Below are 63,241 nucleotides of genomic sequence, written 5' to 3'. Positions count from 1 at the left end.
CAAAGACCAGTATGTAGAAAGGAATAATGTGAAATCTGTGTGCACTTGTGGTATTCAATGTAAAGCTATTGTCAAGTTATTGTGAATAGATCACATCTTTACTGCTTTTATTTTGGAGGCAGCTAGTTGGTCTTTTCGTGTTGAAATTTGTAGCTCTATTCTAACCCCCCCACCCCTACCCGGACTGGAAGACACGCCCACACAGACTCTTCTATCAGGGGTCCCCAAACTTTTTTCCTGTGAGGGCCACATAACTTTTCCCTTCTCTGGTGGAGGGCTGGGTTCACTTTGTACAGGAAAAGTTTGACGATCGCAGGGGTGCCTAAACGTTTATTGTTTTCCAGACAGCCACACATAACCAAATAACCCTTTCATTACAGAAACAAAAGTCAGGAAATAACACTATTAATAAAATAAATAATAACCAAATAACCCTTTCTGGACCATGGGCCTTCTATATATATACTGTTATGTGCAGACATTTAGATTAACGTCATTAAAGTAGTTAAAATGACATATTTCCACTGTTTAAGCAGCACTAGCTGTGTTTCTCTCTTCTTGATAGTTTGATATTTCATTAACTTTAACAACATTACCAATAAACTGCAGCTAAAACTCCTCTCTTTGGAAGAAATGACAGCTTTAAAATTCAGTATTTATTGAAACTGCAAGTTCAACTTAACCAAAATGGAAAATAGCCATGATTTTTAGTTGTATTTTTAAATTGCAAAAGATTATTATTCATTAAATGACTTTGACAGAAAAGTAGCTGCCACGCAAGTACGGTATGCACATTACTGCCTATTTACATTTATCTGTACTTTCCCTCTGATTAGTCAAATTTCACAGAATAAAAGAAAGAAAGAAAGAAATGGGGAGCTAGATGTGATGACAGTACATCAATTAAAGTAAACTTCACCTTCACAGCAGTGGATTCTACACAATCCTCAATCTGACCGTACAGTTTCTGGATATGTTCCAGTGAAGATAATCAAACAAGCGAGTGTTTGCCTTAATTGTGGTGGAAAATTCTCCAGCCTTAAAAGTGGAAAAATGTGAGAGAAAACAAACAATAATTTCCGGAAGAACCTTGAATTCTGCTTAGTTTCCAGAGAGCGTTTACCAGGGAATGCAGTTATCTGCCTCTTTCAGTGAGTAAAACGTTTTATCTGCTTTAACTGGCTGGCTTGACGGCATTCTCTTTTCCCATATAGTTTGTTCCGGCATCACATGACTAGTAATCAATTATCTTTGGCACATCATTCCAGAAAGTAATTAATTGTCATATATAGCATGAATCATGTAGGGCTCAGATCCTTGCAGAATTGCTGGTGGCGGATTAGAGATTACACAGATATGAATCAAACCACAGTTTAAAAATGCATGAATCACATCACAGAGTGAGCAAATCTATACAAAGTGGAGGTGATGACGATGAAGGCACTGGAACACAGAATGTCCAACAGGCACCTGAATGATTGAGACACACCGTCAGGACAAAAGCGGACCAAGACTCAGACAGAATGAAAACTGTACAACAACACAGCGTAAAGAGCTGAATCGTCAATCTATCATTTTAGGGCCTGCACAGGTGTCAAAGTTATCATTCATTGTTTTGTTTTTATTGTAGTAAGGATTTTCTTTTCTTTTTTTAACAGATTAAAAGCATCCACGTTAATATATCCACTGCTCCGGAGCCACCTTGTGGTCTATTTTGGTCATTGCATGTACAAATGCCTGCAGCGACAAAATGTGTAAAAGAGCAATAATAAGTGTCTTTTATTAATATTATTTTGTCATTTTTCCTTTAATAGCATCTAAAGTGCCTGTTAGACCATACCATCTACTCAGAATAACTGCAAGTGTAATAAGAAAATATTTGTTCAGCTTTTATTTTGTCTAGACTGGAGGAAAAGTGCATGCCTTTCCACTAATACTCACAATGGCTCGCTTCTGTTCTGCGAAGGATGCAATACATTTGTTTGTTTGTTACATTAAATCTGTAAAAATTCAGCAAACTTTGCCCCTGGTATGTGGGAATTATGACTCACATCAAATATTGGGTTATACTCTAGTGATATTTAGAACTATTTAGTGCCTGAGATGTCTGCATTTGTCTAATGTCACCTCACTAAGCCATCTAGTGGAAACAGAAACTAGACAAGCACTCGGAGAGCTCATACCTCCGCCAAGCACCTCAGTCTCTCTATATTGTGATTTACAACAAAAATAATGGACCCACATTAATTTTTTTAATCTATATTTTTAGATTTCTTAACCATGAAAACAAACCTTTAACAATTGGACTCACATTGATATCGTTATTAGTTTAGAAGTTGTTCACAAAAAACATACTTTCAGTAACGGAGTATTCTTTTGGATCTACATCTGTAGCTTTTGAAGATACAACAAATCAGTTTGTCCACTACTAATTCCACATTGTCTTGGTAAAGACCAGCAAAAACAAAACCTCCTTTGTGGAGGTAATCAGAGAGAAAATTTACCCCGATTTCAACTGGATCTGTTTCCTCAGGTAGTAAAAATAGAACTAGGGAATACGGGACGACACATAGAACGGGAGAGCCTGAAAGGACTGATGAAACAGAGAGGATGTTCTGGCAGAAAGTCAGGTCCAAAGAGGCAGCAGCTGATTAGGTTTGAGATGTGTAACAGGTGCGTCTCGTTCAGTTCAACGAAGCCTCTGCAGCTGTGCAGGGGCAGAAATCAACCTGCAGCAAAAGTCACCATAGCAACCCTCACAAATGGAGTTTTAATGTTAACATTTCAGATTTCTTTTCCTGACCTCATTCTGGATCAGATCCAGATGAAATTCGTTAGTGAAATAGAGGTCCCCATTCTACATGACTGTGTCAAATCCCATTAATATTGGTCAATAATCAACAGAGATATTGAGGAAGAAATTTTGAAGCTCCATTGGCTGCATGTGATCCAGAATCAGGAATATTTTCCTCATCATCACCAAAATGTTACCTCCTCTGCGGAGGTAGCTATGTTTACTGGTCGAGGAAATACTGATGCTATTAAAAGAATTCCGAGGGTCATTGTCAAAATGTAAATAAAAAAATGAATTATGAGCAAGAAGTATACTTCACGTATAAAAATTAAAAGTACTAATTTTGCAGAAGGTTTTCCCTGTGACTGATATACTATTATGTGTAACACAATTAGATTAGTGATGCTGATGCAGCAAAGCATTGATGCATGTTGGTATCAGAACTGGACGAGTTGGGCCTAGTTTGAGGTACTTTACATGGAGTGAATGAGTTTGTGTGTCTAAACCAAAGGAATAATAAAACGATGAAGGGAGAGAAAACAAAGATTCATTCATTCATTCATTATCTGCCACAAATTTGGATTTTACACACAATATAGAACATTGAATACATTGCTCTTAACACACTATAATGTACTTTATTTGTGAAATAATTAGTATTTTTTATACATCTAAATGTAATCAATCTGCATCAAAATAAATCCAAATCATTTTAAGACCACGTATTATGTGAAGAATGAAAAACATTTGAAAACTGTAAAAAAAGCAAACACATTTTTAAATTGTTAATCAAATATTCATTACTGCTGTTTAGATCAGTGAAGTAGTAGCGAAGTATTTTTTGCTGTTAACCTCATATTAACTCCTTGGCATTGGCACATTGATTATTATTACCTAGTACTGTAATTACCTTTGAAAGTATTTCTTCTGAATGAAAATATTTCATGTGCAATTGCAGTCATGAATAACTGAATGCAACTATGAGTGATTAACATTATAAGACTTTGAATGAATTTATAATGTTTGGATTCAATTACTTAATGCTTTGTTCTGTAAATGCTTTTAATAAATGGCTGAACTTAGATTCTTCTCTTTCTTGTCTCCCTGACTAATTAATGAATGTCAATGTTAAATAAAGCACTAAAGTATCACCATGCAAAACTAGTTTTAGAAGAAATAAAGAGATGCAGAAATCTTGTGTGTGAAACCAAATAACATTGCAAGTTTAATTTGTTGGTTATAGTATGTATCATATAGTACCTGTTTATATCATATATTATGCACTACTAATACCTTCTATCTATCTATCTATCTATCTATCTATCTATCTGTCTATCTTCTCTTTCCAATGTCCTACCAAAATAACACACCATTCGTTTTGGAGTCTTTGTTTTAATGTGGTCTTTATTTCCTAGATGAAAAACAAAAGAGATAAAAAGAAGGATTGTGTTCCAGTTAATGATAGACCAACAAGAAAACCAGCAGAGTGACAAAGTGAAGCTCATATCAATGACTCATTAGTGGTCGGTACCCGCCTTTCACCCACGTGATGATGCATCAGTTTTCTTTTCTTTTTTGTTATGAAATCTACCGACATAGATTAATTGTGCTATTACCAAATAAATCAGTGACTTCATGTAAAGTGGCCCGTCATTAAAGCGGGGGGCTGTGAGACGTGATGTTCGTCTTCATAGCTCTGTCTTGCTCTAAGACTGCTTTCACTTTACTTTGATGGAAATAGCAGATGTCGCCTCAAAGATTCGTTCGTTAGGCTTTAAAACACGTCTGTGATGTGGATCTGACTGGAAAGGGGGGGGGGGCTTTAGATTAGGGCTCACAAGAGAAATGTTCCTTTTTCTTTTTAAGGCCTTGCTGTTTATTCACCCCCCTACCAAAACAGAAATTACAGAAGCAGTATTTAAAATAAGAGTCTTAAAAAGAAAGAAAAAAATTCTGCATAAAATGTAAATGACAGTAAAAAACCAAGCGTTAATATGCCATTAAATGGTGGCGGGACATTACTATTGGAAAATCTATTTACCGGTAACCTTTTTCAGTAATGAAAACATCTGAATATTTTTAAATTTCATAATTATATCACACAATCTGAAACTAAATATATATAAATGAAATAAGTGAACAGTTTTTTTTTTTTTTTGCAATTTTGACCTTTGTTTTTTTCTGCAAATGAATTCTATAAACACATAAACTTCTTAAATATATTTATCAGTGCAACATCATTGTTACGCTTCAGTATCCTTTTTCTCTAGCAGATGCGGCTGGAGCTACAGACCTCTATAGCTGAAAACACAGACGGAATGGTATAGAGGTCGAAAAGAGTGTGTGTGTGTGTGGGGGGGGGGGTCAAATCTGAAACTGAGAATGTGTTCACCACAGCACGATGGTACAAAAACACACACATGTGAAAGACGTCGCCTCTCTCAGGATCACGTTTCTGATTGTTTCACTCCTGAGTCCTTGTGTCCTTCACTGAGAGAAGAGTCCCCTGGTGATGGAACTGATCCATCTGTCCATCTGGAAACGACAGTCTCAAAAGCTTGTTGAAAAATTCACACTGACGTGACATTGGCATTTATTTGAGCTCAAAAAGAGATAGAAAAACGGATCATCGCTCTTCTGTATAAACGTCCCATCAGCCTCCCTCTTAATTCCCTCAGTGGGGGGGGGGGGAAAGCAAGCATGGAGTTTGTTTGCGAGTGATGCCCATTGGTAACCTGTCATCTTAGTAGTGAGTGTGCTGGTGATAGCCCCCCCCCCCCCCCCAGTGGCCAAGCAGAGGGCAGCCATCCTTTGGTAAAGCCACAGAGGGCACACCAGGCAACCTGAGTCAGGTGGCATCACTATGACCCCCTCGGTGTCCCGATGACATCAGCTCTGACATCACAGCGTTATGGCTGCTACACTAGAAACACGTAAAACTCTTTGCAAGCCCGTGAGGCCTTTAAGCTACATTAACAGCGTGTGAAAGATACAGACGGCATTCATCAAGAGATACAACGTGTCTGGCTAAAATAATGATAGCGCCATTCTTCAGCTAGTGTGCATAACCCTCTTTTAATAGGCTCTCATCACGAGGGCATCAGTGACAAAGTGCATTCAAGCGGCAAAGTCTACATAGAAGTTGTTTTTTTCGTGATCCAATCCACAGTGAATTTTGGAGGTGACGAGCTCGGCCTGAGCCCAAGCAAAGCAATGATTGTATTCATTTATCTTTTCATTTTTTTTTGGTATGCCAGCAGATGCTTTCTGTATTTTACCCTCCTCCCCCGTCATCGCCTCTGAAGCTACATGACCCTTGAACCCATTTTACCGTTCAAGGCTTGAATGCACATTGTAAATCGACAGCATCACACATGTCTTGCTCCTCTGAGCCAGTAATCAAAAATCAAAGACAAGAACACTGCACCGTTCACAAAACAGTCAGACGATTGTATTTACACACACACACACACAAATCCGTGAAAAAAGGGATACTGCAGCTTTTTTTTCCGTTTTACTTTCTTTAAAAAGGGCAATAAAATATATTAAAACTTATTTACAGTGTCTGGTTTTTGGACAGAGAGAAAAGAAAAAAGCTCTATGATAGATTGTTTTACTCTTTTACAAGTATTTATACGATAATGTACCCCTGTTTCCTGTCATTATAACTTAGGCCATGTACAATAAAAAAAACAAACCACCCAGATCAACAGTTGAGGCCAAACCAAAATGTTCTAAAGGCACTGTCAGAACCATACATTGCCATGAATGGACCCTCGCTTTAGAGAGACAGAGGTCAAAGGGGAAATAGTATGGTTTCAGGGTCACGGGTTATGGGCACACCCTGTATGCCACATCGTGGGGCAAATCTACAGTTTTGCCGGATATGGTTCATTTACGATTTTCATACGTCTCTTTCAAAACCTTAAAATAAGCAACAGCGTTCATAAACTGATAATAAAAAAGATTTATCTTCCAGAAAATGATAAATACTTTAAACCTCATTACTAAATTGGTCTCAACACCAGCATCCGATTGTAAAAATGAATGAAAATCAAAATAGAAAATTAAAATAGCATCTAAATCATCTGTACATATTTCTCCCCTACGCTCTGTATTTTATTTGTACACAGTGTCCCCTACTGGTAGGTTCTTTTTTTTACTGCAGCTCCTGAGAAATGCGTGGATCAGCCCAAACCTCCCATTGGTTCCTGAACCTGTCCCTCATCCAGCGAGTTGAGCGAGTCGGCAGTCCTTTCAGCCTGACACATACTCACAGACACATGAGGATATACCTACAGTCAGTCTGGTGCCCAGTCCGCGACCTCTGCAGGTCGTAAAGTCACATGACTGCACATCGTCCCACCTCACGCGTCCGAGTATGAGCTCTGTACGTTGAGCTTGTCCTTTTTTAGCTTGACACCATCCACTAGTTCAAAGTTATAGTTCTCCAGGGCTGACAAGTTCCTGTCTGACATGCCTCCATGCGAGCAGGCACAGTACAAGACCACGCCGCAAATAGCACCCAGGAAGACCCCGAGGGCCGACATGGCGATGATCGTGATGAGGATGGGGTCGAGTGTCTTCAGCATGTTGCCCGCTCCGCTGATCTGGTTGGTCTCCACAAAGTCCGGATATTCAGTGATCTCTTCAACTGGAGCGGAGAGACAGAAGAAGCAGACAAACATGAGGCACGGGGGTGGGGGGGGGACGGAAATCCGGAAGGGACAAAGGGCTCACGCTTAAAATGACTCACGGATTTCATTGAAGCGATCCTCTGGCAGCATCGGTTCAGTCGGTGAGTCGGGATCTGTTGAAACGGAGGATTTGAGTTACGAGCTGCAGTGAAGAACGAGTCAGCCTATTTCAGACGGAGAAGGGAACGCAGGCTTGGTTACTACGACCAGTGAAAGCCTCACCTTTACAATCTGTCATGCTGAGCCCATCCAGAACTTTAATATCATCCACAGCAATGTCTCCCCAACTCGTTGCATCCACCATGCTCTCAATCAGCACCTTGATAAAAAAGGACAATTTAGGGCATAGCGGGGAAACGCCTGAAGAAGTCACAGACCCAAAGAGCGGACACTTCTGATTTACCTGGTAGGGTTTGTTGGCACGTGGCACAAGGACACGACCTTCTCTCCACCGGTTGCCTTGGTGACCGCTAACTGTCCACAACAGGATGTCAGCCGGCGCGTCGGCTATCTGTTTGCGCTGCTTAATGTGTAGCGTGCCAATGTGTGACCCAAACATGTGGTACCAAAAGGAGACGCACAGGTCTGAGTCCGGAGAGCTGACCACGGGGCTGACCAGCCGGGCCACCTTCGTCTCCTGGGGGCCTGTTGCTAAAGTGTAGATGAAATTCCCAGATCCACCTGTTGGACAATACGGCTTGGATCAGCATCGGTCAAAAAGTAAGCTGCTCAACGTTTGAGAGGACACATGACTTTTCACATTGGCCACTCGATGGCACTCTATATGATCCCCACCTGTGTGGTCCATGTTAGGCCCAGTATTGAGGGTGGGGGTGCCACTCGATTGGATCTGCCACCTAGAGCCAGTGTCCTCTGATGTCCAACTACAAAAGGATGGGTCATTGGCCCAGCCGAAGTCACAGGCAAACCAAAGGAAAGCTGCAAAAAGCACACGGAGAACAGTTCGGGTTCATGTGTCAGAAGAGGAGAACACATTTCATGATCCTCCTTAAGACAAAAGTAAACACTGCCAAAAGCTGTGGGCTTTACAGGAGCACCTGGGGGGGCTGCGGTATAATGAGCGGCAGGCTTAGAGCTTTAGCCACGCGTCCTGATCAACTATAAGCACTGGAGGGCAGTAGAGAGCTACAGGATAATAGTTTGGAATCACACAGCTGAGTGAGAGAAATAAAATAAAACATTGGAAGTAGACCGGGAAAGACGGAAAGTTCCAGCTCTAAGATGTGGAAAAAGAGCACAAAGACAGCAGAGACCTAATGAAGATCTGAAGGCTTGGCTGCAGTTAATCCTCTCTTTTAATTAAGCTTACACTGTATATAAAGAAACACACAGAGGGCTCCTAGAAACAGGATTGGAGCCCACATTCTTCCAAGGAAGACAGAAGGACTGGGATGTTTGCAGCGGTGGCCTTTGCCTTAAACTCAAACTTAAACTCATGCATGAGCTGCCTTTAGCGAGCCAATCAGGTGGTTCATGAAATGACAGACTACGCGATGATCCCTTTAATAATAGGATGATTTCAGCCAGAATCTCCAGGAAAGGGCTCCAATTACCCCTTAAGCACAAAGGATGGAATTCCTATTTGGAACTCCATTACATATGCCAAACCACAATTTTTCGTCGAGACATCCCATCGCCAGTGAAGACGGATTTAGCCCCCCTCCCCCCCACACATTCTTGGAAGCCTTAACTAAATATGCTGATGATCTGTGGATATGATGAGCAATCACACGACTCACTTGGCCATTTGATGACATATTTGTTTTGCCGAATGCAAATTTAAAGCGCATCGTGTGTACACACACACCCACACACACAAACAGAGCCAGACACACTCAAACACACGGAGCTGATTTGCATGCACCCTTTGAAAGCTCAAGTCCTAAAGTTTACCCACAGATGTCTCTTAGACCCATAAACATGCATCTCAGCTCACGTCTAGTCTAGCATCACAGCTGGCTCCCCCCCAGCAGACAGACCACAGAGTCAGCTGATAGAGTGAACGGGGGCTTGGGTGGAGCCTATGGCCCATTAGCCAAGGTCAGACCGGGGCACCGCCTCTTAGCTGGCGAATGCCTCATCAACCTGCCGGAGGAAAGTGCACTGCGTATGCCGGCTCCCGCGACCCCACAGCAACACTTCATTTCCTGTGGTCATTCGCGTTTCTGCTTCTCTGCGTGCTACATATGCAGTTAGTGTGTGTGTGTGTGTGTGTGTGTGTGTGTGTAATGTGGGCCGGCAGCGGCTTAGTGATTAGTGATTGTGCTGAGGAGGCATCAACAGCGCACCAGCGCTAATCATTAGCCAGTCCCGTATCACCCAACCCTTCCCCGGGAGCCTTATCACCTGCTTTAATAACAAACATCACAGGATGGAAGGCTGCTAATCATTAGCTAAGGAAAAATCATCTACCACAATGAATTTAGCACGTAAATGATTATAACTGAGCACACTGTGACGTAACCTTTACAGACGTGCATGAACCTTAAATGGCGGCACAGAAACGGATCCATTTTGGCTCACCTGGGATAGCATCCACTTCGGTCGTCGTGACCTCAGGCTTTGCGGTAACACCTGTCAAAACACAGCACATTAGCGGCGTCCGCCTCGCCTGGCATGAGTTACTGGAAAACTCTTTTCAAATGCCTGCACTCGTGCACTAAATGCTTTCCTGACAGCTAAATTTAGGGTAATCAATACATGCTTTGTCTTTCCCTTTCGTGTTATGACTTCCCTGTCTCAGTGTAGCCACCGCGAAGGGTTCATACTGTATAATACTTTCAAAGCACGCAAAGATCTGAGACAATATGCTCATCATTGGAGACTGCAGGTTAATGGGGAGTGCAGGCAGCAGTGAGTTACTGGGTTAGTGGGAAATGAGGCCAAAAGGAGCGAAAGGAGAGGAAGGTGCAGCAGGACGAGGCAGGCGAGAGAAGAGGGGAAACAGAGTTGGGTTTCTGAAGGGCTTAGAAGCAGGTGTGTGTGTGTGTGTGTGTGGTTGGGCACATCTGGTGATCTCAGGCGCAAGTGTGGGGCATTCTAGTGTGTTTGCAGAAGAGTGAAAATAAGAGTGGACAAACCGAGAAGGGAGGTGGGCGATATGAGAGAAGCTAATTAGAGCTGTGTACATGCCAGAATGGATGTGGAGGGGGGGGTACGGTAGATGGCAGATTGGCTACGGCGCCAAATGGAACTGTGACAGAGATGGGGGGGGGGGGGGTGCAGGTCAAAGGCGGGAGGCATAGGAGCGGTTTGCTTGCAGTCTCATGAGGGCGATGTCGGCACCTGTCACGTCGTAGTCATCACCTGTGCCGCTGTGGCAGCTCGCCTGGTCGTCGTCGCATTCGTCCGACGGAACGGTGCTCGAGGCCACCGTGGCCGGCGGGAGTGTCGGCGCTGAGGAGGGTTGAGAAGATGACAAGGTAAATATATCAAGTTAAATCTGACTCTGACGCAGGAGCTGGAGCTTCAGTTTCATGGCTTCCCTTTATTTTACAGAGAATGTAAGGATTTGTGTGTGGTTTTTTTTTGAAACCATTAGTTATTGTGATTAAAATAAAATTACATTCCTGTTTGGCGTGATTGTATCCTCACTTTACATAAAAACATTGCAAATTAGAGGGGCAAATGCTACAGAGATAGAAATAGGAATACATCCAATATGGCGGCAAGTTAAAATACTTGAGGTGAACGCCCCTAAATAACTGCACACTGTGCGCTCAGTAAAAGCACGTTGGTGGTGGAGACACGATGGAGTGTGTGACGTTTCAATATGATCGGCAGTTAAAGCAGAAAAATCGCACGTGTTCCGCCCGATGCTAAAAACTGCGCTCGAAGCTAAATCTAAGGCAAGCGATCAGTGTTTGTGCTTTCATCATTCATGTAGCGACATGGGCGTGGCCAAAACTGGAGCTAAAGCCTGATGGCGAGCGCTTGAAGAACCAGAAACATGGTTTGGGATTGCCTAATAGGCAGGGCCCGTGGAAGCCGTGATAGCGCTCTATCATTATGGCCTCGCTGCTCTTGGATGTGGGCCTGGCCCGAGATCCGCTCCACGCTCCGCTGCGGCACAGCCGTCCTGCGGTGTGGCTACATGTGTGTGTGTGTGTGTGTTTATAGAGGATGAGTAATGAATGGGCTTCCCCACTGGGGAGGGAGGATAAAGGAGGTCGACAGGGGTGCACGGAGACAGGGAGACAGACGCACACAGATAAAGGCAAACTGCTTGAAGAGGCATCTGTACACTATTTGTGAGGTTGTGTGTGCACAGATGTGTGTGTGTGTGTGTGTGTGTGTGTGTGTGTGTGTGTGTGCACGTGTGTAAGGGAACCATCTTGCTCTCTGTGAGATGAAATATGAGGCCGATCAGTCCCCGTTGGACGCCGGGTGGGAAAGGTCAGGGTTGGGGGTCAGTGCTGGATCAGGGAGATTCTCACAGAGATGAGTATTCAGTCCTCCCGCTACGCCCCCCCCCCCCCGCCCCCGCCCACACGCTTATACAAGCACCTGTGTATGTACTTGACTGTGTATACATGCCGGCAACCACATGTTTTGGCAGGGCGATTGCGGTTGCTCTGTGTGTATATGTTAGCGTGAGTGTGTGTGCGTTTGGAATTAACACTGAAAACAAGCATTATCATCGGACTAAAGCTCCCGTCGGGGGGCCCACGAGGCTTACAACAGAACCGGTCGCCCTGAAATCCAATATGTAAATCCACTTAGGGTCAGCGCTGCGCACCCTTCTATCGCCGAGCTGCTTCTGCGCTACGTCAGCTCGGAGAAAGGAAAAGATAAAGAGCTGCGGAGAACATATAGGCAATTTTACAGATGTGTAGCCCTTTGTCAGATGAAATACATGCCGGGGTTTGGGAGAGCGCGATGGGGGGCCAGGCATTGATCCCCCCTCCAGAAACAGCTATTTATTGGGGGGGGCAGCTTTGATGTAAGAGGGAAACAAGACATAACTGTCCCTTGTAGGGACGAAGAGCAGGAGCTGGACAGCTGTGTGAGCAACACAGGCAGCTTTAAATAACTGTGGCACAGACATGAAGCGCGAGCTTACAGCCATGTCGATAGCTGCGATGATGGACGGCTCACCTGGGAACGCATCGAGGCCTGTCAATCGGGAACACACGCGTCAAACAAAGTCTGGAGAGGAATGTGTCAAGGGGACGCCAGCAAGGTTCTCATTGTGGGTACAGGAAAATAAATATGCTGACGAAAAACGTACAGGCGTCACCAGGAGTGAATATTTCATTACCATGAAGCATCACCACAGCTGGAAACGGCATTAACGTGTGTGTGTGTGTGTGTGTGTGTGTGTGGGGGGGGCTTCAGTCCGTCTCTACCGTCAGAGACACCATTACTGCTGGTAGAATCATCAGGACCACAGACAGACATGCAACCACCATTCCTACTGTACACACCTCTCTATGGTTTAAGACCTGTTTGTTGAAAGATAGTAAGTAATAACTCGGAAGAGAACCTTGATGGGACATTTTTGCTATTACTTAAATTATTCTTCTTTCAATCTGTTTCATTGTGTTCTTTTAAGAATATACGCCTGATTTGTTGCATTTCCAATTTGTGACTTGGTTTGAATCTATAGATGTTCCAAATATAAGACATATCTCTTTGTAAATCCTGTAATGGACATAAAAAAAAAGCAGACATTTCAGCGTCAACAAAACATCAGAGTTTTGCATTACCTTCAATCTCACAGCCAATGAGCTCCACCCGAAGACCCATGCCAGCGGGAGTGGCCCTCTCTGGGTAAATTCTGATGAAACGGGTGAGCAGAGGCTCCACTATCCTCAGCTCAGGAGTGTCATAGTTGCTATTTCCTTCAAATATCTGGCAGGCAAAATAAGAAAAGGGTAAGAGTAAGTAAAGTGAGCGAAAAAGAGGAAGGTATGGGTGTAAGAGATGTGGGCAAATGGAAAGATAAAGGACTGATGGAAGTAGATAAATATTTGTGATCACACGAAGGACCTTTGGCACAACTTCGATGCTCCAACCCTCTCCTGGGAGGGGAGAGAAGTGGCTAACTAGGACAAGGCGGACATCGCTCCTCCTTACTCCCGTCATAGATCGACCATTGGCCCATCTGGATCAGATTTATGCCCTGGCAGGGATGCTTGTAATTGGGGACGAGCCGCCTCTGTGCGTGTGTGGTTGTCTGCGTGCTCGTATACATATATATATATACGGTATATACGTTGTGTAAGTGTGTGCATGCATCGAGCCAAGTGTTGGCATGTGTCCTCTGCGTGTGCAGCGATCTTGGGTCACTTTTCCATGCCGTATGTTCTTTCCTCCTCCATCCTCATCTTGCCTCCTGTTTTCTCCAGGCTCCCTTCACCCGTCCTCCTTCTCGAGAGGTTTTCACAATCAATTTCCAGGCTTGAACTGTGTGCGTGTGTGTGTGTGTGCGTGGTGCAGAATACAAAGCGAGACGAGAGAACCGGGGAAGGTCTCGAGATGCTTATCCTGATGCGATTCTAAACACTTCTGGAATCGACTCTCAATGACTGCATAATGACTCATAACAGTCAGGCACAATGCTCCAGTGAAAACTGTTTTGACTTGGAGAGACATTTTTCGAAAAGTATGCATTCAAGCAATTTTCCACAGCACTGATGTTTTTGGTCTGTGCTAGAAATGAAAACCAATTTCCTTGAATGAGCTTGACTACCTGAAGAACATTGAGAAAGCATTATGTATTCTCTGGGTAGTGATATGCTTCAGATCAGGGGAACTGAACCAAGACCTAAGTGATGCTAGTCTTCCTTAAGCTTTGCTCAGGGGGGGTTTTGTAGCTCCCGATTGCAAGGACAAGCGCTCACCTTTGGCTTGTTTCCATTGGCGTCGTGCACCATCCTCCAGTCGGAGCCATTTGCGCTGCAGCCAAGGCGAAACTTCTTCATGAAGACTTTGTTCTCGCGGTGCTTCCCTCCTTGGATGATGAACCCCTTCACCACCTTCTCCTCGCCAAGATCCACCTGTAGCCATTCGCTGGTAAAGGGCTGCGACTGGGGCAGCAGGGTCCACCCCGTCCTGCTGGTCAGCAAGCGGGCATTCTCCGGTACCCAGTTCCGGTCCGTATGGGACGATGCGGTGATCTGGCTGTCGGTAATCAAGCCCGACACCATGCCCAGCATGCCTGAACACGGATACTCTGAAAGACAGAACGGTTTGATACAAATTGATGAAAACCTGCAGACGGGAAGCAAAGGACTTGATCTGTATCCAAAGACACGCTGGCCAACATTGTTTACGGTGGCACAAGCGTAGTTTTGAGAGTTCAGGCTCTTGTACCGCAGGGGCATCAAGGATATTGAAAGTCAAAGTGAGGAGGACAATTCCCCGAACTCTTTGAGATGTTGCTGTGATCTCTCCCTCTATTCTCTTCCTCTCTCCGTGCCTGCAGATCTCATGCATACTAATTCCTCCGCCCGAGGCAGTTGTCTCCAGGCAGCCAATTAAAGCCCTCCTCTCAGTTTGTGTTTCCATGTCCTGCATTCTGGGAGCACCTTTTTTTTTTTTGTTCTTTTCATCTCCCCTATCCTCCCCACCTCTCTCAATAGACTCAGATATACTCAAAACAACAACACAGCTTCTTTGTGTTTTATCTTCAGCTGCACTCATCTCCTCCCTTCTGCTCCACAGCTGTCACCACCTGTAGGACAGGTGTCTTCTAAGACCTTGTTTCCTGTCTTCTTTTTTTTTTAATTTAAGCTATCCTCCTTTTATTCTAATTGTCTGTGCTCAATGCAGGTTTTATTTCTTACTTACTTATTTTGATCACTCCTTTATATCAAGATGTGAACAGGATAACAATCCGTCGCTGCAGCTGAGAAGCGTTTGCGCAATCTAAACCGAGTTTTGTCATTTTTTGAGATCAAACTCCACAACCTGGTAAGTAATGAAAGGTACCAGTCGCTGTTTAACTTTAACCAGTCGCTGTTTTGCAGATTGTACAGATACACTGAAAAACTTTCTGTATTTGCCAAAATTTAAAATATTATATCTGGGAATGTAGCATCTAAACGTTATACTAACTACCACAGCAACTGTCTTACTGCTTGAATATTTAATTAATATTCAGCCATTTTATCCTCAAATTCTTGTATTTTCTTTCATATTTTAACGACCGGTACTCTTTCTGGAGTGTAAATTACAGAACAATTAGATTTTTTTTAAGTTAGACTGTTGAATGTGGATATTACATTTACAAGGATTTATTACACAACCAGCTTGTTTCAAAAAAAGAATAATGATATTGTATAATTTAATAGGTTTTCAGTTCTAAACCCTGCTGTAAAATCCACCTGGATATTTTTTTTTCTTTGACCTTTTAAAGCATTCATTTTCAATATGACAACAATGACTAATAAAAAGATAGATTCATGTAACCTTTAATGGTGTTAGCAGTTTGGAGAGTTTCTTAGTCCTTATACGGATTTCTTGAAATAACGGTGTGTGTATGAAGGTCAATTGTACAACTTTAAATGAAAGAGCATACAAATAACAAACCGATATCATTCTAAAACACCTCAAGGTGTAAATTATGGAGCCAATGGTTCCACATCTTTCTGCCAACATCCCTCTGCAGCGCACTGGAACTTTGCAAAAGTTTCTCAGTGTTGTAATTACCACTGGATCTGAGAGTTAACAGCTTGTATCGGTGCAAATCTGTCTTCCTCTCGTTTCTTCACCAAACTCCAACACTAAAATATCAAAAACACTGAGTCAGGGAATTGTGGTAAGCAATAAAATATTTACAATCTGGATCCCACAGAGGGCAAAACCCCAGGCGTTATTATATCTTCTGTGTCTCTGCAAGACAAAGTGGGCACTGTAGCACTGCATAACTCAATGGTTGCTGCATCTGGGAGAAGTCAGAGAAGACTTGGAGAACAAGGCTCTCTCTCTCTAGTCATCTAGAGCAGCTATGCAGAGCCGTGAGGCTCCGAATTTTGTAAAAGTGAAGTTTAAGTAACAAACGCTGCTGTGTGGATGAAGCAGCTCTACTGCGTTAAGGGTTTTTAAACTACTTTCTTCCTTTTGAAGATCTATTTGACAATGATCACATGCGCTAGCTTTTGGTGGGGCACAGCTACGGCCCTGTACACTGACTGCCTCTGAAGTGGGAAGCTATGAGAGTAAAGTGTAACGTGTGTGTGATCTAAAGCGAATTGGTGTTTGTCTGATCTGAGTTCAGACACCAGGGTGAACTCCCTGAGTCATCTGGAACTCTTCATCGACTTCAGCTGCGATCCCAGAAGCTCCAGAGATGGCAACGCAATGACACACCCAGGCGAACAAACACACACGCCTTTGTGGGTTTTCGTGTGTAGATGGTGATGCATGGCTGTGTCAGCCACATTTAGGCTTTAGGTGGCGCATCAGGCTTCCGTTAGAGATATTTATATACTATGGCATATTTACAAACAGCAGGGCAGTGGGCGTGTTTTTTATTATTAATGAGTAGCTTTGCACGCAACAGCGATGATTTAAGGGAGTTCAGCTTCTCCTCTAATCTGATGCCTGAATTATGGCGTTGGTATAAATTATAGCGTTGGTATAAAAAGTGATGGGGGTGGGGGAAATGCAGTTTTAAATCGTCTTTATCAAACTCGATATCTATAGTTATTGTCAAATTTCTAGCCATATTAAAGCAATTGCTGCTATAAGGCAGTGCAGTTCAGCAAAAGTTGTTCAGAAAGTTCTGGCGTCAGGGATTCAGAACTCAATGGAGAATGGAGTAAGTCACAGAGTTCATGCAGTCCTCCAGAACCTGACTATTTTTTTTATGTCCAATTGGACTGTGAACTTGGCGTTGAGATGCCTCCAGGGGGTGCCCAGGGATGCTGAAGGTCCTAAAGGCAATCTGGTCCCTTACCAGAATAAAATGCCCCCAGCTGTATCCCTGCTGGACCCCCAGTGCCTCATCTGTGCAATTACATATATAATCCATACCTGCAAAAAACCCTTACACAGAACCCTTTAGAATTTAGAACATTCATCTGGTGAAAACTAATCCTAACTTTTTTATTTTAATCCAAGACTTAAAATTGCTCAGTGCTGACAAAGCATCACTGCTTCATTTATGTCGTAAGATACACCGATAGGATGAAAATAAAAAAAGGCACACACAAGCATTAATTAACATGCAATACATAAACCCATAGAGATGGAGGCAGATGTTCTAAAATCATCTGAAACTACACACACACACACACACACACACACACACACACGCACGCACGCATCAGTCATTAGAGCAACTGACTAAAAAAGGAAAAGATGAGAAGAGCTTTGACGAAATCAAAGCTCTGTGAGGAAAAGAGACTGTGGCTAAAGAGGAGGCCGAAACCAGACCAGCAGGAGGGAAGGGACCAATCAGATCCCTCCCTGCTCCAGCACTCTCTGCTCGCCAGCTGGTGGCTCCATTTATATTGAATGAGCTACATCTAAACATGGAGTAACATAAATAGGTAATCCTCCTTCATGTGCCACTCTTCTATTATGTAGCAGCTTGCTTTAGCCTTCAAGCAGGAGTCTCTCAGAAATAGAACATTGTCTCACACCTGGCAGATGTAAGGTGTTTGTGCAACCGGGGCCAGGATGGGAAATACAGAGCATGGTGCACCAAGCACAGAAAGAAAGCAAAAACTAGGGCATGTACAGAAATAAAGAGCACCATTATCTGATTGCTGAGTATTTCATTGTTTAATAATGTAACCAGTATAATTTTTTATTTTTTTTTGCATGTTCTCAGCAGCATCCGTGAGTGAGATGCGTGCCAGTCTGTGCATGCAGCAGTACCCACCTGATATCTTGCATCCATACACCTCGAAGCGCAGCGCAATGCCTGTTTCCCAGGTAACCGGACGGATCCGGATGAAGCGCGTCAGTGTGGGTTTGGGCAGCATCGTCTTGGCAACGTCTGTAGGGTTGATGTTGCCTTGAAAAACCTGTGATGGGAGGAATAAAAAGTTAATTATTGACAGAGTATGCTCAGTTGAGATGTGGGTTTGGGAAATCTCTTGGGCTCACTGAATCTAGAAATACACAAGACAAGGCACAGGAAGCGTTTGCGCTCAAATCACAAAAACAGCAGGAACTCTGTGATTTGTCTCATTATTCACAAGACAAGGTTCCCACACAGGAAATTAGATTTAAGCATCTAAGAGGACAATTGTTGCACTGCTGTCCAATGTGAATCTGCTCAGCGATAAATGCCACACCCAAGTCTGGTTAAACTGGATTCCCTGTCACTCCAGACATTTAACTAGCACTTCCACTTGCTCCACATGCAGTGCCACAAACAACCCCTGACCTATGAAACCCGAGGCAGTATCTGTAACACTCGCAAGACCAGACTGGCTCAAGATGCCCTTTTTTTTACTACCCTCTGGACCCAGATGTGGCGGAGGTTTACGGCAGCGTCTCGTTCAAAGGTCAGACGTCACTGCTCTCCCCTGGGGGCCAGATGACAGCTTACTCTGCACCATTCCACCATGGTGGCCACCCAGCAAAACAGCTAAACAATCCATCACAGTCCATCCTGCGTAAGTAAATCACGTTGATGACCATGTGACCTTGTGAACTCCCTATAGAGCAGCTTTGTGGCACAAGCTAAATCCAGCAGGGAAGCAGCAGCAGGATGGACAGACAGACAGCAATTATTTGAAGGCACATACTCTTGCCGATGCAGCCGACCGTCCCGATGCAACGGAGTCCCTGGACAATGTCTGTCAGGCACATCACTAAGGGGCCGCGCGACAGAGTCGTCCACTCTCGCAAATGTCACACCGAGCCTTCACTCCACTCATGACCAGCGGCTTTTTTTATTTCTTTATAGCGTTGCACTAAGACACCAAACTGCAGGCTCAGCATTTTGTCAATGGTGCCCTCCACACGTAAGCACTTTAGAGTCCGAACAGGCTGGGTTTATCACGGCACCCCCCCCCCACACACACACACACACACACACACACACACTTTACAGAGATGACTGTCTGTGTGCTTTGCAGAAAGCACAAAATAATCAGGAACCGAGGGCGTGTGCCCCCCCCCCCCCCCCTCCCCCAGCTTGTTTGGATGTTCTGTTGTTGATAACTTTTGTCTTCTGGTATTTACATGTCACACACCACAGAACTGTCAGAATGCTTCCTGACCCTCTGGGCACCTCAGGGAGGCGGGTGTGTTTTCTCCTCCAGATGGATCAAATCTGGTCTGTCTGACAGGCTGTTCCTCAATTCATGGTTAGGTTCCCGTCATGCTCTGGCCATTTCCCCCCCTCCCTTTGTCGCTCTTCATCCTCTCCTGGAGCCACCTCATACCAGCTGCTCAAACACGACATGTTTCTTTCCATCCCCTTACCATTAAGCTCTTGTTTGTTAAGTCTTTTGTCATCGCTGGTTCTTTTACTGCAGCCGTTTGACATACAGCAGAGGCCACATTCCTTACACAATCCTAACTTCAGAGCTCTAACGTGCAGCGAGTGCTCTAGTAAAAAAAAAAAATACCAAGCACTTACGCACACAGTGGGTACGTGACCACAACAATAAAAGTACATGATTGCATGTCGGACGACAGAGAATCAAATACACATATGGGTATTGGCTATTTCCCCTTCTGTCGTGCTTTTAAGTCAACTTGGTGCAGAGAGCAATCCAAGCTAACAGGCTGCTCCATGCTGGGATAGTCCAAGTGTACTCCAAGCTTAAGAGATGTTCTTCTGTCACTGTAACTGGTCAGGCAGATGCAAATGTCTTGGATAGCCTTCGGTGTGGCAAAACGGTAATGCATGGAATTATATTTAATCATGCAAACTTAATGAAATAGAGACCTCCATACCTTTTGTTTGGAGCCTTCCTTCAACGTGATCCAGTCTTCTCCATTTGAGCTGACATCCACTTTGTAGGACTTCACAAAGTATACCTTCCGGGTCTCCTGGGAAATGGCGCCCTGGGTGCCTACGGCCGAGACGAACCGCAAGAACCCAAGATCCACCTGTGGAGGGCGAGCCGAGAAGAGGCGACTGAGAAACAGTTGCTTAAAATGCTTCATCGAAAGTAAACGCCAGAGGGAATTTTATCTTTTGTGAGAATAGCGATTACAGCAGCTGAAATACAGCGATCGCTGGTGCTCAAATGGATGAATAATCCGTGCAGAAAAGACTTTCCTGCATTAATAATGCACCAGCAAACTGGAGAGTGAAAATATAACCCCTCCATTAAATCCCCTCTGGCTCGTCAGCTGCTACCTGGAATTTAATAAACAGCAATGCAATGATATTCATATGAACAATAAAGGACACAGGATGACAACTTCATTTCCTGAGATGTGAGACGACAAGAGCTTATTGGATAAAAAAGTGAATGTTGAATAGAGCGAGGTCTGCAATCACATTATCAAAACTGGCCAGGGGGAAAGAGAGATGCAAATTGAATATCAAATATTGTGCCTTTAAAATATGCAGCTCATTATAAAGCAACAATGAGCTGAGGAGGTACATGACTGGGGGGTGGGCATTTTTGCAGGGCTCCCACTAGAGGCAGTGGGGTCAGAGGCATGTGAGACTGTATGGCGTAGGCTTGCTTTCATGTGCAGCATTAAGAGATTTTACTGGGCTGAAGATGGCGCTGGTTTGCATTAGACATGCTAAAGAAGCACCAATTCTGTCTGCCAATCATCATCATCATCATCATCATCATCCCTGTTAACGTCCCTGCCAAGAAAGGCATGGAAACAGTCCCCTCTGTGTCGCCCTGGCGTCTGTGTCTGTGGTAAGAATAGTCTTCGAGCTGGCTTTTTTTTAATTATTTGAATACTTCCATCTGTTGCCCAACTTCCCTTGGACTACTACAACCTGACTTGAAGTGTGGGAGTGAGTTCAGCCATTACTAAATATAAAACACAGGAATCCACTACCATTGACACCTGTGTCCACTGCTTAACCCCATAATTCCAGGCCTTCATCCATTACAGAGGAACATTTAAAGGCTTTATATATATATAAAAATCCTCAATGTCTCAGAGTAGCTGCTTAAATCTTAACAAGTGACAAGAGTGTCTCTGACAGACTGAGCTGACGATAATGAGGAGTAATGGTGTTGCATGGAGACGGCACTGAAACTTCGGGGCGGTGCAGGAAGCCAGGGTGGGGACGGCTCTCCGGATCATGAGGAGAGACGAGGCCTTTGATGTTGACATGAGATGGGGTTTTTTTCGACTCCGATGAATTGTGCCCAGAATCTTGAGTGGATTGCCGCAATCAAGGATTTACACGCATGACTACGAGGAGAAGAGAGATAACAGCGAAATCCTTTATGTGAGGGCAATTAGACAGATAGAGAGGGCTGACACACGCTGATCTGCAGGACCTCTAAAAGACTTTATAGACGTTTACATGATCAAAGCTATAGATTTAGACTGCCAACCTTACATCCAGTGATTGTGCCACATTTAAAAGGAACATCTGCATGCCACAGAATCCTCAGATTCACGTCCAGTCGTAAAAAAACAAACAAAAAAAGACCTAAACAGATGGGACTAATAAAAGAGATTCTACGCTGCTACTTTGTCTCTCTTGGCTGCTGAAAGGATTGAATTGGATGGATGCTAACAAAAAAAAAAGAGTCACATAAAGAGACAGAACAGCTTTGTTCATGTCCATAAGCTAAAGGAGGATCCTGCATTATGTTCTTTTGGTCCACAGTGAGAGGCAAATTCAAATCCCTTCAGCTTTCAGATGGTTCCTATTTAATAATGGAGGGGTTGAATTCTACTCTGCGGGATGGATATCCACATGCGCCAGCACTGGATGAGGAGCGCATGCTGGATGGCTGCGAGGCTTGTGCCAGTGCACATTAGCCGAGGCCGGTCTTTAACCTTTATGTTTGACTCATTTCCAATCGGGACCACTGGCAAAGTGGCTTCTTGAAAAGGCTTGTGTAAAATATGTCTAATGGGAATGGCTGGCTTTCGGGACATTTTCTCTGAAGGGATCTCATTAGGTGTAATGGAGAAGAAGAGCCACTGGGAATGAAATCAGTGGTGGGGCTAATTGGGAACTCAGAACCGGAGCTTGCTCATACAGGAGCGGTCTGAAGACGGGTGGACTTGTTGAATGTTAATCAATATTATGGGCCAACTGGAACGTTTTTTCTTTTATTGGTAACTAATGTTTTTATTTATAGGGTAGCAATTTTTAAAGGGTTCCCTGCCAAATGGGTGTGGTGTTCCAACATGCTTTCATCGCTTGTGGCTCAATAGTTTTAGGGTTCCTCAAACCACAGAGATGCTGGGGCAACCAGAAAAATTGCAATGGTTGCGATGTCTTGGCAAAAAAAACAAACACTCACATTTAATGGTTACTGAATATAAGCGACTTGACTTCCCAAAAGCCATCTGTGTAAGCTGCACTGGGATACGACGAGGGGAATAATGATGGAAGAGTGCAGAGGGAATGGAAAGAGGGAAAGCGAAGAGAAGTGTGAAGACAAGAAGGGCAACAGTGGAAACAAGCCCCCCCCCCCCCCCCCCTGTCTCTCTCCCTCTCTCTCTCCTCAACAGAAGATGAAGGACAGCATGGGGTCTCTGCTGAAAACGTGAACAGACTAGATCAATTTCACAGACTCGGGCTGATAACGGGGCCGGTGTAATGAGCAAGGCATGATTTATTAATGGCAGAGCCGGCGCTGAAAGACCGGGATCACATGGGCCAGGGAGAGAGGGTGGGCTGGATATAAAGTCTGTCCTACAAAACCGACCAGATAGAACCAACAGAAAGAGACGGTGATTACGAGCAGAACGCCATTGAGCCCCGGAGCCACTAACAGTATTATAGCTGATCTACAGACATAAACCAATAATCAACATTTAGAAAATTGCAAGCAGCGCATTGTGGAATCTTGCGTTAATAAATCATATTCAGATGATAAACGATTTGTCATTGAGCCCCAACAGGCTGAATCATGCCTAATGGGCGATGGAGTCACAACACGGAAGACGTGAATTATTACTCCTAATCTAGGATCTATAGGGATGTGAAATGTTGCTGATCCAAAGGAATGAATCTTGTGTCCGTTCCAGTTCCAGCGTATTACGTGTGCGTTTGGACCGAAGCCCACCTATAGAGAAGAGGATACTATATACATTCTGGGCATGCTGATGAACACCAACTCATAACTGGAAGGACACACACACACACACACGTTGAGCCATAAACATGCCAGCTAGGGTAAGAAATCATCCAGACTTTTCAGAATCTATCCATGAATCGATACGCTGGGAGGACCTCAGCATGTCCTTGTTTCATGGGAGTATTTTCTTCCTCTACTTCCTACAACTGTGTCTCTGTGTGTGTGTCCATCACGTATACCCTAACCCTCTAATTGTGCCAAAGCCCCCTTGATTCACAACAGCCAGCATACAGAGTTGCAGTCGTCACACAGACTAGTGAAACCAGAAAAGCATAAAGTTCTGCTTGTAAAAACAACTGTTTAAAGCCTGGTGTGCAACATATTGGAATCAGCATCCATCATTTAAATAAGGCATATATAAGTGTGGGAATAAACGGTGGGAATGAGACAGACGGCGTATTTATATATTTACGTGTGTTTGTACAAGTTTGAATAAGTGACTTTCTTTTAATCCCTCAACCACAATAGTCAGTGCTTTGTCTCTGTGCTGTATGACTCAGATGTGTGGTGAGACCACGTGATGCGTATTTGAGGATAAAGGTAGGTTAGTCACTGTTGTGTGGGTACAGTGTGGGGACTTATGGGTTTACAATGGTGGGGAGGGGCGTTCAAGAAACAGCAGCGACTCAAAGGCTTTATCTCTTCCTTGCTTGATTGGCTTAAACGAGTTGCCAAGAAGTTGCACGGAGCAATCCATACTTTACAGAAGTTTACAGAATACCTAACTTTAAATCCATTTGTCTGCTTCCCCAGCAGAGAGGTGGAAATAGTTTGCCCTTGTGTGTGTGTGTGTGTGTGTGTGGGCTGCAGAATAACTGAGGCCTCTGGGGAATGACTTCATTTGTTTTCCCTCACACAAAAAAAACAAGAGAAATGCCAATGGTGAGAAAAAGGTAGCGCCCCCCCCCCCCCCCCCCCCCCCTCTGTGTCTTCGAAGTCAAAGAAAAGCTCGTAGACAAAGACTCCCATCCATGAACCAGCCTCTGGGAAATGCTTTATGGATCTAAAAAGATGGTGTAGTTAAAAAAAAAAAGGAAACACAGATGAAGAGGCTGTAGCCCTTTTTTTGCATAAATACTCTGATTTTAATGTCCATTTTACGCTATTGAGAGCAAACAGACATTTTGGACGACTGACTTACACTCAGATTTGTAACTAAATCCCAGATGCTGTGCTTTTTGAACCGGCATTCAGCAATCTGTTCACCAATTTCTCCAACCGTATATTTGGTGGCGCAAACTCTGTGGAATTAATTCTCCTGTCATGGAAATTGTATTACTCAACTGCTGCAGGACCTGTGAGCTCCACTCGCAACCCTCCATTCATCACATGTTCACCTGACGGAATTACAGTTTATTTTTAGATCCCCAACAGCTCTTTGGTGGCCATTAAATTATGCATGTCTTCCCCATGAGACCATTATCCGTCTTCCTGAAGAAGAGGGATGCATATGGCGAACCCCCCCCCCCCCCCCCCCCCCCCCCCCCCCCCCCCCCCAGCTATCACAAAACAGGAGATACAGGAGATCTGGTTTGCTGTACATGAGGTGAGCTCCGAGCTCGGCTCTGCGCCGATTGAAAGGTTCCAGCTGTTAGAGGAAGCATTTTAAGATTTCCGGCCTCTGAGTCATCTGAAAGACTAACTCCATGCAGCGTCATGCTCATCCGTAGAACACACGCATGAGTAAAGGTCTGAGTATTAAAACAAAAACAATGATCAGGAAGGAAGACGAGGACGACCGAGACGCATGTCATGTCTGGAGGCTGTTCAATGGCACTAACCCAGGATGCACAGCTGCTGACTCGTCAGTGACGACGGCTGACTACAGGGCTCTTAGGCATTTCCCTCGTTTGTGGTGCAGACACTGAAAATGACACTGATTATGAATGAGCTGTGTTTTTTTTTTGTCGTCTCTGGACACTTATGCCGCACTGTTTGATTTAATTACAGCATTCCATCCTTCATGTTTCGATTTCCAGTCGCACTTTTGGGCTACTCCACTCGAGTGTGGGTCTCTATCCTCTCATTGATTTTGCAATTGAGAGTGAGGCCCGGGAAACAGCGAGGCACAGACAACATCCATTGTTTCCATTTTTACAACAAGATGATGATGATGATGATGATGATGATGATGATGTCACTGGCAGCTCCATGCCAGCCACAGCTCCGCTGCGCTATAGCTCGACCTCATCAACTGAGACACTAGTGTTAATTACCAGCCCATATTCTTATTGCTCGTCATTCAATGAGGCAGTGAGTCCTGAAACAGGCACATCAGCGTGGAGACAATAACGGGGGGGACATTTCAGAAACTCAATGACCCGGAGAAATTTAATGCACATTCGTATGAAAAGGAAAATAGGACATGGCAGAGTGCACGGCTTCGCCGGTGGAAAAGATAAACGCTACGAAGTGCAATTAGTGGCCGCTCAGTTGGTCAGGTGGTGGAATTGAATATGTTATTTGTTGTGTAAGTGGTCTTAGTTCCACTGTGCGTCGCTTTCCCGGAGGAAAAAAAAAGACAATGTTCTAAGCTGCAGCGCAAACCTGTGGCAAGTTTGCCTGTAAATCGCCGGCTTTACGGTGAGATCAGCAACACATGCTGGAGATAAAGGCACATATTGAGTAAGCAAACACCGATACGCTTCCCATGTTCAGCCCTTTCATCCATCACAGAAGCAAGAGAGAGAGAGATAACAGACTCATTGTCTCTTCTTATGATTGTGCAATTTAGGGTTATCGGAGACACGTACGAGGGCAACAAATGCATAAACGCAGATGTAGCAATCGGGGAGTAACGCTTCCTGGCAAGAAAGTTGAAGATGGAGCAAAAATCAGCACGGGTAATAGTTATGGGATGCACATGCACTTTATATTGCCATGATGAGATACTCAAGAAAATGGCTTTCGGGTATTGACAGTTGGGTTCTCTCCAAAAGAGCGTGAATAAATTATTCATAGGCCATGCATGTGGAATCAATGGGCAGCTGCCTGACAGAGAGCCACTCTTGCTTTTATTTCATCATTCCGATGTGGTGAGTCTGCAGGACATCAGATCCGTGCTCCTAAAATTAAAATACAGCTTCGAAGCCGTTCTCCTTATCATTGACCCAGAAGAACTGTCGGGCCGTGGACTCCCCAAACTATATCAAAGGTGCCATCCACCTGCAGAGGCCCGGCAGTTCATGCTCATAAGCTTCAAAGAAAGCCATGCCTCAGACAGGCGGGATATATGTGGAATTCTCTCCCTCTTCCTGATGGAGATCGGTGTGCCTGAATTTTGAAGAAGAACAGAATGAAAAATAACAGAACAAATAAGATGGGCCATGTTTTAAAGGATTATTTCCTTTTGCTGCAGTCTATCCTTAAATCAGAAAACCCTTCAGAGGACATCTGTCCATCGCTGTGTACAACAAAGGACTGATTAATGTCCTGGCTAACCCAGCGCTCAATGCTGAACCAAACCACAGCAATCTAATTACCCAGAAAAGAGCACGCAGACTTCTAACATCTTGCCCTCATGTACTCCCTGCATCAGAATGTGGTGGCATTAAAATGAAACACAAATTTATATTATGTTAAAAAAAAGAAGAAGAAAGAAAGCGATGACAAAGAAACAGCCCCGGAATCAAAAGGCCGGCAGCCATGAATAACAAAACGGTCTGCATCAAAAAAACACAGTCAGGGAATGATAATGAAATACATAATGAATTGATTACTATACATCTGATGTCGCACGGAGATGATATGAACGTGCCCGCGAGGGGCCCTGAGCTTGTTGCACCACCGCAGACGGGCTGGGAGAAAGGCGAAGAATCCTACTCTTTTATCACCACTCGTGATAATTGGGCGTCTGCTCAGCGTGCTCAGCACAAGTGCATCACCCTTCTTATAAAACATAAATTATGTGGCAACCACAGCGCTCGCTCTTTTGCTGCATTTGAAATTAGAAATTAGAAAAGCCCCATTCACTCTTTTGATATGGTTAGGATTCGAAAATCTGCATACGTCTATGAAAGCACATCGCTTTGAAGTCCAGACTTTACTTGCATATCAAATCTGCGGCATGATCAGTATCTACAGCAGAGACAGTCTTTGGTGCAAAAAAAAAAAAAGGCCTTTTATTTTGTTGTCACTTGTAATTTCCACAAACACAAAGTCAAACTGATATAGTTGTACCCTTCTGTGTTGTGACGCTTAATGCATCTGACTGAACAACAGGCTTGCCTTACAAAAAGACAAATGCTTTGATGCGACAGACTTTCATGTGCCACAAAAAGTCACTGCCACAAAGTTTCGCCTCTAATTCACTGCGACGCATGTTGGGCTTCTCTGGACTCTGCGAGACCCAAAAAGCCAAGAATGCACGAACACTTGGGAGAATGCATAGGAGCCCACACACAGGCATGCTCAAACACTGATTCAATTACTCTGAGCAAGCAATGGGGGGGGGGGGGGGCCCTCAGGACAATATTTTCATTGCAATAATAAAGGAAGGGCTTGCTTATGGCCCTCCCAAAGTAAATATTTGGCTTTGGGTCAGCCTCATTATTTATCCCCTGAGGAATCAATGAACCAATGACTGTAGAAAAACAACAGAAGAAGAAAAACAGTTTGGCCATTTACAAGGCCTGGAGGCTTTCGGTTAATACATCCAACATGTTTTAAATGCATCTGTAGTGTTGCTGTACGTGTGTGTGTGTGTGTGGGTGGGTGGGGGAGGGGGTGTGTCTTGGGATATACGACTTCCCCATTTGGGGATGGAACGAATAAATCCTTAATCTTTCCACATAAACTTCTCCCATTGGGTGATGATTGCTTTGTGTAGATAAGCTGACAGAACTTGTTTTGAGATAGAGACTGTGTGTGTGTGTGTGTGTGTGTGTGTGTGTGAGAGAGAGCCACATACATTCTCACACACATGCCAGTCGAAAAGGTCTGTAACACCCAGGTAGCTTTTTTAATGCTGTTGCCATGGCGATTGCCAAAATGTCCCATATAATCCAAATAACAATTTGACTAAACAGTGAGCTACTCATGCAGCTCAAATCTAAACACTTGTGAAGCACTCAGGACAAAAGCGGCGCGCGTCGGCGGGTCAGCTCATCGGCCTGTCGGCCGGCGAGGGCCTACGACGCCGCTTGCGGCTTTAATTTACTTTATTTTCTACCTTTGCTTCGTGCAGCGACATTCTTAAACAATTACATATGGAACTCGAATGTAATTGTTTACCTGTATCCACTCTTTGTTTGAGTCCTCTGCCGGCGTCCAAGCATTTTCATAGTAGTTGAGTCGGGAGCGCTCTGAGGACCAGCTGGGATTGTAGTGGGACGAGGCCAAGATTTGGTCGGATGCTATCTCTCCCGATTCCATTCCCAAAGGGTCGCGACAGTCAAAGTCTGCGTCGGGAGGAAGATGAAAAGAGAGGAAGAGAAATTGTGTTCAATTCTGTGCCCAGCTTGTGCTTCAGTGTCCCCAGAACCCGAGCTCATCTCTGGGGATGAGAACATCACCTGACGGGCACTCAGCCCTGCTGCTGGGGGGTGGGGGGGAGAAGTGGCGCCTCGGTCACTCCTTCCTGTTTCCCTCTCGTTTTAGCTTTTAATGGAAGTGAGATGGAAGTGTTCAGCATTAAGACATAAAAATGTCTTTATAAAACATTGAGCAGGGGCTAACTTTAAACCGGCATTAGGCATTAAAGGGACTTTGAGTCCAGGTATTTCTTCCACTGAAACGATCCCTCACTCACCCTTGGGCAGCTTATCTTTCTTGTACACACAATGATTTCCTCAACTTTGTCTCTTGGGGACGTTCAGACGAGTTTAATATCTGTAGTTTGAAACCGTATATCACTCAGTGGGCCAGGTATTCACAGTAGGCGGCGACTTCCCTTGTTTGCGTTGACACGGATCGGACATTTCGAGATATCCTGGGCTCCCCGGCCAAAGACTCAGCGGAATAATCTTGGGAATGGCCTCTCTAACCATCGGAGGTTAGACACGCTGCCACCACTTTGCATTAAGGGTGGCTAGCACAAACCAATAGGACAGTTTGGTCTGGACAGGAGTCCTGTAATGTCACCACAATCAGAGACGCATAGGCAAAGGTTGACAACTGTATGGTCCATTTGTCCTCTAATTGTTTATTTATTGATGTGGTTGGTTGCCAAGAACCGAGTCACAAGCCCGATTTTCTGAACGCAAAGCTACCACTGGTTGCTCTGCCCGACAATGCAGCCACGTGATTGTGGACACACAGGATGAGGAGCAGCTATGTGGCTTCTGCCTATGAGCTAACACAGATGGTCTTCCCATCTGCTACACTGCCAACACACCTCAGTCCCTGGGTCAGTCTGTGTGTGTGAGTGTGTGTGTGCGTGCTTTACACTGTCGATGCTTGGCCGCATATGTATGCGATCACCTTGTGGAATGTGTTAGTGTCTCAGTATGAGTTTGAGAAAACCGTCTGGCACCTCCCCACTCCTTCCTCGTCCCTCTGTCAAACTTTTGTTCTCAGAACGACACGGTCTCTAGATTATATTACAAAAGAAAACATGAGACACAAAACAGTGAATGTCTATTGCCGAGGATGTTACGTGATCCTACATGTTCCTAATCAAAGTGCGGCAAACAGCTGAGTAGATAGTGAGGGTGAATGGGTGAGGAGAGGATGAGAGCCAGAGAAAAGGGGGGAGGAACAAAAGACGAGGCCTCCTTTCATCAACTTATCACCGCTCATCAGTAGTTTTCAGCTTGAGTGTACAATTCCCTTGCAGAAGCAGAACATCGAGTGTGTATTAATACATGAGGGTATTATGGATGATTCAAACGGTACGTGTCTTGAAAGGTGCAAAGAAAGATTTGAGATTGCTTTTCTATCTTGGATACATCTCGGTATGTGATGTAAGACCCGGCAACTCATGAGCATTAAGGTATTTGCAGATTATGCCTTTTTATGGCGAACGTAAGCGCTTGACTCGCGTCAGCCTATCGTAAAACTGTGATTACAACAAGCGTAAGTAACTCAGATGAAAAATGACATCAGTGATTACTGAGCTCATTACTGCGAAGGAAGGGTTGTTGCAGCAGTTGCATATGTGTGTTCCCTTTGGGCAAGAAAAAGAAAATGACATCTTTTTTTTGGAGATGATTAGAAGATTTGTCGTCATCCATCTCTATTCCTGTTCAAAGGCTGACTATGTGTCTTTGGGGTGGTCTAGCCTCCGGACAGATTTATGACTCCAACCAGCAGTCGTCTGCCTTAATGAAATGTTTAACTGGAGCATTTTGCAAAAATGAGGTCGGCAGGTCATGCTCTGTGATGACGATGCTGCATGTAAAAGCCCCTGGGGTGGGTGTGTGTGTGTGTGTGTGTGTGTGTGTGTGTCCAAGGTGGTTGTTGGTGGGGAAGTCTCCTTTTTGGAGCCTGTCTCGGCTCGCAGTGTGTAAAGAAATCTTGTAAACCATGGGAGGCAGACTTGTGCTCTCTGACACATTCAGCAGGAGGTGTTTATTTAATAACTCTTAAACTCTGCGAAACGAGTGGGAAATTTCATCTCAATAGGACTGTGTGTAAGCTTCAGTTACAGACAACATTTGTTCTTGCTTTTCATAATAAACCTGTGGGGGTTACTTTATTGCCCTCTAATTCTCGTAAGTACCCATTTTGAACTCAACGCAAATTTTCTCCCAGTGAATAAACTCCTGTGGACTTTGACTTTACTTTTTTTTTTACATATATATGTAGACTTGTTATGCCTGTCTTTGGATACCAGTGATTTTGCCTCCCTGTCACCCCGATCTGCCTGACTTTTAGAGCCTTTACATCAGCTCACCCTCTGGAACGGTTCTTTCAATGACGGTGAAGTTGGCAGAGAAGCCTTCCTTAGCGATCGCGTTGTCAGTGTTGATTGTCAGAGCCAGGATCCCCGTGTAGGAGATGATCCTGCCAGGAGTGTTCTGGCCACAGTACCTCCCGATGTATGGGCCAACTAGAAGCAGAAAGAAACAGGAGAGAAAAGCACAGATTGTTACTTGGGTTAGGCATGGGTTAACTCAGGCATGGGCAAACTACAGCCCGGGGGCCATATGCAGCCCTTTGAGCTTTTTAATCCAGCCCGCCCAATTTGTCCAAATTATATCATTACTTTAAATCTTATTATAATACAACCTCTTTCATTTGTAATGCTACCCGTAAAAGGCCAAATCCTTTCATGTAACGGCTTTTACATGTCATTTATATTAGTTCACACAAATACTCCATCCATCTGTTCCTGGCCCGGCCCCTCTGGCAAATTTTAGAACCCATTGTGGCCGGCGAGTCAAAAGGTTTGCCCACCCCTGGGTTCACTCAATATGTGTTTATTTCCCACAGACATGTCAGACATGGCTGCCACTGAGGTATAGCACCACTTGCATTTTTTCATACAACCCCGTAAACAGGCTTGTGAAATTGACCCCGCAGCATTCCATGCCTTCTTGCTGGTCAGACACAAAGAAAGTACGCTGGAGAGGGAGCTGTGGTGTGGGCAGGTCACGGGCTCAGTCTATTTGGTGACTATAAATTCCTAAGACTTCCTGCCTTCCCATTTCTTGAGGTGGATACAGCCATGGCCGGGTGAGTTTCGCAAGGGAAACAACAAGTGACGAGGAGGCAGAGACAATAGGAGCGCAATAAAAACCCAAGAGGGACATGCTTCACTGAGCATGGAGGAATGGGTAAGCAGCAAAAACTGGGAGGTGGAGGGGAGAGGGACATTCGGGGGGGGAGACAGAGAAACAAGGGGAGAGAATGATGGTGTAACAAGGGAGCGGGAGAGCAAAAGAGCACAATGACCTTGGCCTGTGTCTGATGTGTGCTGTGATCCATGCCCATTTGTACGTATGTGTGTTCCTGCTGGTGTGTGGGGACCTGCAGCTTATCTGTGATTAGTAATGCTGTGATCAGTGGCGAGTGACAGTCCCGCCTCCCTGCGGCCCCCTGTCAACCAAAACACACGCCTTCCAGCCGAGCTCCTCGTTGAAAGACAAAGGCCAGACTACAGGGACTCAGAGGCCTGGGGGGGGTGTGATGCCTCAAATTAATCTTCATAACCCTGGCTCTTGGTGAAAGAGCGTGCAAATCTAGGTTTCGTTTTAAACCTGTTAAGGCCTGGACTGGAAAAAAAAAAAAAAAAACATCTTCCAGATTATCTGCATGACTCCCCCAGACTTCTGAAATTTTAAAGAACCTCCATATAAAGCCCTGCCTGCCTCGAGATTCCTCTGGGAAGAGGGACAAGGGAGTTCTTTCACGGTGCGAGGACTGTAAAGATTGGGAGGTGTGATTTCCCCTGTTGTTTCACGGAAGCCTGCATTCGCCCGAACATCGAACACCTATGCGCTCCCCCAATGGCTAGCAACCTTCTGTGCTAGTGCCCTATCGCTTCAATCGGCACTATGGGCGCTGCCTGACAAAAAGCAAACATGCTTTTTCTTCCATGGTTTTATTTCTATGCACGGCTATCTGTCACATGCAATAAGACTTGAAGGATGCAATGCCTCATCATGCTGAAGTGGCGATGACGCTTCAGCTTCTGCTGTCAACGTGCTCCAGCCTCATTCTGCTTTATTCTGCTCCAGATTTCATTTGTAAGAATTATTTCGAGTCAAGAGTGAAACAGGAAACATGCGTATTAAACAGTGATGATACAAACATTTGCTGTAGTTTAAATAAATGCATATTAACCCAAATGCAATACTTCACACCGACAGGATAAAATGCAGATGAAAGAGGGGAACAGTCTGCAGAATTGAAAGTGAACTGCAGAAATCTTCAAATCTAGAGAGAGAGCTTGGAGGTTTTTGGGACTTTTTGAGCAAACTGACTTGAAAAGGCCGGCCATGATTTAGACTTCAACCTTATCACAGTATGCTGGAGGAGATAATAGCGATACGCATCAGGTTGGAAGCTACAAGAGAGAACTCTTCCAATTTTCAGCCAATGATGGGCGAGGGCTTTCATCTCACCTGCACCCCGGAGCTGGAATAGTCAGCAGAAAGAGTGAAAATGTCAAGCGATGAGGTCACGTGCTGAGTTCAAAGCGTTGCCGTGGACAGTGGAAGCGTCACTTTGAACACGGCTCAACCTCTCTTTGTCTCTCTCTCTCTCTCTACTGCGGTTTGGCTGGATCTATACAAGTGCAGCCTTTGCTCAAGGACTAGGAGGCGTCAGAATGGGAATAAAGATAAAATGTATTTTCCCTCCCATGTCTGAGAAGAAAGGCAGCAACTTAATAAATATGAAAGCCTAAATTACATTTCTAATTCCCAAATATACAGTCCCTGAGGCACAATGTATCCTGTGACAGAGAGAAGAAAGGGCGGGAGGCTTGTTGTAATGAGGAAGTGTTTGACATTGAGAGATTAACCATTATGCTCTTGATGACTCTTGGACCCCGTCCAAGCCTGGTTAAGCCTGTGAGCCTCCTGGCCTGGATAATGCTATCAAGTCAAGTTAAGACCAAAGTTATCCACTCTACACAGCAGGATAGCACATTTTGGAATAGTGCAGTTATGCACATTTTGTGGAGAAATGGAATAAATTTCAGATTTGTGTAATAAAAGTGCCATTTCCTGTTAAGACAAGAGATTAAAATGATACAAGTAATTCTGGACAGGAGAAAAGTAATTTCATGAGAACCTTCTGCTGAGAGGATATTTTTCTACTTTTGCATCGAGGGCTGCGTGAGCAAAAGCTATTCGTGCCAAAGTGGCCATCTTGTTGTGCATAAATTAATAGCAGAGAGATTGTTTCTCAACCTCTTCCAATGGTGACACAGCCTGACTTGAAGATGCCAGCAATGCTCAATGGTCGCTCACCTCCGGGGAATCCATCCCAGAGCTCCAGTCTGTCGTAGCGGCAGAAAACACCAGCAGGGGGCGTCAGGTCCGGCTCCAGCTCAAAGCTCTCGAACTCCAGAATGATCTCGGACTTCTTGGGGGCAAAGATCATGAACGTGCAGTCCAGGTTGTTGGGGTATTTCTCTGGAAAGCCCGGCGACTTTATGACGCCGCTGTTGGAGGTGAAGTTTCTGGAGCACTCAGGACCTGCAAGGAAAGGCAGGAAATTGGACATGAGATGACACTTGAGAAGATGAGGAGATGACCCTTTTGCATGACTGCTAACTGGTCTGTTGTGGATGTCCTTGTTTGGAGGATACTGAGAAGTCGTGCCTTCCAGCTGGTCTATACGGAATGGAGGAGAGTTTATGGTCCATGTAGAGACCACCTTCAGAGCTTTTCCACTGGAGGCTACATCTGGGTCTCTCATCGCTCTGATTTTCATTTTTGCTTTTGTTATTTTTCCTTCTGGTCATAAATATCCCACATCTTCATCATTTTGTGCGAACTAAATCAGAAACTCCTGGAAAATCTGGATTTTGAGAGTGAACATTAGTGAAAGGCTTCAATCACCAAAATCAAGGAAGGATGAATAAACGGCTTGATTTATTCAGCAGAAATGTCTTTCCCACCTACACACACACACACACACACACACACACACCATCATCAAAATTGCAGATTATTTGATGGAAGCTGAGGGAAATAATTGTGTATCCGTGTGCACGCACAATTCAACGCACAGTTTTGCAGGAGGGAAAGTCCAAACATTTACTCACAGCACCCTATAGAGATGCATTTCAGTGGATGAACAGCACACATTTCCCATGTTAGTCGCCCCTCAGTGCATGATGGGAGTAAGATCATGATTTAAGGATGAGTGACGTGATTATAGAAAATGATGCTAAGCGCTCCAGAAAGCATTTGTGAGGAGAGCGACAGAAAGATACATTGAGATATGTTGCCTACATACTCCATCTAATGGAGGGCCAGCGTTTTACCATGCTTCACACAAATCCACACACATCAGAGGGAAAAAAAGAGGTCTACTGTCATCTAGGGCAATTATTTTAAACCATTATTCGCCAAAATGTGCCCAGGATAATGCAATTTTCATACTAGTCTGACAGCTGGGCGCAGGTGGAGCCAATCAAAGCCAAAATTGCAGGGAGTTTATCGCTAGATAAAGCCTCTGTGCTGCAATCATTTAAGGTTTAAATAAATGTGGCAAACTGCTTTTCCCCCATTGTTACTCAAGCATCTTGCTGGGCCTCTAATTCGAGACTTCAGACCGTCCACTCGTGGATTGACTGTGCAGTTGCAGGAGAGGCGTGTTGATTTTCCAAGCTGAAAGCCACAGCAAGGAAAGTTTGGACTCTGAAGGGAGCTGACATTTAGCGAAACAGCTAAAGTGTGGCTTTCGAGAACAGTAGGCGCCATTAATTTCACAGCTTCCCTTCGTATTTACTCACAGATAATAGAGATATTTTGTTTTAGAGCGGGCGCTCTCACCGGGATGAAAGTGCTGCCGGATGCTGGGTTTTCGCATTTTACCTTTGCTGCACTTGGAAGAAACGTCAGACACATTGGAAGTAAAGTATAAATGTGAGCCACTGAGTGACTGCTGCTGCCCCCCCCCCCCCCCCCACAAAAAGTCAACGTGTTGAATTTTCTGTGGATATTGACTCAAAAATTCTCCATCCATTTCATGACCCTTATCTCGGCTCAGCAGTTGACCAGAACGGATTTGCTCATTTGGTAAAGGCTCACTCTGGCTACTTGCCAAGATCCAGGCCCTAGACCGGCACCGGAAGCAAATTATGCAGGAGTTTTATTTTGTCAGTATGAAGTTTGAATTATATGAGTTTTTTTAACATTAATATGTGAAATGTTGGGCTTCGTTAACTGTATCCAAGCCAAGGTGAAAGTCTCCAGCTGTCACCTTGTGCATGACAGGAAAAAGACAGAGTGAGCACATTGCAACAATCTAGAGAGAGAGGGGGGGGTGCGACACGCGGCGATAGAAGTCACGCTCGTCTGTGGCAGCATCCGTCTGCACAGCGTGTGTGTGTGAACGCGTCTCTGCGTACCAGGAGCTCGAGGGAGACAAATAGACCCCGCTGTCAGCCAAATGCCAGCTCATCGCCCCCGACTCGCTCCCTGCCCCTCGCTCGCTCTGCCAGAGCAGCTGTTAATGCCTTTTCAGATGTCCTGCAGATTCATCGCCTCGATGGGACGAGGGGTTAAAGGTCGTGCGTCAGGTGAGGCTGACGGGGAGAAACACGCCCACCGTGCTGTTCGATTACGAGACAGAGCGACACACGGCGGTCGTCTAACCGGCCCGTTCAAACAAACAAGCTGAATAACGGCAGGAAGTTTGGATTTACAACAGAGACTAATGGATTCCGCTGTTTAGATTGAACCCTCCTCCTCTGGACCGGCGAGTAAACAGACGTCGCTGTGTGATTGCAGCTTGTTTAAAAAAGGATCAGATTCTATTTAATGGAGATTTGATTTCAACTCTACAAGTGTCAGGCATCAGGCACACACATACATTGAATAAATATGGCTCCATCGTATTGGAAGTCGGTTCCTTTGATGACTTGTCCTCTATTGCTGTAAGTGCTGAACGCCGGCTCGGGTCTGAGCGTTCATCATTAAAACAACATTGTGCCAAGGAGCAGGCTTTAAATATGTCAGCCTCGTGCTATGTTCGGTTTTAAATCTGTCTCTCCTGCTTCACGTATATCGCTCGCTCTAATTTTCCATCTCGTGCTCTCCTTAGCGAGGGGGGGGGGGGGGGTGCTGGAGTTGTTGTTCTTGGACTGGTGAGTAAATCACCACTATTTATGTTCCATGCTGGCTCTCTGGCTGATCATTACCCCGGTTCACAACCCCCCCACCCCCACTCTTACCTCCCCTTCAGTCTGTCGTCAAGCAGGCTTAATCGTTGGTGGAGAATTAACCCTTTCAGCACTACATCACGCATTAACCCGAGCCCCCCCACCCCGTAGGGTGCCGGTCATTGAAACAGATGGAACTGTAGGTTCACATTTAACCTGCATGCACCCTGAGGCACTGCTCTGCTGATGCAGTATTTAGTGCCTTAACTGTGACCGTGGTGTCGCCTCCCCCCCCCCCCCCCCCCCCCGTCCGGTGAGGAACGACACAGTGGTGATGGGACGGAGACAGGGGCAGAGTCTTCCTCCGGCTGCGATGTGTTGTCTTAAATTTCCATGAGGGCCGTCTGTGTGTGTGTGTGTGATGACAGTATGTCTCCGTGCCAGATGTGACCTATGCCATCAGGGTGTGCCATCCATTAAGACCCCCAATTAGGCCCCACCCAACACACACACACACACACACACACACACACACAGTCCTTGTATATGTTTTCACAGGTGTGAGCTATGCCTAAATGCACACACGTTTAGTGTAAAGGCGAACATGGCGGCCTCCCTCCAGTCATCTTTATCATTTCACTTTTGTAAGAGTGAAAAGACAAAGAAGGATTTAACCCCCGCCTCCTCAAACACTTCAATGGGCTCTAATTGACGTGACTCTAATCAAATAGCTCCATTTTGCCTTTGAGCTCCAATATTTCGCACGTCCCCCCCCCCCCCCCCCCCCCCCCCGAGAGTCTTCCTTTGCTGTCTCTTGCCAGACATCAGCTGGTGGAACGAGGCTGCCAATTTGCAAGGCTATAAAATAAATAGCTCATGCTAATTAAGATGGCTGGATTGGATTGAGAAGTGGAGGGGAGGATAGTCTGAGCTGCAAAACAACCTGTTCCTCTTCCATTTAGACACTTTGCAGGCTCCTGATGATGAAGGCCAGGGCTGCAGATGCCATCGTGTCAATGTGTGTGCACATAGTCCGTGGCTTAAGTGGGCGATCCCACATGTATAAACACACTCACACAAGATGGTATATGATCCCCGTGTGGAATTCCTATATGTTTGCCTTGTGGGTGCATTTATCTTTCACGCGGCCTTGACTTTATTTAACCCTTGATGGAAGGCAGTACTAATCCCAAAGGTCGACTTCAGTGACCTCGAGGCCCGTCATCACAGCCATAAACATCCTGCATTCTTTGCATTTGTCTTCATTGAGATGCAAACGAGTGAGCCCCGCATTCCTCCATGCCATTATCAGAGCATCTGTTCATCATCATTAATGCTACATGTGTTAGCCAACACAATGTTTTCCCAGCTAACTCCCTGCTTGTTGATAAGCCACACTAATCAGATGGTGTTGAAGCTCTCTCTCTCTCCCTCCCTCTCTCTCTCTAACAAACAACACTGCTAATTGATCTCAGAGCCCTTCTGTTGGCAGCAGCCAGCACCACAGCAGTCAAAACACGGGACGAAACCAAAGCATAACCGAGTGTGAATCCACGGATGCTATTCTCATCGTCTCCTCCTGTGAGGGGGGGGGGGCTCTAAATCCCAGTGAGAACATTCTGCATGGGGGTTACTCTGTAGACATTAAGATCCTTGCAGCCCCCCAAGCCCCGATTCCTCCTTGGAGTTCATAACCAAACACGTGTTCTAGATTCTTTGCAACATTCTATCTTTACTAAGATCAAGATTTCTTGCTAGATATTTTTCCACCAGCAGCTTCATCTCATTTCAGCTCTGGACATCCAAGCGAGCCTCATTTATAATCAGATGAGCCTGCCATAGATTTAAGCGGCCTATTGAGGGGACGTACGGAGCGAGTGTGTGCAGATGAGTTTGCGTATGTCGGGGCGGAGCGTCCCTCTGATCATCTAAATGGACCCACACTCCGCCAGATGCTCCGTTGTGATGGTGACACGTAGAAGTATCGACACACACACAAACACACTAGCCCAGATTAAAAGAAAGGAGGGCCCTTGCAGCACCATCCATCATGTCTTGGAGGTCATGAAGGAGGCGCGTGCTATAGACTGCTGCTGAGGTTAATTAATGAAAGTGGACTTTCTACCACCTGTCAGCCGCCGGGTCACGCTCCAGCTATGTGCTGTCCTCCTTCAGTCCAAACAAAGGGAGGCGGCTAACCCACAGGAAACTCTCCCTCTTGTTATACAGACAGTGAGGATATTTGTGCTTTATACACGATTCTAGAATACATTTTGTTTTTTGTAGATTTTACAATGACAGGATACCACCACAGATAAATCAGTGGTTGTAATAACAGGTTTATAACCATGCCATAACTCGTCATCTGACAAACAAATGCTTGAAATGACATTTGTTGAATAAATGTTGAATAAATTATGTTCTTGCTTATTGTACAACAATTAAAAAAATTAAAACAATTAGGGCGCATATGGAAATATGATTTTGAATCGAGCATATTGGGTGCCATATTGCGATTGCATGATTTAATGCTTCAGCGCCTTCACTAAATCCCAAACAAACCATGAAATTAGATGTTCTTTTTTTCTTGATAAAGACAAATCACATTGATATCCCCCCCCCCCCCCGATCTTAAACCGTGGAGTTAGTAACTACTTTATGGCTAGCCATTTATTAAACGTGAAGAAATCTGCAGATTATATCGGGCTACTTGTGCAATAAATAGAAGAGGACCATGACAAATCAAAGCTGTTGGGTTGACGCTTTCACAGGGATGAAAATCTGCTGGATTGCGCCGATCAGGAGGGAAAAGCTGTTCAAAAATGGCAAATGACTGTTTTACAATGAAAGTTGTGTGTTGTTGTTGTTTTTCTGGAATGGCAGATGGGAGGAGTAAAATACCTATTAACAAGAAAAACAGCCACTTAAGGTCATTTAGATCTCATCTCATCTGGAATTCAACGACTGGTCCAGAACAGCGACTAAATGATCCTTAAGATGAAGTTTTATTAAACGCAGTTTAATTAGAAATGTGGCTCTGACCCTTGGGGATGCGGTATTGTGCCTGGAGTGTTTTCATCTTGGAATAATCATTTAATAAAACGGTATCATGGAAAACACGTACAGCATTAATACCGTGTGTGTCATGCTCGGAAATACTTCATATATTTAATGGGTATTAGGCCACCCACCTGTTTTGAAGATCTCATATCGGATGGAGAATCCGGCTCCGTGTGTCTCGTAGTCCGACACAAACTTGATAAAGAGCTGGTTTCCAGATGAGACGACCGGAGAGGGAGCGATCTTCCCACAGTACTTCCCCACAAGCTGACCGCTCTCGTCCACGCCGTCTCGCACCTCCACATAGTCGTACCTGAACACAAGAAGAGAAAGGGAAGCGGTGTTAGCCATGCTGAAGCAAACCTTTTGTTTGTTTGTTTGTTTGAGGTTAAATCTACTTTTAGTCATTCATGGTTTGCTCTTTTTTTTCTGCGTTCTTGCAGAAGTTAAATTATGCTCGTTCCCATTAAACATTTATACTCAGAGGATCCTATAAACACGGCACAACGCAGCAGATTGTGCAGGTAATGCCGGTAATGTAGTGGAAATGAAACACAGTGTTCTAATGAGTTTTCAGGTCAAAACTCACAGAACAGGTGAACAGGCTATGCTTTCATTATATCATGCACCCTGTAGAGGATTTGATCCTCCCAGCAGCACTGAGGCCATGCATATACCTGTATCACCGTTTTTAACTACCAAGCTTCATCTGACCAGTGCTTATCTGTTGTGTGTGAGTGCGTGCACACCTGTAAGATAATATAAAATGATGTGTTAAAGTATTAATATATCGGTGTCTGGCTTTAACCGGTGTGCAGAAAGAGCAGATGTTAAAGCTGACTAAAAGCACGTCACATTCAAATGGAATTCCAAACCCGTGGCTACTGAAGGCAGCAGCCGCCTGGCGTAATTGTGTCAGCTTAGAGTTTAGGAGCAGAGGAGGAAAACAGGAGCCATGATGCTCGCACACATGGAATCCGCCGTGCGAGACTTCAGCGATTAGAGGAGAAATTACACCGGCTTGCCGAGCAGGGTGGTCGAAATAGCCCCTGGTTATCAGGGTGTGTTCATGCGCTTGTTCGAAGGGCACGTTAAATACATTTGAGTTGTGGTTTTCACTCCAGGTTTCCTTGTGCGAGTTTATATGACTTGCTCAGCTGACTTTTCCACGCTGTGTTTTGGGGAGTGCCGCTCCCTATGGCAGTTTTCAGTTCAGGTTTGCCACAGCTCTTAATTGCCCACAACGCATGCTCCAGAGAAACTTTCAACTTAGTGGGAAAGTTGGAATTTATTCCTGCCCAAACCTCGATGGCCTGCCGTGACGGTCCTCCATCTTCATCAGGGACCAAGTGAAAACAACAACAACAACAGCTGGCACACAGTAAACAGGAAATGTAAGTATAATGTGCAGCATGTCAGAAAATATAGTGGCCTCTGGGCAATGTGAGCGATTTCATAGTTTTACTTGATTCCCAAATTGCAATCAAACATCCCGCCTCTTGAGAGATGGCGAATTCACTAGATGCTTAGGAGTTCGCCCAAAAGGTGATTTATACTCTGAATGATGGACTCAGGGTGGGCCTGGACCCACGGGTGGGTCCTGACATGCATCCAAGCACACTTCCATCTGCAAACTGGGTTTCCTTCACATTTGTTAAGAATACAGCGAGAGGAAGTATACAGTTAAAGCTGGACAGAAGGAGGAGGTTTGGTGGACGGATGGCTCCACTTGTCTTTGGGCCCTCATGGAGTGATCCGAGGTGATGTGGAGCCGTCAGCGCGGACCAAGTGCCGAACCTCATTCTCCTCCGCTCTAAATTTGAGCCGTGTTGGTTAAGGCTGTGCTGGCGGGACAGACAGTCGCTGCTGTAGGCCCTGATAGACCTTCACTCTTCACAGCTGTTATCGGGGATCCAAGCTTTTTTTATTTTTTTTATTTTGGAGCTCAGTTCTCCTTTTCCTGCTTAAGCCGTTTGGCCTCTTTCATTTCTTCGGTGCTTTCAAACCAGGTCTTCTCTCTCCCCCCTCATCGGGCCACCAACTGTGGCAAACATGCCCAGCTTCACTAACACAACGACCCCTTTGTTTTAACCACCTTATCAGCTGCACCGAGGTAGGAAATGCTCGTATCACATGGTGCTCACAATGTTGCCTCCTCCTAACATTCACTTTGCTGCTAAATGGGACTCCTTATTTATCTTAATGAGTTTCCCTGGAGCAAGCATCAGTTCTTTGTGTGGTCATGTCTTAGTTTATTCACTAAAGTGACAAAGGGCATTCTTTTTTTTGTGACGAAAATTAACATTTGAATAACAATGGATGAATGTTTGAGTTTCATAAAATGGTATAATTGTTTTTACTGAAAGTATCTGCTTCATTCAGATATTTCCTTTAAAAGTTTCCACTCCTGCTGAAATTGGAATAAAGTGTCCATCCACATAAATTAAAAGATGATGCCTCTCCTCTCCTCTCCTCAAGCTGTTTTTCTCCTGTTTCTGCTGTGCTCTATCAGCTGACGTATAATTCACCTCCGAGCCTCTGTCTCTGCAGCTATCCAACTGCCAATAGCTGAGCGTTGCCAGACGCCGAAAAACATTGATGCTGAGATGCATCACTGAGATGGAGGAGGAGAGGAGAGGCATGCTGCAGCACGCCTCGAGGAGCTGAGCAAGTGTTTGCGCGTGTGAGGTTTGGCTGTTTCTGCACACTTGAACTAGTAAAGCAGTATGCACATCATGCACAGTAACACATACTATAAATTGATTCCAACTAACCAATGTTTTCATTTCAACTTCCCTCACAAAGCCCTCATGCACCATCCAAACAAGAGAAATCTGTATTTTCCTTGCTCACACCTCTCCAAAACCTGTTTGCTGCATTTACTCTCCCACAGTCGCCTCTGTGGGAGAGAGGATACGGAGACTATGTCGTGGCGGCGGCGGCCCTCACTGGGCTCTACGACAAAATAAAGAGCATGCATGGGGGATATATTTCCATTCAGGTGCTTGTCATCAGGGAGACATCACGAGAAACACTTGGTGGGGCAGTTTAAAGCCTCCGAGAGTTTCTGCTGTCGCCAAGTCTGTTAAGAGCAACTCAATTGGTCTGAACGCCCGTGCAGTCGTCTTTCTGAGAGTTTCTAAGGAAGACAAGGGACCACTTACAACCTCCATTTAGGATCATAAAAGGCAAACATGATCATAAGCTACTTCTAAGCTCCTGCTTTGGGGGGGTTTGCCTCTTCTCTACTTCCTGACCTGGTGTGTGTGATGTTCTGCTGCGTCGCTGCTGGTGTTTTTGCTGTTCTTATTCCCCATGACAACACAATGCAGTTGAGTCATACACCTATTTATCTGTCTGGTGTGCTTTGGATCTGGGCGGGCCCGTCAGCACAACACAACACACACACACACACACACTGAGAGCTGCCTACCACAGTCCTAATCGTGAAAATGGTTTACCAATCCAATGGGGAAATTAAAGAGAAAAAAGGAGGGGGTAGGGGGGGGCGATTGAATGTAATTCTCAACGACCTTCGCTTCACCGACTCAAATGTATTAGCCTGCCTCCTTTCTTCAGGCTCAGAGAGAAAGCAATCCGCTCGTGTCAAACAAGAACATTAGCCCTCCTTGCAAAGCCAAAGAGAAGGCGACAAACCGCCAGTCTCACAATAGAGCAGTTATATTGCCTGAAGCTTTCCCATGGAAATAATCTTTCCTCCCTCAATAAATGTCTGCTTGATATGGTTATACAGAAACAATACAATCAGAGGCAATGAAATAATGCTGTGACAGACTGCAAGAGCCTCGTCAATTGGAGCGATTTCTTAATCAGACCATTTATAAGCTCAAGAATGCCATGGGAACCCCCCCCCCCCCCCCAGAACAAGACTGCCCTTTCTTTGTGTGTGTGTTACTCCTCTGGCTTCAGCAGTGCGGAGAACAAATGCCTTGGCAATTTCCTCTGACGTTTCTCTTTCTGCTGCTGTCACAGTATGACTTGCTGTTGCATGAAAACATGTCACCAACAGCACGTCAAAACATCTGCGGATAACACGAGTGGAAAGGCCTAGCCACAGACGAGGGGACAGCTCTTTGAAAAACTGCAAAAAAAAACATTGGCCCAAATGAGCCTCGGCTAACAAACTGTCACCTGGGGCAACAAAAAAAAGAAGGAAAAGAAGCACCATCATCGTTTGTGGAAGGAGGCACAAGACAAGCTGATCTCAGACTTAGTTTTCAACGTGCCTGCAGGGGACATACCTCGATGAAATAAAACGGTCTCTCTTTCTCTGCTTCTCCATCCCACACTGCTTCCCCTCTTACATGTGTCATTCATTAACCCATACTAAAATAACTGCTCCCCTACTTCCAGCTGTAACGATCCCCTCATCCGATTTCCTGGACAGACAAGGAAATAAGAAGAAGAAGGAAAAAAAGGCTGTACATGTTAATGTTCTCAGACGAAGGCATTAGCCGTAATTGACTCTGGAACATTAAGATTTTCATTGAAGGTCAAGATCCCATTGTAGTAAAAAAAAAAAAGGAAGCTTTACCACGGCGGGTATTAAAGAAAGAAAGAAAGAAACGAGTGTAAGCCTTTATTCTCTCCGCTGGTGTCTCTAGTTCTGAATCTGCAGGAAATGAATGCGGGAGTTGAAGGCCTCTGAAGGCACTCAGCAGAATGGACCCAACCAATCAGCCATGATGGGCTCAGAAGCGGCTCCTTGTCGGTGATGGGAGAATGGCCTGATTGCTTTCCTCACCACATGGATGGATGGATGAAAAGGAAAAGATGGACCGTTCATCTGTACTCATCCAACGGGCATCGCTCGTCGTCATTGCCAAACATTTAGACCGCACATTTTTTTAGACACCTATAGGCTGTCTGATTTTATGATGTCCTCCTCAGAGCCAAACCAAAGCCTCGAAGTCGCTTTCCTGAAGAGCGAATTGTCATTAGCATTGATGGATTCAGCGCGCCTCTCTCCATTAGCTTTCCTAATTACGCTGTCGAGAGATCTGCTGTTGCCAACAATCAAATTAATGAATTTGGCTATTTAGACTCAATTATGGCACCCCTCCTCCGTTTTTGCAACACACACAATAATCCTTTATTCAGAAATATGAGCTCAGAAATCTGTCCCACTGGGGGAGAGGGGAGTGGGGAGGGGGGTCCTTTCTGCTCAGCACAGAGTGGGCTCACATATACTGTGATCTAGACAGGGAGCCGGCTGCAGACAAGCAGGGCTAATAAAAGTGACCACAAAAGCTGCCACTGTTTGCAGGCTTTCTAATCCCCCCCCCATGTTCACCTCATGTGAGACCTACTGCACTCTGAACTCCGGCGATGGTAAAGTATGTCAGCTGACTTGCTTTCTATTCCCACGGGGGTGTTTGTGACATGCCCGCAGGGCTGAACCGAGACCGGGTATGCTTTCAAACATTCTATTTGCATATTTAAAAATTCCCAAGGAAAAAACACAAGCCGAAGCCTGGCAAACAGGTCAAAAATAACACGACGGCAGAAATGTGAATATACATCCTTCTTTCAAACCAATGAAGAGTATAATTGCCCCAACGATGCCATCAAATTAAAAACCTTTAATAACTTTTTACCCTAAATAAATACTTAACATTTGCTGTGGAATTCTAAGCATCAAACAGTAATTTCACAGTGAAGGCAGTACGGTTGTTGCAGCCATGAAGGATTTCCATTTCCAAACTTTGTGACTCAAACATGGGTTTGCCCATGGCAAAAAAGGAAATACACATTTAACACTCTGTCCTTGTGAGCTTCGGAAATGCAATGTCTTGGCGCATACGGCAGCACTCTCTGAGAATCTTAGTGTGCAGTAATTCATATTCATATGTGAATGTATGCTTTGCAAATGAAGCAGCCAAGCCCTTGGGTACATTTCTAGAAAGCACTGCATAGAGATAAAACCACAGTGTAGTAATGCCTTCATGATACCAAGCTTTTACGCAGCTTGGCAGTCAAGCTCAGTGGTACAAGTTGCAAAGAATCAAAAAGGAAAAGCTGGAAATTGGCCAAAAAAAATAAAGAAATAAATACAAAGAAATACTGCAAGCAAAGACGATAGGAAGAATGAAAACACCTGCACCTTTTAACAAAAATGAACAAAAAAAGAGAGGCGCTCGAGCCCATTTCTGGGGCCATTACAGGAGGGAATGGCTTCCATTTGTCCCACCTTGACATTTGAAAGGATCTCTGATTACACAGGAGAAAGGGGCAGGGAGAGGTGAGAGAAGAGCGAGTCCTCGGCAGGAGTCTGTGGCTCGGCTCGGGTGATACACCGGCGTTACGACAATGAGAAGCCAAGGGTAAAAATAACAGGGCACGGGGAGAAAGGGCGAGGATGCCTTCATGTCTATTTTAAATGTTCTATCCTCGACTTAGCCCCCGCCCCCCCGAGAAAACCAACAGGGGCAACTATATGGAGACTCCCTGCAAGGAGGCAGATAGCACAGAGCTGCCTCGTCTCAACCTGCTGCATAATGAAGATGTAAAGACCCGTAACCCCCGGTTTAGTCCACAATGTATCTCCCCACAGGGATCCAAATATACACAGGCTGGGATTGGAGGTACATTATTTGGGTCGACACCTGCATGATTTGAGAGTGGAACGCATGTGCAGGATTCCAGACTCCGGTGTAATCTTTATAAATACAGCCTGCCGGCTCCTTTCCTATCGCCAGAAGACACATTTGCTATTTGAGAACCAAGGGCAGTAGAAGACAACGTAAATGAATCCATTCGATGTTAAAATAAAATATTTCATATTCCAGGTTTCATGTTTACATCGCGGCCAATCAAATGTGGTTCTCTGTTCTTTGAACTGATTTTGACAACTTGATTGAGTTAACTATCAGAAGAAAGAAAGATTATGACATGAGTGAGGAGGATCCAAGAGGAGCATCCATTTATTCTGGCTATGGCACAGATAGGTGACGCTTCCAGGTGACAAGCTATTACTGGATGCCCTGCTAGTGAGTACATGTGTAAGCAAGAAGAAACATGCAGGACACGTGGAGATAATTGTATTCTGGTGACCTACTGAACTTTATATGGCACCTCATAGCAGAATGAGTGCTACATAACTTCTCATTTTATTGGCTGATAATGGAAGACATGCTCTGCTCTCCCCAAAAAACAAAGCACCATATGCAAAGGCAATCATCTATCTGTTTCTGATGCTGTCGGGAGCCAGCCCCCCCCCCCCCCCCTAATGAGCCGCGTGCACGAGGAGCGTGCCGCAGGAGAAGGAGAAGAGCGGAGGAGGGGAGATGAGGCTGAGGTCAGCTAGAGGTGAAGCGTTTTGGGTGCTTTTCAAATCTCCTCACGTCCACAATGGGCAGGAAGCAAGGGAGAGTGTGGGACGGTGGCATTGGTGGGTGAAGGGGAAACAGACTGGCGAGGCTGATAGAGCCGAGTGCGAAGGCATGCAAGTTGACGTGCTGATAGCGGGAGCTCAGGAACAAAAGAGTGAAACGCTGCGAGTCGCTGATAGAGGTGGCTGATGGGTAACAGGTGCCGACACAAAGCAAGCCAAAAGCTTCGCTCTCTCTCTCTCTCTCGCTCTCTCTTTGACATTCTTCATCATGGCTTCATAATGGCTGGTAGGCTCTAGGGCAATGGCAGCCATAAAGGCACTGGGAATGATTCAATTACGCCCCATCCGTCGCCTCCAGCCGTCTTTCTCTTCTCCATCTCTCCTCTGTCCTCCCGACAATGTGCAGATGTCCGGAGGGTTTGGGGTCAGGGAGCAGTCCAGGCTGGGACCCCCCTCCCCTCTACTGACCCAGTCACACTTGTAGCCACTTGGTCAGGGGCAGCCGGAGACCAACCGGAGTGAGGACTCCCCTGTTTACAATACAGATAAACAGCAGCCACAGTCGACCTTTAAACTACACAATATCCTTGAGACAGGACAATCTATCTCTCGCTCGAACAGGAAGAGGAAGAGGAAGAGGGATGGAGATTAAAAAATAAATAAAAAAGAGAAAAGGTTTTTTTTGTTCGTTTTTTTAAGCTTGTCCAACATGTCATGTCATGTCGCCCAGATGAGTCGGTGCCAGATTTTCGTTCAATGTTGATCAGACCTTGTACAGGACATGAATTCTTTAAAACGGCATCCTCTATTTCTTTGTGACTACTACCGGCACATTGTTCACGCTGTATGCAACGAATTCGGATGATGCAGCACTTTGGAAGTAAACCGAGCGATGGGGGGGGGTCATGAAAAAAGGCGAATGTCTTCCGTGGTGCAGGGAGGACAGGTTGAATGCCTGATATTACATCTCAGGGCCACACCTTGCCAGCTTTTGGAGGGCGAAGTGACTCTTCCATTTACTGGCCCCACAATCAGACTTTCCTGCCAACTTGGAGGCTGTCTGTCCATTGCCATCATTTCCCTCTTTGCCTATTGTGAAGTCCTCTGGGGGGTTGTATAAGCATGGGTGAGGCAGAGTGGCCCACTTGTCACTTAAGCCAGAGTAGGGATGGGTCATCAGGAAATGTTGGACTGATGCCACAGGTATAGGCCACTGATAAATGCCTACTGTGATTAAGCCACACAGTAGGATTACTTACTGTCCCATTAAAATAATACATTTACTGCAATCTCTAACAGAAGAAGCAAGGCTGTGAGAAAAATAAATAAATGTGGCGGCTAAGGCAATGAAAAAGAAAATCTGAATGTTGCCAATTTAGCGAAGAGAGATCAAGCGAAGAGCAAATCAGACTCAATCAGAGAGCAGTGGGGTACCAAACCATCAATCACCGTCTGCTTGCCGCTCTAGTCGGATCACGCCGGGCTGAGTGGCCAGCCTGCTGTGCGAAAACACGTTGACCGAAAATGACCCCAGGATCTGAGACCCAGACAGGATGGGTTTTACTTCCTACCTACCGACCCTCTCGTCCACTGCAAACAAACTTTGCTCCAGCCAGAGACCCAAGAGGGACTCGCTTGATTGTTTAAATAAAGGACTTGTGCTTACTGAGCACCCCACCGACCCCCAACCTGCCAGCCCTTGAGTATCTGTAAGCACTGAGGCGTTGGGGCAACAAACATGCCACCTAGGACCATGGCCACATCAATCAAAATCACAGACTCCAACATGTCTGACAAGCTTGGGCGTCCAGAACTCCGTCATCAATTCAAGCAAACCGCCTCGTCTCTTCCCTTTCTCCTCTGGGATGGCTGGAGAAGTAAATACATCTATATGTATATGCAAAATCACGGTTGGATTAATGACACGTGCACGCTGGGCCATTTTTCTTCTCATCCTCGTGCAAATATTAGTGAATCAGAATCACTCTAAATTGACAGGCCAATGCCCACAATCTGAAGTCTGCAATACCAGGCCCACATTTCTCCATAAAAAAGGGACATCCATTCGATGCACCTTAAGGAGATCGGCGTAGAGGTTTGAGGCCGTGAGAGACAACCCCAAAAATCCAAAAAAGACATTTCACAACAGTAGAAAATTAAAGTCATCCCTTCAAAGGTGGAGGCCACAACAACCACAAACAATAAAGACACCCGGGCTTCGATCACAGGGACTGTCAATGCAGTGGCACCTGAGGGCCACACTGAGGCGCTGCTTTTCACTGTTCATTGAACAGTCAAAGTTGTTTTTTTTTTACTTACATGCGCATATTATTTAGCGTAAATGAAGCATTAAATTGAAGAATCAAGGACTGCAAGTACATGGTGCCCATTTTGTTTTTTTAGATTTTAAGTTTTTAGGGCGCAGATCCTTTATTATTTGTGCGTCCGCATGGTCTGAGGAATTTGTTCACAGAATAAGAACAAATTCAAGCAAGAACATGTTGATGAATCACATGTTTGTGTGTAAAACGTTCGTGCGCACGATTCAAGCACGCACTGTGTGTGAGTGAGGCCTATTGGGTGGTAAAAATCCATCTTTGGTCTCATGGGAAGCCCAGCCCCCCCCACCCCCACATATTATGAACACAAATTATTCAATCACCCTCCCGTGACCTTTTTTGGCAGCATCCACACAGTCTTGTGAACTGAAAAAAATCTGCATTTGATGAAGAGCAAAAAAAAAAAAAGGCAATAGATGAAAATCTGTTGCTAGTTATATTAAATAAAGAAGAAACATACTTGTTGCCAGCTAGTCTTTGAAAAGATTTAATTAAATTATAGCCTTTTCACTGGAGGAAAAATGACCATGATGCTTTTTTTTTTACAGTCTTTTGAAAAAGGCTCTCAATTCAGTCTTTTCTAGCATTCTGCTTTAGATGTGACGCACAACTGTGCAGCTCCATTCAACAAAGCATGTTTTCCTTATAGGGGAGTGTGTATTGGTATTTGTTCGGGGAAGAAAAAAGAAATAATTCGCCGGATATGTGCCAGAAACAGCTTAGTGGCCCTCAGACTGGCAAACATGAGTCACCAAGTCACACATTTAGATGAAAAACACAACAGGCTGATTCGTGAGACTGTCACAAAAAACAAGACCGAGGCTTGTAAAACGGTGGTTTATTTATGAGCACGGGCCTGGCCGTCTCTCGTCTCTCCCTCTCCCTCCCTTGTTCATGCTTTTCCTACTTCCCCGCTGCGAGGCGGACCTCCCTCCCGCTGTGAGGCAGAGTGGCTCGGCTCGCAGGTTGTCATTGGGTGAATCAAAGTGGTGACAGAGCAGCGGGGAGGATGGCAGATGCCATGGCCAGAAAGCTTTTCAATCAGGCTGCCCTTCCGAGCCTCGGCCAAGGTCAAATGTTCACCGGTGAAAGGGGGGCGGGGGGGGGGGGGCCCTCATGTAGACATCCAGACAAACATGTTCACAGACGTGCTTTAATCCCGCTCATTAACCTTCCAAGTTTAAGAGAAATACATTAAAACAAGAGGAATGAGAGCAGAAGCTCTCTGAAGCGACGTCTCTGGCTGCCGTCCTCTCCTTTCTGCCCCGTGGTTAATTAACAAGGTGAAAACTCAACATCCGTCAAGGCGGCGGCGGCAAAGGCTTCCGTTTGTGTCGAATGGCTCACCTTCACTAACGGTTTCATTTTGCAGAGAGCAAATGTGGCAACCTATTATTTAAATAGAACTTGAAAATGCAGAGCGCTCATCTCTGGAAGCTTTGCCACTCGTGGTGAAATAAGGTTTTGGTACAATCGGCAGCGCAAACACGACATATGCAAAGTGCATTTCTCCTAGATTCACGCTGGCTTTTCATTGGACACTGGTTCAGTTCATTTCAATGTAATTAGTTTGATTTCTTTTGTTATGAGCCGTGGGAATTTCTTTTTTTTTTGCTGTGGGAAATCACAGGTACATAATTTCACCTACTTATTTGGAACCTGGTAGTTATAAAAGGCGTGGTCCGCCTGCTCACTCTTTTTTTTCCGGTGTCTATTTTGCAGCACCTCTTTGAATTCCAATTGCCCAACTGCTTCTCTGACTGACACACACACACACACACACACACACACACGCACCAACCCACACACACACTGACAACAGAAATAAACATCTGCTAATAGGTCCCATAAGCATCTGAAACAATCCTTGTCACTCCGACGCTGCATCCCCTCGGCCTGCGAGGTCACAGCACTTCCCCTCTTTGAAAGCCTCTCCTGACATGGGCCGGCTGAAAAGAGATTCTTGCTGAGCTCTCGCCTTATTTATTTCCCTCCATGACAACGGCTGATAAACGGTCCCACCGCGCATTTCTCCTTATTTGCCGATGGTTGCCTGACAGAAAGTGAGAGGGGAGTGAGGGGGGGTGGGGGGGTGGACTTAATGAGGAGTTATCACTCATCACTGTGATGTTCTCGCGTGATATCCAGGTGAGTTTGGGAAAGTACGAGTTCCCTAAAGCACATTCCGTCCTCAACTCTCGCTTCCTAGAAACAGGTGGCTGTCTTTGTCGGGACATTTGACCATCAGTGGGATTTCACATCACTAAAGACGGAGCCAACTATAGATCCAGGGTAGGGAAATCCCCCCCTTTGCAAGCTTCTCTTAGTCATCCCTGGAGTCCAGACCTGGTCAGGACTGAGAGGAGGGGCAGGATATCTATTGTAGAAGAGACACAGCCGAGAATGTTTGCCTTCCCAGCAGGCCGAGCAGCTCCACGGGGGCAGCTCCACGGGGGCAGCTCAGCAGGAGATCGGAGTGGAAGGGGCAGAAGGACAGGCAAAAAAAAAGGGGGGGGGGGGGGGACTACAATTAAAAAGAGGAAAAGAGAGCTTTTCCAAGCTTTGAGTTACAGACACCTGAATGCAGGGGGGGGGGGGCTCTTGACGACTTTTGAAGCATGGTGAGGCATAAGGCTTTCACTGACTCTCCCTTCAATCTCCCCCACAAAGAACTGCTTGGGAAGGCATTCCTCAAATATCTCTGCTGCCTAGCACCCCACTAATATACATCTAATCTGACTCCCCCCTCCATCCACTACACAGGCTGTCACAGTGGAATTTCAGTGGAGTCCATAAAAACACCACTCAGACAAAGGGAAAGGCAAAGAAGCGAGGGAGAGCTGAGAGGGAGAGACGGCTTCCTCCTCCCTTTGTAACAAACATTGTTGACTGACTGGCTGCCTGGAAAGGAGTTCAGAATTTTGAAGAATTTTTTTTGTTGTTGTTGTGGTTGTTGTGGCCCAGTCAGCAAATCTGATTTCATCAATGATTCATAATGTTGTCAGCAGCGCGTCATATCCGAAGAAACTCGGTTCTCCTACTTGGAGTCAGCAGGAGAGGGAGAGCTGGCGAGACCAATCTGCAGCTCGAGGTGTGATCAAAAGTGGAAGCGGCTTGTATCCGACTGAACAACAAGGAACATCATCTGACATGCAGATTAAATATACTTGGCTTCAATCTCTCTCACACGAAGCCTGTCTGTCATTTGTTTGGACTCAAATCCCCAGGAAGCCCCATTTTCGATTGGGATGACAGTCAGACGAGCCTGACGGTCCTTATCAGATTGCAGGGAAATGATTGGAAGGGGCGGGCGAAAAAAGCAGATCTATTCCCTCCACCTTTCCCCCACTTGAGTTTGGCTCGCTCGTTCCACTGATTGTCAGAGTCGAATCGACTTGAAATATTTGCTTTGATGCGACCCGTGCCTGCGCCTCAAACTTCATTAGCTGTGCGAGCTTGCGAGGGCGGCGGCCCCTGGAAGTCCACCGCTGTGAAAGTCCACAGCGGTGCGTGAAAGGTAAACACGTCGTGCATTCAGAATGGCAGGGCTCACTTAGTCGCCTTATCTCTGTGATGAAGTGTTTTCTTTCTCCGGCTCTCAGGATACAGGCCTCTGCACTTCCCCAAACAAACCTGTCAAGGCCGGCGCACACGTGCAACGACGCCGACGCGGCCCGGCTCCGCTCGGTTAAAGGCTGTTTTACCTTCTTTTTTTTTTGCGAGCGCCGCTGAGAGTGCTTCTTGTTTGGTTTGCTGATAGCAGTCGTGTTTGGGAACATGTGGTGCATGTGTGTTCCATTTAACCACTAATCAGATTGCAAGGCAGTTCACTGAAGCATGCATTGCAGCCCCCCCCCCCTCCCCCCACCCTCTATGCCAGTGCATCAGATAAGGAGGCCATTCTGACTCTCATCAGTTTCCATTATGTAAGGGCTGATTTGGCGACTGGAATTTGTGACCGCGAGTCTTGATGGCTCCAACACAAATTACACCCAAACACTGTCTCCAGATGCGCAACTATCCCCCCACGTAATCGAGTTACCTCTGCCATGCCGAGTCAGCGATTCAGACCAACAACCCGGCCTCCTGTTACATGATGCCATCATGTTAAAAATAAGAACGCGTTCCATTTGGTGGCCCGTCTTTGGTGGCAAAAGTCAACGGGAAGCAGCACAAAAAGTGGAAAACGCTGTGAAGCGGCACTAAGGTCCCGTGAAAACCCTTTGATAGAACAGAGATTGTGTCCAATTGTAGTCAATAAGACAATAAAGTAGAGGCAACACAAAGATCCTAAACAGCCTTCGTCTGCTCGGAAATATAAACAGCAAATTAATTAGCAAAATCCCAAATTCAGTGACTGTTAAAAATAAAGCATCTGATTTGTAAATGATGCACTGATGGATCAGCGAACTCAGAGCTTCTTCTCCACACAAAAAGAGCTCTTTCTGAAGCCTTGCAGGGCAGGGGCTACATGTTTCTATTTTTTTAAACTGCGTGTGTTTTAGACACAGGAAATTCATTCCTGACTAATTTGATTAGCACGGGCATTGTTACTGCTCCACCCCCCCTCTTCCTGTCCCTTCCTCAGTCGCTCGTTCTCCTGGAGCCTTTTCGACAGTTTAACGGTCGCTCTGGTGCTGAGATCAGACCCCCAAAAAAAGAAGTGTCAAACAAATCCAGCCTTTAAAACACAGCAGCATCCAGCCTGTCATAAATCTCTGACAGCAGTTAAAAAAAAAAAAAAGGTGTGAGTGTGATTGAAATCCGGGATTAAAAAAGCCAAAAGAAGCCCAGGGTCTAGATTTTGGGTGGAGCAGGGATACAGTAACAGGATCCAGTAAAGCCCTGTTCTCTCCCAAGCCCCGCAGCATAAACAAACAGTTGAGACAGAAGCAGGGCAAAAGCACTGACGCACACACACACACATGCACAGACACACACAAGCAATCAGAGTGAGGCAGTCTGCCCGGGCGAAGCTCACCTTTAGGCCATCCACACTGCCACGGGTTCATCACATTACTGCCTGTCTCCGGTTTCATCGGCTTAAACTATCTATCTGCAAAGAGGTTCGCCGCTTGGCCTTTGGATGGATGCAACAGCTCACCGCCGACAAGTCAAATGAGGATCAGAGCCCGACCCGTCTGTGCATGTGTGTATGTGTGTGTGTGTGTGTGTGTGTGGGGGGGGGGGGGGGGGGGGGGCTGACCTTAAAAGGGACATTTTGAATTAAAAACTGAATGAGTCGGATCATTTTCACAAGATTGGCATCAAAAAAGTGACTTCCGTATTAAAATCATCTTTTTTTTAATGTAATTAATTATCATGAGGATAAAATTAAAAAAAAGAAATTAGTCAGTAGCTGATTGTGAACATGGAGCCCCCCCCCCCCCCCCCCAAATGTAAAAATGAACCACAGCTAATAGCCTTTGGTGACTATTCGGGCACTTAGGTCTCCATCAACGCCCGAAACGTACAGCAATTAAATAATTATGATAGGATGACTTCTCTCCACAAAGACGGGAAACGACCGAATGACAGGGGGTGGGGGGGGGGGGCGATAGAGTCCAGCTGACCCGTTCAGCGCCAGGGACACGTCTCAGAGCACCTACAGACGCTAGATGGCGCAGTTTCATGTGCAATATACACGATTAAATAATTATGATAGGACCGAATGACGGGGGGGTATCACACACATTCATTCACAGAACAGCCGTATTATTCTCACAGCGACTCACTTTTATCGTGTTAAATATAAATATACACAAATCTACAGATGCGCAAAGCGTCTCAGTGGGGGTGTTTCCAGATGTGCGGCCTGAAGGTAAAGCAGGTAGATCGAAAGGCTCCAAAGACAGTTTAATTTAATTAATAATACGGAGATGAATTCACTATTATTTAAAGAATTACACAGATAAGAATTATTTTATAAACGTTTTATTCTATAGCTTTGTTACGAACATGTTGTTTAAAATCTAGGCTCCAGGGATAAATCCAGATTAAAAGCGCGACTTTTCTTTCTTTTATTGATGGAGCTTAACGCATCTGTTTCTCATAAACAAGGTCGCTAAATCGTGACGTCACTTACTTGCATTCCCGGTCCTCCAGATCGAAATGAGGGTTGAAGTTGATGAGGATCCTCTGGTGAGGACCAGGCGCAGATATCACCCACGTGCATTTCTGGGACGAGGGGTAAGACAAGGGGTATCCGGGCGAGGTGAGGTAGTTGGCCGTTGAGATTATGATGTTGCCTCCACATTTATCTGTGTTGAGAGGAACATTTCATATTTAGAGAAAACATTTCCACACCAATTCTTGCGTGTCTTCACTAAAACAACATCATAGTTTAATATTTAATTCAATTAAACTTTGCGGATCAATGAAGGTATAAAGTAAAGATAACCTGTGTTGTTCATGGTGAGCTGCAATGGCGCGTAAACATTTAGATTTTAGTCTGGGACAAAGTGGCGTGGACCAAAAGTTTCACCGAGAAAAGTTCCTCACGCAAACCGGCCGGTTCGGGAATAAGAAGAGTTAAAAAAAAAAATGAAGGCGCGTCATTCCAAGATTTTCTTTGTGGGGACCAGAAGCCGGAGAGATCCGCGCGTCCTTGTTCTTTAAACTTCCCGAGAGTTTTGTCATTAAAGGCACAACTGCTGCGTTTTCAACGCCCGCTATACTGCGCCTTATTGTATCATCCATCATCTCCTCTACTGGGCAACAGATACACCTCGACCAATCTTCCGATCCAAATACAAACCGATAGGAAACAAAACGTTTGAAAGAAGAGCGCAAACTTTATTAAGCTGCGGCTGGTCCCGCGCGTAAAGTGACTAAAAGCATGCGTCATCAAATAGTTATCACATGCTACTATTTTATAAATATATTGTTGTTGCCCAAATAAAAAATAATGATACGTTTTTATAAATATTTTAATATTTTAGCAGCATAAAAAAACCTCACATGAAGAAGTAAACACTATAATGAAGATGGATATGGTCGATAAAATCACCATTCAGCACTAATGTCAGTGTAGAAGCGGCACCGGGTGGATTTTAGGCGTCTTCACGAGTTTGCGAAATGATCCGCGGAGATCAGAGAAGGTGAAGCTTTTTTTTAAATACCGGAATTAGTATATTTTCAGAGTTTATAAAAGCTTCATTTAAAGAGATCAGATGTCACACTTACCGTTTTTGTAAGCCTTGACCACCAAAACGATTCCCATGAACAGGATGAAGACTAATCCACAATGCATCCTTGTTTTCTCACCAAAAAGATAAAATTACGCACACAAAAAAAAGAAAAAAGAAAACTCCGAACTTAAACTCCTCTGGCAGTGTTTTGTTTATATATATTTTTTTTGGCACGATCTGGTCTCACTTCCTCTTGACCCGACAAGTGAAGTAGAAGTCTCTCTTTTCAAAAACTGAAGCGAGTGCTGCTCAGGTCGCTGGCATCCTGTCATTCAGCGCCTGTTTCCTCTCGCCTGTGCCGGCTGCGCGCCTCTCTCCAGCGCCCTCCGTGCCATATCCTCTCCAACGAAGCCAAGATATGTTAAGATAAGAAATGGTCCTCTCCTCTGTGGTCCTTACTCCGTCAAACGATGAGGCAGGAGGTAATCCTCGACTGTGGAGTGAAAGGAGAATGGAGGAGGAGTGAGCGGATGAGGAATATGTGCAGCGTCCATGCGCTCTGGAAATGACCAAATGGTTCTGAACCTGCTGTTGCTGATGCAAATAGGCTATAAAGAGAGGGGAACAATGGTAACAATGGTGACCAGTTTGCTTCTACAGGCTCAGACTGGGGACTCCGGGATTGGTGACGATATTTGAGAAAAGCGCTCTCTTTACGCGGAGGTGCAAACTGAATCACAGAGCACCGGCGCTCCTTTAAGTGAGTCTCTCTCTCTCTCTCTCTCTCTCCCCCTCGCTCCCCCACTCCCATCCCTCCCTCTCTGTTCTCTCATGAAAAGGAGCTACGGATAAAAGGAAGATGCAACCCACCAGGGCTCCCTCAAGGAACATTTATTTCGGGATAACCTCTTTAATGAATTTACCATCGGAAACAAAGTGGAGTATTCGGAATTACGCAGGGTGTTTTCTCTGGATATCGTCCTCCACCCTCCTCCCCATCTCTGGGTTTGATCGATACATGTGTGATACTCTGAACTCCAAAATCAACAACAAAGTTAACCTTTGTATCGTCCCATTTGTGTCAATAAAATCTGGCTCATATGAAAAAATAAATTATTTGTCTTGGACTTTATTCAAGGTCCGTTGCCCCCCCCCCACCACCACACACACACAAACAGTGGTTCCCCTTCGCCCTTGGACTTCTTTTACGCGCCAGTAGCTATCCAGATGCGCTGCTCTTAAAGCCTGCCCCACAACAGTGACACCATCAGACTTGCGCTCTGAAATTTAGGGGAAATCAATTAAAGCGTAAATTATAGGAGCGTCGACACTCAAAGCTGCCCTCACTGGGTCACGCTGCGCGAAAAGGAGCGGAGCGGAGCGGCGCGGCGTTTATTCCTGTACAGCCAAATTCAGCATGAGCCTATAACGCAAGTCAAGACACTGCTATGAAATGTTTTTAATGCGCATTTTGTAACGTAAATCTTAAAAACATACAGCCGAAAACACAAATGGGACAATATCAGCCGAATGTATAAAATTGAACGCCGATCAGTGTTGAAAATTATTAGAAACTCGAATCATTTCTTTACTGCACTTGAACCCAGCGGGTGTTCTTCGCCCGATATCATTTTTATAAACACTATAAACAGTTGCATTCACCTGCGTCTTGAGGACCCGTAACCCCCCCGGCGTCCAGCCCTCCTCTCTCCACCTCCAACATGCGCGCCGTGGAGCGGAGTGTCCAGCCCGACAGGCTCCCGGTAAGTCTGTTAAAATGACACCTGGTCTGGTCTTCTTCACCACTCAGCAGCAAAACAGGTTATCCGCCCCCCCCAAAGCCCCCCCTTTAAACGGCGGAGCGGTGGGTCCTCACCGCGCAAAGACGCACAGCCGATGCCCGGAGAGTCGTCCGTCTCTCCGCTTGCAGGCTCGTCTCCTCCCCGCCGATCGGTCGCGGATTCTCTCCGCGCCTTAGTTCGCTCCCGTTTGTTCGGCGCGGTCACGAGTGCGAGAGGCAAAGCATGCAGGCAGTCCCCAAAAGCGTCAACGGGATGGGAAGTACCGGGAAGCGGGGCAGTCCCGGTCGAAGTACTCACAAGAAGTTTATTTTATTTATACTTCGTATGTCCTTGGGTCACCGTTCTCGGCTCCGACACCTTTGGAAACGCAGAAGGTTTGAGTTCCTGCCAGCCCCGCACGCCCCTTTACGAGGAAAGAGTCTGCGCTCGCGCGCGTGTTTGAGCGCGTGGAGGTGGGAGGAGGAGGAGGAGGAGGAGGAAGAGTGGGGGGGGGGGTCTGAGCAATCGAGATGCAGATTTCACACAGCTGCCTCATCAGAAACCACATTGAACACATAAAATGCGCAAATCCGATGGGTGCGCACTGAAATAAAATAAAGCTTAGATATATATATATATATCTTGATACTTCTTGCCTTATCTATTCCTATCAGACGTTATCTGACAAGTGGACTGCCTCCATTGTATGTTAGACGTAAGAATGCAGCATTAGATTCATATTCCTGTGCGCCACACTTCATCGGAACTCATGATGTGCTGCCAGATGTTCTGCGCGCTTGAGGGCCACGGATGCGCGTTGCGTGCAGCCCCGCGAACAAATGGCGCTCACAAACTTCAAGTCCTTCCAGTGCTAATCAGGAATGAAACTCTTAAATTTGAGCATGCGTAAACGCTCATTTGCAAACAGTTGTCCCGGGAAACACTGCGATGAATTCTTGGTAAACTGGTAACAAACAGCAGCGGAGAGAGAGAAAAAACTTCAGCTAAAACATTCATTCACATTTTCTGTCATTGTGCAACTTTCCAGAATAGAGAAGAGCCCGCCTCCGTCTCCCACGGTCGGGGGTTCGGGTTCTCTGCCGCGGCGTGACCTCCAGGGTTAAGCCTGGCACGAGCTGCTTCCAGCCGCAGGTCACGGTGGTTTGGAGCCTTCTATCCTTTAGGGGGCGCCAGAGCTGGTTTTAACGGGTTGAAGAGTCTCCTCAGCTTCTCCTGACTGTGACGCCTTTCAAAGTGCACAGCAGGGTCTTCCCTTTTCACACTTAGCCATAATGTTCAGTACATTTTTTTTTTTTTTTTACAAATGTAGCCAGACCTCCCATGCATCAAACTCTCTTGTTTGCACGTCGTTATATTTGCCGGCGAGGAATGCAAGCAGCGCTCAGGTGGCTGACGGGCATTGTGCACAGACTCTATCGAGATGTTCACAGCTTACAAAGAGACAATGGAGCAGGATAAGCCTACAATATCTCATTGCTATTATTTTATTCCTAGAGAGAGGGAGGGGGGGGGGGGGGGGATTGAGTGGCTTTATTCCCAGCCCAGCCTCAGTAATTCCGTCTTGCTGATAACACAAATGTTAAAATGGTTCCAGGCATCTCTATCAAAGGCAGCGCTAACTAGCCTTTCGTGTCGTCCGGATAACACAGGAACAATGGCTTAGAGTCATTTCACAAGGGTGCGTGGCTGCGCTGTATCTGGAATAATGTGTGTGTGTCTGTGGGGGGGGGGCAATAAAAGAGCCATTTGAAGGATTTGCTTCCTCGTATATATCCTCACTAATCTTTAGTCCAGGCCTGATGAATAATTAGCTGGTACAAAAGCAGACATTTTATGGCTCCTGCGAGCAGCGCGCTTGATTTCATTACCTTGGCCTTTGTTCACCAAAGTGAATGACTCAGAGTGAAATGTGCAAGTTCAAACCGTTTGACACGGCATTCTCCGTCAGTGCCCAGTTGGAAAGTTTGTCTTCCTGGACATGCGCCAAGAAGTTGGACATGATGAATATGGCCTCAAGTTATTTTGGGTTACATGTTAAAGATCCCGGCGAAATCGCAAGGACGAGCTTGATTCCCTAAAAAAAATATATCAAGGAGAGTTTTACCACCCATCTATAGCAAGTCAACCCAGTTGAATGAGACGCTGCAACTGAACAACTCTGCAAACAAATTTTAAGGTTTCATTGATCAAATGTCAGCATTTCTTCAATCATTATGTCAGAGACTTGGCCTTCTTGTCAAATAAAGAGAGGGATTTTGCAGCCATCTTTGCATCAAGCCTAAATATCACATTTGCTAAACCCCAACTGCAGTTGAAGATCGAAAAGACATGGAACGTTTCAGCATATCCATTATTAACGCGGCCAAACGAGTCGAATCATGTCTGCGGTTTGTTGTAGTAACGCCAATAATTCCTCTGATTGTGTTGCGTAGTTGAGATTAACAGCAAATTAGGATTAGTTTACTGCTTGGAAAAAGTTGTGGCTATATGAATAATCCATACCTGCACTAACCCAAACTGGACTGAGACCCAACCTGAACCTGACCCTTAAGACCTGAACCTTAAATTAAATTGGCATGGTGATCAGGACAGAGACTGAGGTGCTGATCCTGCTGGGAGCAGCTCCAGTGATTCTTTTTCTCTCGTCTTCCATCCCTCCCAAATGAGTGGGGAGATTTACCCTCAAAAAAACAAACAAACACACAACTAGTTCCAAACAAGTAACCCGTCATTAAAGACACGGACACAGTCTCTGCGTTTTCCTCTGTCATTTCTTCTGGAACGAACGACGTGTGATGAAGAGTCGCGGCGAGGAAGACCAGCGCAGGCGAACTTACCATAAGTTTTTAAGTTATTGATTTACTCCCAATTCAACTGCAACTTTCAAGTCATTTAGCGGCCTTTGGTATTTTCTTATGAGCAAACCACTGATCTAAGGTTGACCTGGTCAACATGAGTGATAAATGTTGATAAAAACGATCGTGCCTCCAGGTCACATACTTCTTTCTTGCACCAGTGCAGGTGATTCGTCATGATGCTGGTTTGGTAAGAGCTACAATTAGATTATCTGGTGAAAGTGCAGAGAGAGTATCAAGAGGGAATTGCAGACGTTACAGTAAGTTTTTCCATCACATGAGTGGCACCATTAGTTTGAAAGAAGAAGGGAAAAAACTCTCTGAAGAGGTAACATTTTGTGGCATTAACTTGATCTGACCTCGATTAGCCACCACTGCAAGGCACACCCTGCATATCTGAGGGAAACAGCTCCCAATGAGCAAAAAATAAAAAGATCAACAGTTGCATTCAGCTATCTGAGGAAAGAACGGATGTCTGCCCCGAGGTCAGCGCTGAAATATGCTGACCTGTTGATATCTGGGCAGCAGGCAAGTCTGCAGAACCTTTCTCGGGGTTTCATTCCTGTATTTACTTTCTTGCTGACGCCTTATAGATACACTTAGCCACATTATCGCTGATGCATTTTGGCTCAACCTAATTTAATTTTCTGTTTGAATAAAAAACAATCCAATTAAGGGGGGGGGGGGGGGGGCACAACACATTGAGCAAACCCTCTAATAATTATGACCACAGAAACTAATCTGCAGTACAAACATGAACATAATGTAACAGGTTTGAAGCTGATATTTTCAGCCCCCCTACCCTCAATGATTATGTGCAGGATGCCAGTCCTGACATCATATGGCCCAATGTGTGCTGCGTTAATCTCTGTCAGACATTGAGGTTTGTTACCCCTGATGTCACATGGGCCTTTTAATCTCTTGGATTTGCATACTACAAAACCACAACGTGTGATATGAGCTGCTTCGTAGCCATCTCGGCAGCGTTTCTCCAGCAAAAAACAAAGAGGACATCCGGGACATTGCAGCCTCCGGACTTTTAATGTTCAGAAGGACGTGGCTGATATCCAACAGCAGGAATGCATGTTCCTGTTCCACTGCATTATAGCAGAGCATGCCATGAACATAAAAAAAAAACTTTGTTACGTACCAATTATATGGTGGTTCCATTTTTGTCTCTATGACAACCATGGTTAAAAACAGCTCCAGGCTAAAGGGTTACTGGTTGCATGAAAAAGGGGGGGGGGGC

At 45.3% G+C, this 63,241-nt stretch overlaps 1 protein-coding gene across 1 annotated transcript; it reads right to left on the bottom strand.

Annotated features, from left to right (window-relative positions):
- Positions 1-7,161: 7,161 nt before the first annotated feature.
- Positions 7,162-57,457, bottom strand: nrp1a (neuropilin 1a). The gene is made up of 17 exons (XM_068747755.1): positions 57,391-57,457; positions 56,291-56,465; positions 40,644-40,825; positions 34,589-34,816; positions 31,564-31,719; positions 28,962-29,128; positions 20,380-20,535; positions 18,347-18,491; positions 14,358-14,689; positions 13,221-13,365; positions 10,798-10,908; positions 10,036-10,086; positions 8,287-8,430; positions 7,895-8,172; positions 7,714-7,810; positions 7,551-7,604; positions 7,162-7,448 (listed from the first exon to the last, which is right to left on the bottom strand). Exons 1-17 carry the CDS (start codon positions 57,455-57,457, stop codon positions 7,162-7,164), a joined length of 2,775 nt encoding a protein of 924 aa, XP_068603856.1.
- Between the last annotated feature and the right edge of the window lie 5,784 nt (positions 57,458-63,241).

The sequence above is a fragment of the Brachionichthys hirsutus genome, chromosome 14, assembly GCF_040956055.1.
Source record: "Brachionichthys hirsutus isolate HB-005 chromosome 14, CSIRO-AGI_Bhir_v1, whole genome shotgun sequence".
Taxonomy (NCBI): domain Eukaryota; kingdom Metazoa; phylum Chordata; class Actinopteri; order Lophiiformes; family Brachionichthyidae; genus Brachionichthys; species Brachionichthys hirsutus.
The sequence above is the reverse complement of the archived record's forward strand: the minus strand, read 5'-3'. Positions and strand labels throughout refer to the sequence as shown.

Bases quoted from the DNA above. Each gene is read 5' to 3' on its own strand.
- nrp1a (XM_068747755.1), bottom strand. From the start codon at position 57,457: ATGCATTGTGGATTAGTCTTCATCCTGTTCATGGGAATCGTTTTGGTG. The intron at 29,129-31,563 runs GTGAGCTGATGT...CTCCCGACGCAG, and splicing joins TGAAAGAACCGTTCCAGAGG to ACTTTGACTGTCGCGACCCT. The intron at 18,492-20,379 runs GTATGGAGGTCT...CTCCCATCACAG, and splicing joins AGGAAGGCTCCAAACAAAAG to GTTTTTCAAGGCAACATCAA.